The 72,089-nt window shown below is 38.5% G+C and overlaps 1 protein-coding gene, 1 long non-coding RNA gene and 1 pseudogene across 3 annotated transcripts; 1 reads left to right on the top strand and 2 right to left on the bottom strand.

The window, feature by feature from the left end:
• Positions 1 to 20,282: 20,282 nt before the first annotated feature.
• On the top strand, positions 20,283 to 20,827 carry LOC106830405 (ubiquitin-conjugating enzyme E2 E3 pseudogene; annotated as a pseudogene).
• An 18,296-nt stretch (positions 20,828 to 39,123) lies between these two features.
• On the bottom strand, positions 39,124 to 57,380 carry LOC106830421 (uncharacterized). Of its 2 annotated transcripts, XR_001397914.3 has the most exons (4): positions 57,230 to 57,380; positions 56,676 to 56,749; positions 48,915 to 49,061; positions 39,124 to 39,508 (listed from the first exon to the last, which is right to left on the bottom strand). It is a non-coding gene; the product is annotated as an uncharacterized lncRNA (long non-coding RNA). The 2 variants fall into 2 exon arrangements; XR_011501534.1 differs by lacking the exon at positions 48,915 to 49,061 and having other exon boundaries at positions 57,230 to 57,377.
• Positions 57,381 to 58,468: 1,088 nt separating this feature from the next.
• Positions 58,469 to 64,918, bottom strand: FOXG1 (forkhead box G1). The gene has a single exon (XM_044765417.2). The coding sequence runs from the start codon at positions 62,867 to 62,869 to the stop codon at positions 61,391 to 61,393; it is 1,479 nt and encodes a 492-aa protein (XP_044621352.2). The 5' UTR covers positions 62,870 to 64,918; the 3' UTR covers positions 58,469 to 61,390.
• Positions 64,919 to 72,089: the final 7,171 nt, after the last annotated feature.

Raw genomic sequence — 72,089 nt, 5'->3', positions numbered from 1 at the left:
AAATTCTAAAGCTGAACAGTACAGCATCTGAAATTTAAAAATCCCCTATATGGGGCAGAAGACTATAGATGGCAGGAAAGAGGTTCATTGAAATTTAAGACAAAGCAATAGTAATTACTTCAATCTTAATTGGTGCTAGAATCCTAAAAGATATTTTCCCCCTTCACATGAACTTTGAATCCAATAGAGATGACTTAGTAGTAAAACAAGAAGCAGTTGTTATTTTACACATGCTTATGTAAACGCACACAAACACACATGCACGCAGACATACACTCAAGGGGTAAAGATCTCTTTTTATTATTACAATAAAAACTCACTTGTATCTATTGCTTTTTTCCATTTCTATTATTTTATTTAAATAAGAATATTTGATGTCAAAAATATTTTTCCACTGTAGATATGCAAGAAATGCAGAAAAATAAAGAGAAGAGATTAAGTATCACCACCAAGAGACAATGTCAATTAACATGTTACGTTTTGATAGATTTATTTCTTGTTTTGTCTAATAAAATTTAATTGTATTATTTTTGCTAAAGTAAGATCATTGTGTAAATAATTCTGTCAACTTATTTTTCATTTAATATTCTTTTCATGATCATTTGCCTATATCATCAAGCAGTCTCTTAAAATATTATTTTTAATGGCTTTATATGTCTATATCCTAAATTATATATCCATTCCTCTATTGTTAAATACATGGATTAATTTCATTTTTCAATATTCTAAATAGCACTGTAATAAATTTTGCTTGAACGTAAATCTCTGTCTAAATTTCTTCCTATGTATTTAGAAAACTTGGAATTGGATTCGTTACAGGATTTTATTAGTTTGCTAGAGGTGCCATAACAAAACACCTCAGACAGTTGGCTTAACATCAGAGGTTTATTGTCTCACAGTTGGGGAGAGTGGAAGTATGAGATCAAAGTGTCAGTAGGGTTGGTTCCTTCTGAGGGCCATGAGAGAAAGCTCTCTTCCAGACTTCTCTCCTTGGCTTGTAGATAGGTGGCTGTCTTCTTCCTGTGTCTTCAAATTGTCTTCCCTCTGCATGTGTCTGTGTCCAGATTTCTTCTTCTTCTAGGGATACTAGTCATATTGGATTAGAGCCCACCAGAATGACCTCGTTTATTTCCAAATACAGCCACATTCTGAGATCCTGGAGGTAAGGACTTTAACATATGACTTTTTTCAGGGTACATGTTTCAGCCCAAATGGCTATGAACATTTTTAAAGGTTTGAATACATTTAATCAAATAGCCGTCCATAAACTGCATTTCTATCCAGACACACGACTGTCATTTGCAAAAGTGTGGGAAGGACTCAAATAAAGCAAAGTTACTCCTATAGTATTTCCCTTTAAATGGATACATGCAAAGTAATTCCAAGAAATTTCACTGCTTTGAAAATGGATAAGAGGTCTATATCAGGCAATATCAGGCAACCTGCTCAATATTTGGAGCATATTTGAGAACAGAATTTATTTATTATACAGGTAACGGTAAGAACTCCTGCAGAAACACTTCCTGTTACTTCTCTATTCTGAGGGACGTGGATTATAATCATGTTATCTGAATGTTTAATATTAATATGTCTTAAAATAAAAAGTATATATATACAATATACTTTACCAGTATGTTATGGCTTTTTACAGATGAGACATTTTAGATCAACTTTTCAAATGTTTCTTCTGCCATATTTTGAAACGCTACTTGCAATCAGGCAATAAAGTGAAAGGCAACTAAAGAAGTCCAACACAGCTGCTGGAATAATCTCCCATAAATGTTGTTTGGATAACATCATTCCCTCTCTTAAAGAGCTACCGTGGCTTTCAACTTCTTTTTTGTTTCAAACATGAACTTCTAAATATTTGCTACAAGGTTTCAAAAAATTCAAACCCAACCACCAAGACTGTAGTTTTCTTTGCCTGATGATTCACGATGAGATTTTCTGTTTTATCAAGTAACTGCTAGTTAACTTCCGGGACATGTGTGTCTCTCTCCCTCATGGGTTGACTTTTGGCTCAGCTATTGCTACCGACCAAAACCTCTTTTCCATAAGCTCAAATCCTTTCTCTCCACTAAAATTCTTTTATAAAATTTGCCTACACTACAATGTCTTTTTAAAGCAAAAACAAATTTGTTTCATCAAAACTCTCCAACAAATTCCAGCACTTAGGCACATTTTTAAAGCCTGTAAGTAGAAACTGCCCAGATCTCATGTCTTTTCAAAAATGTAATCCTTTTCAAAGCCAAGTTGCTGGCTAGCTTGCTTTTGTAAATATTTGAAACATTTTCTAGCGTTCAAAATATTTGATATTACTGAAATTATTGTGGTGCACCCATCATATGTAGTTCAATATTTTTATTTTTTGAAATGGTAAAATTTTGTGTATTATTCTCAAACACTGTGCTAGAGTAAACATTTGTGCAACAGTTTTGAGAGAAATTCTGCTATATTTATCAAAAAAGTCTTTTTACAGTGCTTAGACTTCAATGCAACAGTGGGTTGCATTGGATAAGTAAATACCTACATACAAAGATATATATTTAAGGAAGTTAGTAGCAGCATTGTTTATTGCAAAAAGCTATTTGACAGAAAATTGATGGAACATTATGCAGCTATTTAAAAATTAGAAATGAGGCACCTCTTTGCATAGTGATAAGAGAAAGTGTACTATATATATTGAAGCTCGTTGCAGAACTGTATATAGAGACTAATACCATAATACCATGTGTTCAAAATAGTGTTAAGAGTGCTGGTTTTTGAGAAGTATGGCAATTTGATTTCTCCTTTTTCAAATATATTTGAACATTTACTATTTTTATAGTCTAAAATATAAAAACAGATTTGGCCTGCTCCTTCTGGAGAGCTAGGCTGAAGAGCAGTGCGGGGGAAGAGTGGGCAGGTAGAAGGCCTGATTGAAGGTGGGCAGAAGAGAAGATGGAGAAGAGAAGAGTGAAGGAGGAGAAAGAAGAGGAGGAAGAGAAAGTGGAAGGTGAAGGGGAGAAGGAGAAAAACAACAACAAATAAGAACAATGAGAGCAAAAAGGAAGAAAGGACAGAAGAGGAGAGAGGCATGCAAGTCACAAGCGCAGGAAGCTGCCTTTAGCAGAATGAGTCCTGTTCAAATCCAGCTACCTCTGTTGGAATTGTGCCATTTGTTCTATTAAGACTCTCTTGGATAATGTGGAACTGCATGGAAAATTGTGAGTTGATTTCTCAGTCTCTAAAAACCTAAATGGCAAGAAAATTTAGATTCAAAAATGTCATAAGGAAACTTTTGGAGTTGATGAATACATTCGTGGTTTTGATTGTGGTGATGGTTTCGTGAGTGCATACCTTTGTTAAATCTTACTAAATCGACCACATCAAATATGTTCAATTTATTGTACATCCATTATAACTCAATAAAGCTGTTTTTAAAATTGTCACAAAAAAAGACTCTCCTTACCCGCATTGGTAGCTATTGAGTAGACTTTTGACACACTATGGAACAACAAACAGTGTGGATCAAGACTATACCAATACAGAAATTGCCATCGTCATTACAGCACATGTAACAGATAAAGAAGTAAAAGTATTCGCTGAGTAGATAAGTGTCTATCCTACCTTCAGGGTAAAACAGTGGGCTCCTTTCTGCCCGATCTGCACATCCATCCTGAAGACCACTCTTCCATAGAGCAAGAACATCTTGGGGGATCTCCTCATTCCAAACAGATTGTTTATTCTTTGCAGATCCTGGGACTCACAGAGTGGTTTGTGTAATCATTAGAAAGCAGGGATAGTAAGAATAAGTAAATTTTTACTATTCTAACAGTCTGGTTTCCATCAGTTGCTGTACAAATGTCCTCCTTTACCCCATTTGCCCTCCCCCTCACCTCATTCCCCTCTGGTAACTACCAATACGTTCTCTGTGTCTTTGCGATTGATTACCTTCCACATATGAGTGGAATCATATAGTATTTGTCATTCTCCATCTGACTTATTTTGCTTAGCATAATACCCTCAAAGTTCATCCGTATTGTCACATATGGCAAGATTTGTTCTTTTTTATGGCTGAGTAGTATTCCATCGTATATAAAGGATAAACACTGTAATGGATAAAGTCACTTTGGTTTAGTCAAATAGTTTAAAAAGAGGGCGTCAACAAAAAAATCATGGTAAGAGGAGGGAGGGCATCTGGGATGGGCTTTAGTCAAGCGGTTAATCGCAGCGGTTCTGGATAACTTGTGTATGTCAGCAAAACGTGCACTATATTTTAAAAAGATAAACTATTCCTCTTCATCTCTGTCACATACCCATTATTCTTTACTTCACAAATATTAAACCAGTTTTTGCATGCTGTATATAATTACCTTCTTTTGTGTCTCTCCTCCATGTCTTCCCTTCCCTTATTTCCTGTTCCCATTCTTTGCATTTCCATATCCTTCTGGAAACATATGCTCCAGGAAAAGCAGTATCTCATCACACAAATGAAAACACAAAATTGGCTTCAACCTGCACTTGGTTAATCAAAATAACAAAGAGTTCATGGTAGTGGTCCTAGAATTTCGGAAGAAGAAAATGCAAATCTCATGAGGCAAGAAGGAAGGGAAGAAGAGATATTCTTAGAACATATTTTCTCTAAGTGCATTTTTATGTATTACCTGTGATATCCACTAAAATTATTTCCTTCTTTAGAAAAAAAGTTGGAGAGAATAGAAAATTGTAAGACCATGTTGCCCCACTGTGCAAAATAAAGCACACCAAAAAAAAAAGGAAGAAAAAGAAAAACTACCTCAGTTGTTTTTTCACCTCAGCACCTTGCTCTTGTGCTTGTTATAGAGATTTTGGAAAGCTGATGATTGGAGCATTTTTAAATAAAAATGAGTTGGGAAAGTAAGACATAAGTTGCCAGTTTCAAGAAGGTGATGATCCAAGAGAGCAGCAACCGGTCTCAACTAGTCAAGAACATACATGACCTTCTTTCAAGAAAATCCTGAAAATGTTTATTACTTTAAAAAGAGAAACAAAAAACAAAGAGAGGAATATTGCAATGTCAGAATTTCACAGATTATGTACCATTAAGACGTTTTGTGTTAAAAGATGACCTTGCACTGATTTATGTGAACATACCATTGAACCAACAGACTCTGGTATCAGTTTCCTCTATTGCAAACAGAAATCTTACAATGTGAAGTTATTTTCACTCATTTTAGAGAAGTGGTGAGCAAAAGAAGGCAAAGTGGTTAATGTCGTGAATACTTACAAAATAATTGTGTTGTGGGGCCTGCCTTGTGGCGTAGTGGTGAAATTCGCGTGCTCTGCCTCAGCGGCTCAGGTTTCACCAGTTCGGATCCCAGGTGTGGACCTCTGCACTGCTTATCAAGCCATGTTGTGGCAGGCATCCCACATACAAAATAGAGGGAGATGGGCACAGGTGTTAGCTCAGGGCCAATCTTCCTCAGCAAAAAGAGGAGGACTGGCGGTGGATGTTAGCTCAGGGTTAATCTTCCTGGAAAAAAGAAAGAAATGATTAAAAAGATATTTAAAAAAATAATAAATAATAATTGTGTTGTAAGAAAATAAGTACTTGGAATATAATGTACAGCATGATGACTATAGTTAACACTGATGAGCAGCATATTTGAAAGTTGCTAAGAGAGTAAATCCTAAAAGTTTTCATCACAAGGAGAAATATTTTATCTATATAAGGTGATAGATGTTAACTAAACTTATTGTGGTAATCATTTCACACTATACATATGTCAAGTGACTATACTGTAAACCTTAAACTTATACAGTGTTGTATGTCAATTGTATCTCAATAAACCTGGGCGGAAAAAACAGTGGTAATAATACAAAAAAATAATTAAGAGAATGGTTTAATTTTTAATATATTTCAGGTGGGCAATTGCCTCAGAGAATTGAATAGGTTTTTCTTTTCTTCCCCCAGAGGTTAGTGTTTATCTCTTTCACCAACGTGTTCAGTTTCAAAACTTCAACTTCTGCCGAAGTGAATGAGAATGCACTTTTCTTGACCTTGCTCATCCCACATACTCATATTCCACGTGGCACGTATTGTCACACAATAAAATTTCAGGCATAAACAGTTTCTTCTCATTCCTGAATCTGATACTGATAAGGCTGTGGGCTTTTTGACACATATAATAATGTTATTTTAATTTTATCAACACTTTCTAAGATCAGCCCCCAAATTTTGCTTCCCCTAATTGAGGTTTCAAACTAGAAATCTGGAGCTTTCAAAGCAACAGCCCCTACCAGTATTATTATTAAGTAAATTCCTTAAGTTTTGCCATAGGTTTTCTTCCTCTGCATTCCTGATTCCGACACTAAAAGCACTCTAAATAATTAATTTCCAATTCATTGTTAATTTTATTAAAGTTCATTAATTTCAGTACATTGTTCAAATTCTCCCCATCTTCCAATAAATATGCTTAACGAAGAGTAACCTGTTTAACTTTTATTAAAAGTTTTAAAATCTTTTTTTCACATTTTTTCCAGTTTTATTGCAAAACAATTGACATACATCACTGCACAAGTTTAACATGTACAGCATGATGGCTTGATTTCCATATATTGTGAAATGATTCCACAGTAAGTTTGGTTAACATCTATCATCTCATATAGATACAATAAGAAGAAAAGTAAAAAAAATTCTTGTGATGAGAACTCTTAGGATCTACTCTCTGAACAACTTCCCTTTATATCACGCAGAAGTATTAACTATGGTCATCATGTTGTACATTACATCCCTACTTCTTATTTATCTTATAACTGAAAGTTTGTACTTTGACTATCTTCTTCCAACTTGCCCTCCTCCCGCCTCCGACCTCTGATATGTAAATCTGATCTTTTTTTCTGAATTTGGTGTTTTGTTTTTTGGGTTGTTTTTCTAGATTCCACATATGAGTGAGGTCATACAATATTTGTCTTTCTCCATCTGACATATTTAACTTGAAGGCATAATGCCTTCAAGTTCTATGCATGTTGTCATAAATGGTAGGCTTTCCTCATTTTTTTGTGACTGAATAATATTCCATTGTGTACATGTTCATATACATATATATGTACATATAACACAACTTCTTTATCCGTTCATCCGTCAATAGACACTTAGGTGCTTCCATGTCTTGGCCAATGTAAATAAGGCTGCTATGAACATGAGGGTGCAGATATCATTTCAAGTTAGTGCTTTTGTTTTCTTTGAAAAGGTTTTAAAATCTTATTACACATATATGTGCATAATCTTATAGATATGTAAATATAAGAATTTAAAACTTTATATATACACAATATTATATGCTACTATGTTGTAACACACCTATTCACTATACCATCTAGTGCAATTATGTCTATGAAAATGTATTTAGATTACTAACGCTCTGCTGATGAAAGTAGAATGTTCCAAACACCAGGGTCAATTATTTTTTCTCTATACCTCCATCAATTGCACAAAATCATAGTATATTTCAGTTTGCTGCATATTTAGAAAATTACTTCTTACAGAATATTTTCCTTCCCTGGAGTTTCCTGGAAGCTCCAATTCATTTTCTTTCTTTTTTCAGCGTCAAAAGAAACATATGGGAGCCGGCCCCCATGGTCAAGTGGTTAAGTTCTCACACTCCGCTTCTGTGGCCCGGGTTTCACCTGTTCGGATCCTGGGTGCAGACATGGCACCACTCATCAAGCCACGCTGTGGCAGCATCTCACATAACACAACGAGGAGGACCCACAGCTAAAATATACAACTATGTAGTGGGGGGTTTTGCGGAGAAGAAGAAAAAAAAGAAGATCGGCAAGAGATGTTAGCTCAGATGCCAATCTTTAAAAAGATATATATAAGTCTTTACGTTCTTACTAAAACCATCCAGAGCTTTGTAGTCATATTATTTGGTATACTGCATTTTTTAAAGATATTCTTTTCATTTCAATCTGACTTCACCCAAGTTTGGACTGATTGTTTTATAGGCTTTGTTGTATTCTCTGTTTGTTTTGCTGGATTAAATCCTCAAGTAATCCCCCCGACCTAATGCTTTCTAAGACATTACCTGTTGGAAAATATCTTATTTTGACATTTGGTTAGCAGTTTGACTTTATTTCTTTGGTACATTCCTTAGCAATGAGGAAAAGCATGGAAGTTGTGGAAATCACTGAACAGGTTGCAAGATATGCATTATCTTAGAGGTGAACTTGCAAGCAAGTAAACCCATGTGGCAGACCAAATAATGGTCCTCAGAAGATGTCAACACCCTAATTCCTAAGACCTGTGAATACCTTAAACTGTATGCAAGAGGATTTTTCAGATGTACCTAAGGTTACACATCTTGAAATAGGGAAACTGTCCTAGATTAATCCAGTGGGCCCAACCTAATCACATGAATCCTTAAAAGAAGCAAACTTTCTATGGTTGAAGTCAGAAGAGATAGAGCAGAAGCTGGAATATAAAAAGGACTAAATGTGCCCTGGTTGGTTTGAAGATGGAGAAGACAATGTAGTGAAGAATGTAGGTGGACTTAAGGAGATGTTCCCAGTTGACAGGCAGCAAGGAAGCAAAACCTTAGCCTCCCAGCCACAAAACTAAATTCTGCCAACAACCCAAATGATCTTGGAAGTGGATTCTTCTCCAGAGCCACCAGATAAAAGCCTAAGCCTCCTGACACCTTGATTTTGGCCTTGTGAGACCTGAAGCAAAGAAAATGGTCGAGCCCAATGAAACTTTTGACCTGTAGAACTGTGCAAAAATAAACGTGTATCGTTTTAACCCACTAATGGTAACGTAGTGATTTGTTATGGCGGCAATCTAAAACTAATCCATCAAGGCTTCATCAGAAGATTTTTTGGAAGCTTCAAGAATCCACAGGAGCAGCAAAGACTTTACAACAACAAAAAGAAGATACAACATCCAGGAAAATGGAAAACAGTTCACAGGGTTATGTGCTAACTCTATCAATTAACACTTTTCTCAGGAAGGGCTTGATGCAAATTGTTTCTCTGGAAAGATGGAGGTGAATGTTCAGGAGGTTTATTAAGAGTGATTTTGGTATCCACACTGCAGAAAGGAAGAGAAAAAAGAAGGATTGGACAGTGGGAGGAACTGAGCTCTAATGCATTCTAAATGAAGGCCTCAATCAATCCCACAGGGAGTTCTGAAGCTGGATGGCCCTTCAGAATTATTCCAAGATAGAGTGAATCGTTAGGTCTTTATATCCGTACTTCATGTAGTCACTGGGTGAGGAAGCCTCGGTAAAGGAATGACCTTAAGCAAGGATAATCTCTGCACCTAAAGCAATCCCTTCATTTGGGTAGCTGACAGTTGAGAGTCTGATGCTAGCAGCACTTACAGGAGCAGAGGGACTAAGGCCTTCGTTCCAGAGGGGAATTTTGGCTTCACATCACAGCATCTACTACATGGCTGCTATTACCAAATCACCCACGATTTATATTAAAACACAACATATTGTGTCTTGTGGCCAAGAAGTTAGTTAACATTAACATTAACTGTGCATGCATCATCCAAAGATTTAGGTAAATTTTACACACAAAATTTGGACATACCTTCTCTGACTGTCTTCTTCCCAGAATATTTTCTCTATATTTTCCAGTGGCTGTGGTTACCCTGAACTCTGTCATCCAGTTATGCAAATATGTAAGCTTGTGAGTTTCCTAAAGGAATGTTTGCTACTGGTGGGAAAAGGTTTCAAGGAAGATTTACAGTGTATACTTGCAGCAATGGCGCAAAGTCCTTCCTCAAGGGCACCTGGCTTCCATTTCAATCAAGGGCCTTCTGTCTGTGACTTGACTTATATCTTGAAACTGTGGTGAGAGACTGTGGTGACTCAAGTCAGGTTTTTGGATATCAGACTTAGAGTTTTCCCATTATATAGCTCAAGAAATAATCTGTTAGACTGCCTATCTATTTCATTCCTAGTGACTCTGTGATCAATTAGCCACTTCCAAAGATTTCTACGATAAAATACATTCTTATCTCTGGTAAGTTTTTGCTGACCTTTACTAGTTGATGTGATCACCTTGTCATTAACAATAAAGTGTGGCCACTTAACCTCTGCTATTCTGGGCTCACATCATCCCCATTGAAATTAGTTAACCCATCTCCATGTTGGCATCTCCTACAGTCATATCTGGCCTACAAGGAGACCAATGATGGAGTTTTTCAAGGATGCAAGTAATCCTCTCACTAACATTAATGTCTTAGTGAAGGAAACGTCCTCTGGGATTTCTCATGGAACATATTAGAAGGTGGGCATATAGATTGCACATGATAAATCCAGTCCAAATTTCCTGTCTCCATAAACCTTTGGATTCCTTCCTATACATCAGGCGAAAAATGCCCTGGAATCTTAATCTGAATAAATATAGGCCAGTATTGAGTCCAAGTTTCAGTTAATCCAAGTAAACTGTTAGAGCCACCTCCAGCTGCATGAGCTAATACATTAAAGTTTGAATCTCTTGTAAATAATATCAATAAATTTGGAATTATATTCTGCCTTCCTTCATCTAACACCTTAGAATCCATTCTTATACATGTTTCCTAGGCTTTTGCTGATCTATATTAACAAAGTCTTGCAATTCCTTTGTATGTAAGCTATTTCCTCCTAGCTCATAGTGTGTTACCCTTTGCCCTGGAGCAGTGATTCTCAACTGGTGGTGATTTTCCCCCAGGAGACATTTGGCAATTGCTGGAGACAGTTTTGGTTGTACAACTGGGTGAGGAGGGATATCCTGGTATCTATGGTAAAAACCAGGGATGCTGCTAAATAACCTACAATTCACAAGACAGCCCCCTACAGGAAAGAACTTTTTAGTTCAAAATGTCAAGTGTTGAGGATGAGAAAATCCACCCTGGAGTGTGCTGATATTTGACACTAGTTTTGGGTTTCATGGCAACAGGGGGTAGTTGTGGTAGATCTTGAGGAGAATAAGCATCCTTTTCAAGACATCTGTTCAAGTCTGAGTATCACAAGGTTTTTCAAGCAGAAAAGTCTAGCCTCTTTGAACACTGAAGAGCGAGCTACTTTCACTGATAAGGGAGGCTCAGAATGTCATGTGGGTTCAAGATTGTCAGTTTCATTTAAGTCCAACCAGATGTCCCTATTGCAAGTTTCAAAATTCCATTCTTTTTCATTTTCACATGTGAAATTTATCAAAAGTGTGGATTTAATTGTCATTGTAATTCTGCAACTCATACAATACATTTTGCATTTGATTTTAGCCAGTATCAGTCTCATGGCTACAAGAAATAAGATATTTTTAGGAATATCATAGAAACTCTCTGGGTATGGAGTTTTGAGTTAAGTTTAGAAATAAAGGAGTGAAGATTGTTATTTTCTCTCTATAAGCACTTAAGCACACAAAAATATTTCATCTCACATTCCAGTCATTATAAAATTCATTACTTCCATCTGGTCAAGTGTAACAGCCACTTGAGTTCCCAAGAAATGTGCTTCAGTTGGCACTTTATCACAATCAACCACAGTTGGCAGCTTAATTAACTGATGCCACTACAAGCCATGGATTACTAGCATCTATTTCCCATTGACAAGGAGCTCAGCGCTGTGATAAAGTTCAGGGGCATGGCCAAACAATCTCAAAAGCTCATCTTTAAGGGTCTACCTCCTGAGACTTGTCCACTTCTGGTGCCAATTCTGAATTAGTCTGGGCCCAATTAGAAGACAGAAACAGCATGGTGATTTAAATAGGAGACGTTTAATATAGAGAATGACTAAGCTATGATACAAGAGTAATTATAAGATCTAAGAGAATTCTATGTCTCCCTAGGGCTATGGGGGAGTACCTAAATAAGGAAAAATGCAGACTGGGGTCTCCTTCTACAATAACATGGTTCAGACTTCATTGGAGAAGGCACAGCTGCAGAGCAGGTATTGAAGGGTGAATCTGAAGGTGAGAGGCAATAAACTGATATCAGGTACATCTCTTATTCTTCACTGTTTCCTCTTTCAAATCCATCTATTCATTCTTTTATTGGACCAATATCATTGAGCACTTATCACATCTCAGGTACTCTTTTCAGTTCTGGAGATAACACACTGGGCAAGACAAAGTCTCTGCCCTCATGTCATTCTGTTAGAGGAGATAATAAACAAGCAAACAAATCAAATAATATACTCTCAGATTATGGTATAAAGAAAATAAAGCAAATAAAATATTATGTTTCTCAGTAACATTTTGAAAGAAAAGAAAGCAGACTAAAGTGATGAATGTGGTTTAAGAAATATGATTATTTTAGATAAGATGGTCAGCAAAGCCTTTCTGAAGAGGTAACTCTTAATCAGACACCTACTACTCACCATGAGCACCTACCAACTAGCACTCTTCCAGTTATCAATCAAAAATTGCGGCTGAATCATGTCGTCTCCTTCTCAAAAATCTTTCAATGTTCCCTACTTATGTGCAGATTAAGCAGATCAAGGCCATTTTCAATAATAAATGTGATCAGGACAAATTTCTAATCCTAGAAGGGTAATGGTATGCTAAGTAAGATATAAGGACAGAAGCCTAATTGAACGGACTGAGTAAGCCCAGATGAATGGCAGGAGAACTGTCTTAGTTAGCACTTAGGTGCCTACAGTCTACATCCGGGAGACCAGATACTAGGATATATGGACAACTGCAAAATTCTAAACATTACAGTAACGGCTTCTAATCTACTTCCTGTTCAGACTTGTTCAGATTTAGCATTTGATGAGTGGGGCTGAGTGTGAAGATTTCAAGTGCTTAAACCTTTACCTAAGAGGTATTTGGACAGGTTAAATGGGAAGGGAAGGGACAGGAACTGCCACTTAGAAAGTAGCCACTGTAGACTATCGCAGGTCCTTAGTTACTCTTCACAACATGTGTAATGGGTAGTTTCAACATTTTAGAGATTAGGAAACTTAAGTACTAAAATAAAATGTCTATTCCCTATTTCTAAAAAAAATAAACATTTCACAAAATTAAAAGAAAATTTTTTCGCTAAGCAAAAGGAGACATCCAACAAAAGATGTCAGTATAAAGATATTCTGGTTTTTTTTCTTTTAAAGATTGGCACCTGAGCTAACAACTATTGCCAATGTTTTTCTTTTTTTGCTTTTTCTCCACAAATCCCCCCAGTACATAGTTGGATACTTTAGTTGTGGGTCCTTCTAATTGTGGCATGTGGGACACCACCTCAGTGTGGCCTGATGAGCGGTGCCATGTCCACACCCAGGATCCGAACCAGTGAAACCTTGGGCCACCGAAGCAGAGCGTGTGAACTTAACCACTCAGCCATGGGGCCAGCCCCTAAAGATATTCTTATTCTACTCTTCATTCTTCAATGAATATTAAAAAAAAAAACAAAACACACACAATAAAAGCTAGATAAAGAAATTCATCACCAATAGAGTCTATAAAACTTCCAGTACTCCAAGCCAAAACCTGTAAAATTTATCAATAAAACTAAAGGAGCTCCCTGATAATTTCCAGAATTCTTGAAATATTGCTGTAAGAGTACACAATAAAGCGCTAGTAGCAGAAAATTTTAGGGAGTGAGGATTGGGTTTGTGGAAAGGTGGGGGCCTTCTATTTTTCACTTTGTATCTTTTCCTACTCTCTGAGCTTTTTTAGGTAGAGATACTTAGGTTTACTTTTTCTGTGTGTGTGTGTGAGAAAGATTGTCCCTGAGCTAGCATCTCCACCAATCTTCCTCTGTTTTATATATGGGATGCTGCCACAGCATGGCTTAATGAGTGATGTGTAGATCTGCGCCCAGGATCCAACCCACAAACCCTGTGCCACTGAAGCAGAGTGCGCAAACTTCACCACCACACCACCAGGCAAGCCACTACATTTTTAAAACAATTTCTGAAGGATAAAATTGATGAAAGTAAATCTGTGCTGAATATACGGAAAATGTTATCAAGGAGACGTATATCTTTAGAGTTATAAGTCTGAGTACATGGACAAATTAAAAGATTTCCTTGAGGGGAAGGTAAAGGGATAGCCAGTATAAAATGCATTCTACTCCTAGATTCTGCAATCCTATTTTTAAAAACTGTTCCATGAAACTTGAACTTTTAATTTGATTGGAAGATTTAGATTCACATGACTCTGTGGAAATGCCTGGCAGCTAATCAGAAATAATGTGTACTTGTTAATAAATGTCTGGTCCTCCCATAAACAATAAGCATATGTACATGTACAAAACTGTAGGACTACTGTGAGCAAAGCTGAGATTCTAATTATATCCTCTTCTTAGCCTCTAGAGTGTAGGTTTATAGCCTACGAGTAGCACCTTAACAGACAGATTTCAATGGAAAAAAAAAATATGAGTGAGTGGGGAGATATTTTCCCCAAATTCCAAGGCTCAGGTAGATTTCAGTTGAAGAATATATTTTGTCTTATGCTAAATTTACTACTTTGGAAATATTATCCTGAATGTAAAGCCATATTTTAAAGGGAAATTTTCTTTTAATGCCATTTACAAGAAATGACCAGGAGCTTTACAGAAGTAATTCCACTGGCCTTTCTTGTTTAAGAAATCTACATTCTACCCAAAGCATCTGTAGGCTACAGAATATTATCAGACAACTAATACATCCCAATCAGACTGAATTTATTTATAGACAACGTTCTTTTTGCAATGTTAGATGCCTCATTAACTTGATTCAGCTTGTGCATAGCAAAAATATTCCCTCCCTCTTCAGATTTTGATAGAGTGAATTATAATTTCTTGTCTCACTCATTATAAACCTTTAGTTTGGAGGACATTTCAGAAATGTGTAGTGCCACTTATGTGAATCCTGTATTACTTGCCCTGGATTAATTATGTGCTTTATTTATTTTTCTTTGGGAGGGATATGAGGTGGTATAGTGACCATTCTCACTTTTTACTTTACATGGAAAACAAGTTAAAATTTAATTTTTCTATAAACCTTTTCCTAAGAAAAAGGAAATGTGAATTTGTGTTTTAATAAATTTCATTATACACATTATTGTCATGTTAGTGGAATGTGAGTGGGATAGCTTGGGTTTTCAAACTCCTAGAGCCTTAATAATTCCACTTACTCTGTACATATGTTCATCTGAGAAGAAAACTAGGGAGATACTGTGAAAAACCAGCACATGTAACTTCCATATTATGTTACACGTCTTCAAATTTTGAAATTTCCTTTTGAATATCACTATGCAACTTTGGATTGTATGCTCTTTTAATTTGGCTTGCACTTCTATAAGCGTGGGGAAAAAAGGATTTTTCTTTCCAAATCTTCCACTACAACTGTTTCAGATTCACCACTTTTTAAACCAGATTTAACAGGTTAAATTGAGCTCAGGAAAAAAGATGATAATTAAAAAGCTAATTTCTATTTCTCTTAAATTCCACATTCCATGCTTTCAATGAATTTTCATACAAATAAGTAAGAATATTTAATGTTTGACATAAAATGGCCACAAATTATACTGGGAAATATTTCCACATTTTATTTTAAATAAAATGGTAATTCTGTGAAGAAGAAAGAAATAATTTTTCTTAAATTACACCCTGCAATGTTTTAAATATACTTTATATAATTTTATTAACCTGTTCTGTATACGAGAATGTAACAAATATAAAATATCCAATATATATTGTTTTCATTGTCTGCCAGATGATAGAGAACATACTTATTATTTTGTGGCTCTGATCCTATCACAATTATTTTAATCAAAGTTGATCATAGAATCAACAAAAGGTGGTTTCATGGCTGAGTCAACACTTGAAAATGCATAGCAGAAATGTGAACACCTTAAGCAAGTTTCATAACTTCTGTTTTTAGTCAAGGAAAAATGTCGAAACTCTTTCCACTCTGCAAAGTAGACTTTTTTTTATCCTTTATTACGTGTACTCTACACAAGGTTCTGTTCAGAAGAAAGAATTAAAAGGAAATCTCTAAACACAAAATCCCCTATGTGATTGGAAAAAAATGCACACACAAAAAATGTTTTAAAGGCACTTTTACCCAATGTTTTGTGATCAAAGACCACAACATTAACTAGAAAGTGTTTTCCCCTTCTAGACCATAAAGAGTCCTGGATCCATACTGCTTGATAAAAATTCTGATTCTCAAAAAGACTGGGAGTTTATGTGAAACAGTATGACTTACGTTCATAAAATGGAGTATTTTTGTTTGTGATGGGAATAGAAATGGAGAATGGAAAGACTTTAAAATTAAAATGGAGGTCCTGAACTTGTAAAATCAGTCCACTGTGCCAAATGTATGCCGAATGGTATGGAGTGTGGTTTAAGCATACGTAAGTGGCCTGTTGATGAGCTGTGTTTTTCAGAATGTGTAAATGAAAAGTTACTTGTAGCTCAATTTTTTGGTCCTAAAAAAATTCTGAGTTTACCTGATGATCAGGCTTTGAGACTTCAGGGTACATATGGTAAGCCCAAACTAGCGACCATCCTCTGTTCTAATCACAGTTAAAGTCAGCTGTGGGAGGCTGCCGCCCTTGAATGGTTTATAATCAGCTTGAGACATGAAACTGACTCATTTCTGGAAATGTGGGGGCTGTTCTTTCACTCTTTTCAGTACATGAATGCCACCATAAAATAAGATTAAATGCTCTGGGGTTTCCCCCGCTGCTTCCCTTCCCTATTTGTTAACTTTTCATGGTATGTGGGCTCATACTGTATTTATGTTTTCTCAGCTTCAAATTATCTCACTCACAATTTTGCATTGGACAGCCTGCTTTGCCATACTTCTAAAATAGGACATATTTTCCTGTTATGCTAAATTTTTATCACATTATTTTAAAGCGATAAACACCTTAAATATAAATAGATGTAATACTTAGACTCATTGAAGTTCTCATGTCTTTCTTGGTGCCCCACTCCATTCAATGTCATCTCTTGGGTGAAGACTATTTGTGAGCTTTTTTCACACTGTCTAAAGGTAGCTGTGAACTTGTCCTCTAAAATACTATTATTAGGGAGTCACACTGCAATTATAGACTTTCTTCCTGAAGCTTCTAAACTTCAAGCTATAGTGTTTTATTTCCTTCTTTTAAAAGTGTCTTGGTCTCCTAAATTATGGACATATATCTTCCAGGATCTTATAGATATTTACCTGACTGAAGTTACTGTTCTCTCAAATTTTTAAAAATCTTACTCAAGTTTTAAAGGAGGAAAGGGATTGATAGACTCAATCAACTCTCAAATGGGTTAGAAAAATAAATCATGTATATATATAGAGAGAGAGATAACAGAGAGAGGTAATAGAGCAAATATGGTAAAATGTTAAAAATTTAAAAATCAGTAAATCTGGGAAAAGAATATCTAAGAGTTTTCTGTATGTACTATTCCTGCAACATTTTGTAAGTTTGAAGTTACTTCAAAATTTTAAAAATGTTGATTTATGCTTATTAAACCATGCTATGGTGGTGCCCCACATACAAAACAGAAGAAGATTGGCAAACAAGTTAGCACTGCAACAATCTTCCTCAAGTAAAAAGAGAAAGATTGGCATCAGATGTTAGCTAAGGGCCAATCTTCCTCACCAAAAAAAAAAGTTGGTTTAAGTATGTCATTTGCAAGTATGTAGCAAATAATATAAGAATTAATGTGGCAAATAATATAGTTATAATAATACAAAACTAAAAAATATAACATTAAGACAATAACTGGGATATAGAGTACTCACACTAAATTTCTTCTCATTTGTATCAAGGATTAATAAATTATTGTATAAAGTTTTATATCAAGGCATAGAGGGATACAATTCTGGTGAATCTGAGATGATGAAGATCAGAACGAAATATTCAAAATTGATGGAAGGGGGTGTTATGGAGAAAGGTAGGAAAGAGACAAATAAATAAGACATTGGCAATACACATGCATGTGCCTACTTAAATGGAGAGGGTTTAACCATTTGGTGCCTTCCAATCCACTAGTAGTCACTATTGAGCTGTAGATGCAGATAATGGTAAATGATGGATGACAAGTAAGTAACAAGCAACGAGAAGTTATAAAGCAGCCACAGGAGAAGAACAGAAGGGACAGGACAGATACAAAGCACCAGAGATTTTTTGAAAGAAAACGTGCAGCAATTAACTGTCAGCTTAGCCTGTTTCACATTCCCCTTACCCTTGATGAGAGTTGATTTGGACTGAGCCAGACCTGCAGACTAGAAGGTTCCCTGGAAATAAATGCTGGAAAACTCAGACTGTTGGTAGGATGCAGGATCCAGTAGGTTTTTCAGTACGGGTTTGTCTAAATAAACTTTTTATTTTGGAATAGTTTTAGATTACTGAAAAGTTTCAGAGGTAGAACAGAGAATTCCCATATACCACACACTGTGTCTCCTATTATAAACATCTTAATTAGTAGAGTATATTTGTCACAATTAATGAACAAATATTGATACACTACTATTAACTAAAGTCCACATTTCATTCAGATTTCCTTAATGTTTATCAAATGGTCTTCTCTGCCTCACAATTCCATCCAAGATGTATTAATCTAGTTGTCAGGTCTTCTTAGGCTCCTCTGGCTGTGACAGCTACTCAGACTTTCCTTGTTTTTGGTGATTCTGACAGATTGAAGAAGTACTGGTCAGGTATTTTGTTCAACATCCCTCTTTTTGGATTTGCCTGATGGTTTTCTCGTGATTACGCTGAGGTTATGTGTTTTGAAGAGGAAGACCACAGAGCTAAAGAGCCATTCTCATCACATCTGATCAAGAATACATATTATCAACATGACTTGTCGTTGTTGATATTAATCTTGATCACCTGACTCAGGTAATGTTTGTCAGGTTTCTCTGCTGTACAGTTTCTCTTTTTTCTCCCTTTCCATATTATACCCCTTGGAAGGAAGGCACTATGCATAGCCCACACTTAAGAAGTGAGGAGTCATGCTCCGTCTCTTTGAGGGTGGAGTATCTACATAAATTATTTGGAATTCTACTACACAGGAGATGTGTCTTTTCTCTCCCATTTGTTTATTTACTCAAACATTTATTTATATCAGTATGGACTCATAGATATGTATCTTATACTTTGGGTTATAATTCAATACTACTTTATTTTGTTGCTCAAACCATTCCAGCTTTGGCCATTGGGAGCTCTTTCAGTTGGCTTCTGTGTCCCCGTGAAATATTTCCATCATTGTGCATGTGTGTGTCTGTGTGTGCGCTTTGAGCCCTTCCTTACTTTCTGACACTACAAGTTCTCCTGGCTCGTCTTGTATATTCCCTGCTACAGCCCTAGAATCAGTCATTTCTCCAAGAGGTCCTAGTTCCTTTAATTGGAGAATGGTTCTAGAAACCGAGATCTGGGTGCTAGGTATGCTTGTTGCTACTAGGTGTCCTTGCTTCTAGGCCCTTTTGTCTAACAGAATAAGGAAATATATAGGTGTATGTTAACCTCTGTATATACAGGTCTATAAATATCTCTATATGTATTTATCTGAATCTATGTTAAGCTAAAATTGAGTTTGTGCTGATGTCTCCAACTCTATTCTGCTCATTACCAAATGAATCATCCTAGCTTTTCTTGTTTGTCTGTATCCTCCAGCTCCAACAGTGAGAAACTTGGCTCCCACCATCTGTCATCCATCTACTTAACTGTTTAGTTCTAGTGTATCTACATAGTGGCTTCAGAATTGTTAACCCATATCCCCATGGGAAACAAATATTAACTAAAGTCCACTGCTTATGTGTAGTTCCTTTGCCTTTAGTCTTACAGACTCTGCTCATTTCCAAACTTACTTAGGCCAGAACTTTTCTCCCCATCCCTTCAGTGAGGTTGTTTTGTACACATCATACAATTAGATTGTTTTGTCACAGTATGCATTCCATTCTGGGATCTCCCAATCTTCTAAATGATTTTTTTATTTGCATACATTGAAGCTTACTCCTGTGCTATAAAGTTCTATGGGTTTTGACAATGGCAGAGTGTCGTGTATCCATCACTCCAGTATCATATGTTAAACTTATCTCCATAAACCCTTCTCTTTTGACCCAAACCAACTTGGCCCCAAACACCATCAACAGCCTTACCCTTAAAAAAAATCTACCCTTAAAAAAAATTCTAAGGGGCACAGTCCTCTCCAACTTTCAATGTTCCACACTCCCCAGCCCAATCCTCCTTGACTTCATTTTTCCCCCACTTCCTCACCTCCCACCCCCAGCTATCTGTATTTCCTTAAGTAACAGTTTTTTCCCTCTCCCTCCCCTGCACTGTAAGAGTGCATGAGCAGGCCAGGTGAGCAGTCAAATTTTCCAAGAAACTACTTCACCAAGATGTCCAGTGATAGGCAAAGATCTGACCACAGACACCCAGCTGCTCCAGAGCCTGAAGAACAAGAAGAAAGAAAACCTGCCACTCAGCAGAAGAAAAACATAAAACTCTCTAGCAAGACCACTGCTAAATTATCCACTAGTACGAAAAGAATTCAGAAGGAGCTAGGTGAAATCGCCCTTGATCCTCTTGCTAACTGCAGTGCTGGGCCTAAAGGAGATAACATTCATAAATAGAGATTGACTATACTTGGTCCATCAGGTTCTGTGTAGGAAGGTGGTGTTTTTTTTCTGGATACCACCATTTTCATCTGATTATCCATTTAAGCCACCAAAGGTTACTTTTCACACCAGAATCTATCACTGCAACAACAGTCTAAGACTCATCTGTGTGGACATGCTTGAAGGCAACTGGAGCCCGCCTTAGACTATTTCAAAGATTTTGCTGTTGATTGGTTCCCTTTTGACAGACTTCAACCTGCAGGTCCTCTGGTTGAAGCAGAGTTGCTCAGTATTTGACCAACAGAGCAGAACATGACAAGAGATAGGAAACACAATTCACATGATTTGTGTGCAGTGTGAAGGAGCAGAGGCATCTTTTCACTGTACTACAAATCTTTATAGCCTTTACAATATGAACTTCTGTGTGTGTGTTATACTGATTCTACTCTCTGCTTTCATTCTTTGGAGACTGGGAGACTCTCCAAAAGGGTAAGTGCTATCAAGAGTAGAATGTTGTAGCTGTAGATTAGTTACATTTAAAATGGCTACTTGCAAGTCTTGCGTCTTTGGGATATTGAAACGTGTTTTGTGGTATACTAAGGATACTGGTCCTGAAGTCTACCAAATATTATAGTGCACTTTAGCTTAATTCATATTTGTATGATGTTGTAAAAGTAGCCATAATGGCTAGGAATTAGGTCATTTGTAGAAAACCCATATCTCTGAGTATGTGGTTCATGCTGTTGTGAAAAATGTTTTACCTGTTACTTTTGTCAATTTTGAGAGGATTTTCTTTACCTTTTATATCTCAGAGAGCACCTGATACGTCATCTCAGACACTATAAATATACTCCTAAAGGCAAAAAAAAGAAATCTAAGAGTTTTTACAGCAATTTTATGAAATACGGGATCTGAAAAACTATACTGTAATTGCTTCTTTACCTATTTATAATATCATGAGAGCTTACCTATCTGACCATGAATACCCATACTTAGCACATATCTGTCACATAGTAGGAACCCAGTGACCATTTCTGAACAAAGATATGAATCCCAGTTTATCTTAATTAGAATAACCCATGCATAGTTAGCATTCTGAAATTTTTCTGATTTTTGGTTTAATTGGAAAGTGTGGAAAGGTAACTAAAAGCTTGAGATTGAATATCTATTCTGTAGACATATATACAACATGTTCACTTACTAACTAGCTCTATAGAGTCCTACTAACTCAGAGGGGATTCTGCATACACATAACGAATATTTCATCATGTCTTTGTCTATACGTTGAAAATGTGAGCAATATTTAATAGCTTAGATTTCCTCTTTTAAAATACTGCAGGAAATTTTAAATAAGAAAATTATGTATTTTTACATCCAAAGCAAAAAATGTTCATAAATTTTTATTTTCTACAATTTGAAATATGTTGTTCCTATAGGCAAACAAGGTCAAGCTTATAATTTTCGTAAATGTAATTTTGCAAATTTCATAAAAGCTAAAACTCCTTTTACTTAAGTAATGAACAGGTGATGGTGACATGCATAATGCAATTTTCACAAATGAAGGTAAATGTAAGTTCATATTTCTGTATTCAAGAAAAATATGAACTAACTCAATAAAGATGAGCAATATTAACCTTAAGGAGTTAATCGTCAGAGTGAATGAGGGAAAATAGTATAATTAGCAATATATGAAGGTAGTCATTAAGGTGAACCAAGGCACATAATATAGTTTGCAATATAATGTAAACAAAAGCCAAAGTTCCCATAGCAACACAAACTTTTCTCCAATGTACACATACTTTATTTTGGATTACCAGCTAGAGTTCTAAGTTTATAGCTTCTTATGTATGTATGTAATAAGGATATGTCAACATGGTTCTGAGAACAATAAGATTTATATATTCAGATTCAGATGTGTTTAAATATGAAAGCTTCACACTTAATTTTCTATACAGTTAACATCCCCTAAAATTATGCTAGCATTTCAAGTCAATGCCATAAAATTGCACTGATCTCATTTGTGGCAATGTTTGTAAGAACCTTTATTGCTTAATCGTTTATGTTTTAGGATACATATGTGATGTGTGAAATTCAATTTTTAAAACTTTGATGATTAAATCTAGTGGCATTAAAATATGAGGTTATGTAAATACTAGGAAAGCTAATAGCCAACCCTAATTTATTTCGCATAAGCAATAAAATAGTAAATACCATAAAATGATATTCTTTAGTCAACATGGACAATTGTATTAAGTTATTCTGTCTACGGGGAAAATTTTTTTCTTCCACAATTCTAGCTCAAATAATCCACCCCATTATAGTTATATCTTTAATTTGTTTTTCTACTTTATAAAATAAAGCAGGGCTGTTTAAACACTTACATTTACAAAGTGCAGTACAATCATTTGTATACTAATCCTCATAAAATTCTGTGAAAGTGCCAAATGAGTGATGACTTTAATTACTTGAAAATTTTACATATCAAATGAGAGGAAGGCCAACACCCAAGGTCACACAACAATAATAAGTTGGCACTACAGTAGTTAGTACACCAACTTTAAATCCTACATTATTTGTATAGACAGAAACAAAACAGGGGAAAATTTGTATTTTATTTCATATTCACATATTTTATTTATCTATATATGAATCCTTATTCATTTTTATTAAGAATTGATAATTAAATGCTTAGCACATTGTAAGAATCCTAGTGGCTCCTTATTTCAAAGAGAAATTGAACTTTTTGAGCTTTAAATTATTGACAGGTTTTGCTGATTGTAAAATGGAAAGAGTTTAAACGAGGCTTTAGTTTTAGTAATCTAGCCATCTTCAAATCCAATACACTCAAATATTTATGCCTTTTAAATTATATTATGATAAGAACAAAAGGATTAATCTTTAAGTGACGATTAGTGTAAAGTCTCAAAATTAAATCATTTTGGAATTCAAACTCTCAATGGTAAATAACTGAGCATCTGACATATGAGGGATAATACTACTTTCTTATAATTTGAATAAACAAAATAAAAATATAAAAATCTCACCAAACTTTCCAGAAAACATAGATTTGGATTCTTCTATTAGTTAAAATGTATTTACTTGATAAATGCATGTTTGAGAAGTCAGAGAAGCTGAAAAATAGGGATAAGCGTTAAAATTCTTCAATTAAAAATGAAACAAAATAGAGATAAGAAGGAACATAGATGACATCAATATCTTAGCATTCTTTAGCACCTAGCAATGTTCTCACTGTGGTATGAATATAAATGGTTTCATTCACGTTGCTATTAGAGTGAAAATATATGTGTCAGGACATAAATTTTAAAACAAGGACGTCCGATTTCAGAGAGGAAAAACTCATCCCTTTTGAAGATACTGATAAATATTCAAGTTTTCTTCCATGAAGGTAATATTTTTTGTCTAAGTCAACATACTTTACCATTTTTAAACTTTTCTCATCATATTTTTGACAGCAGGTTTTCCAATTTTGACAGCTCTTTAAAAGTAATTTTAACAGCCGAGTGATTTCTCTTCTAAGCAAAGTCAGATTATGTGAAATGTCAATGTAAAAACCATACACTCTGACACATAATCATTTTTAGTTGAATTTACTTATTAATTTTGCTTGCTATTACTAATAAAACATAAGTGCTTAGCTAATTGTATTGCTTTTTGAAATGTTGTAAAGGTATTAAACCTGTATCCTTTTCACTACAAAATGTCTCACTTTATTACAATTAGTTACTCTTCCAAAAATGGAGAGGAGGAGAAGCAGTGCTAGGTAGATAAAAGGCAATTGAGAAGCTGGGCAAAGCGGCTACTGTAAAGTGAAAATACAAGCCTGTATTGATTAAACCAGGATGGAAGGATATCTGAATCCTGTTGGGGGACGTCTTACAAAATAAATGCTTGTCCCTTCTCCCCTTACCACATAACCCTACATTTCCAACTCCTATCTCTGAGATTCTGACATCCTCCCAAGGCAGGAGGATAGAGAATATCTTTTCACCTGCCCAACCTCCCACCTAAATTGAAAACCTCTGGAAACAATTTAAGTAAAAACTGACAATTTTCTTGACTGAATTAATCCAGTTATTTTCTTCGTCCTTTATTTCATAATCAAAGTGTTGCAGGAGATGAAGTAATTATCTGGTAAATATAAATAAATGAGTTGTCAGTTCAAAAATTACCTTCTCTTTACAGTATTTGTTCTAGTCTCCTGTTTCTTGATCATTTTTCTTTGGTGGTTGAAGAGTTCTTTCTCCATAGGATGACTTTGTCATAATTTTAAAGAAAAAAGTTTTATAGAAGAGGATTTCATTCTAGTCAATGACTCATCACTATGTGTTAACTACCATCTGACTTCCGTTTTAAGTGGAATTAAAATGTCATCCAATGTGTATCAAAGGAAATTTCAATAAAATTAGGAAAATTCAGAAAAATCAGATTACTTTTATTGGATAAATTCCTTGAGGAATATACGTTGTCTAGACCATTAAATGGATTCTAAACTATCCTCCATTCCTCATCATTGTAGAAATGTTCCACTTCATGTTGAATGAAAAAATTTGCCTTAGAGAAATTAGGAGCATGATTTACATTTTACAGTATAAACAAGTAAACAAAATAACAGTCAAAATCACAATTAAGATTCAACAACTCAATTGCATCACTCAATATAAAGTGGAAAACGGAGGAGAAATAACTTCAAAATTCTGAAAGAAAATGATTTCCAACCTGACTATCAATCAAGTGGGAGAGTAGAATATAGTCTTTTTAGGTAATATCTAAAAAAGTTTACCTTCTACGCAGCCTTTTTCAAGAAGTTATTAAAAGAGGTACTCCACCGATGAAATGGAATTCAGCAACCTAGCAAACAGAGAATCAAACTCAAGAAAGAGACAAAGGTGATTTCCAAGAGGATCGTAACTCTTTGAGGAAAATTTCTATGCAGTAGGCCTACACTGCTGATCGTTTGGTTTAGATAAGAAGAATAGACATATCCAAGGAGATATAATAAAAGGAAAGGAAATTAATGTGTTGCCTGATGTGTTTGAATATAGAGAATCAAGTCTTACAATTTTGGTGGAAAATTGGCTCTGAAATTACAATGGTCACATAAAAAATAACAAACAAATGTTAATTAATGTAATTATGAACCAAACTCTAGGAAAAAGAAAAAGTTGTATAAGATAGCTAATGAAATCAAAGGAAAGAAACACCTATGCTATGAACAATATTTATATAGTCAAAAACATGTAACAACAGAACATTGCTTTTTAACAGCTTTATTGAGATATAATTTACATACCATAAAATTCATCCTTCCAAAGTGTAAAATTCAGTGTTTTTATTATATTCACAGAATTGTGCAACTACCACAATTATCTACATTTTGGTGGAAACCCCACATTCATTATCAGTCACTCCCTATTCCCTTCTCCCCCAACCCCTAGCAGCCAAGAACCTACTTAGCTTTACCTACTTAGCTAACCTACTTAGATTTACCTATTTTAGATAGTTCTTATAAATGGAATTATACAATATGTAGTCTTTTGTGACAGGTTTCTTTAACTTAGCATAATGCTTTCAATAGTCGGCCATGCTGTAGCACATATCAGGACTTCATTTATTTTTATTGCCAAATAACATTATGTTCTTGTATGAGTATAGTACATTTTTTTTTATCCATTCATCTGTAGATGGAAATTTGGGTTTTTTCCACCTTTTGGCTATCATAAATAATGCTACTATGAATATTTGTATACAAGTTTTTGATAGAACATATGTTTTTATTTGGGGAGAGTATATACCTAGGAGTATAACTTCTGGGTCATCTGGTAACTCTATGTTTAACATTTTGAGGAACTGCCTAACTGTTTTACAAAGTGGCTGCACCATTTTACAAGACTACCAGCAATGTATGAGAGTTCCAATTTCTCCACATCTTTGTCAGCACTTGTTATTGTCTGCCTTTTTTATTTTAGCCATCCTCATGGGTGTAAAGTGATATCTCATTGTGGTTTTGATTTGCACTTCTCTAATGATTAGTGACGTTGGGGATCTTTTCATGTGATTATTGCTCATTTGCATATCTCCTTTAAAGAAACATCTGAAATCTTTTGTCCATTCTTAAATTGGGTTGCTTTTTTTGTTGAGTTGCAAGAGTTCTTTAGATATTCCAGATACATGTTCTTTATTAGATATGTGATTTACAGACATTTTCCCTCAATCTGTGGGTCAGAATATTCTTCCAACCTAAAGTTTAATTGTATTTTTAGAATAGAGCCTTGGGAAGTAATTGTGTTTACGTATGTGTGTGTGTTTGCATGGGTTTGAGGAGGGATGTTGATTCACCTGGCAATAATCTTGTACTTGAGAATAAAACAAGAGCACATTCAATTTCTACAACTGAGTAATATGCTTGTTTTCATATTATGCAAATAATATGAAGTTGATGAAAAAAATTTTTGAGTGCCCTCAGTTTCTCCACATTCTCTGTTCTATCTCCTCCACTCTCTGCCCCTTAGTCTACATATGAAATAGGGAGCTAAGATAGAGAGAAATAATACATTTCTTAAAATGCTATTATAATGACAAAAAAAACTGTCTACCAACACTGAAGAGTTAAAAGAAACAAACTTGACAAATCAGCCTTTTGCAAATTGGCTTTTGGGAAAAGGATCTTCTTCAAAATGTCCTAGAGAAATACAACTACGTCATGAAAGATATTCTCAGGCTTTTAGAATGAAACAGTAATCTAAAAAAAATTAAGATTTTTTGAAGGAAACTAACAAAAGCCTAGTTCCGTGTGATATGTTTGTTCAATGTTAACAGAATGCATTTATCAGGTGATGATTCTTGAAACCATCTTGAGACTTAAGCATTACAGTTAGTAGAAAGCAATGACATGTATATGCGTGCCCATTTTCATTCTTAATTTCACTGTATAGAATTCCCTTCATTTAACTATGAAATACATGAGATACTTATTATGCACAGGGACAAAATGCAACAATGAACCAAGCAGACACAGCCCATTTCATTCTTTCAATAGTCTGTGTTTAACTTATTAAGTCCCATCTCTGGAGGGCAGAAGTGCCTAGCAGAGTAGACCACTATTAAATGGTTGTTCTTATCTCAGCCACTGAATTGTATGATATGTATATAAAACAAAATAAGACAAAAGCCCTGCCTTTAATAAATCCAAAGTCTATTATAAGAGATTGAAACATGAAGATATTTTCACCAACGTGTGGTGTCATGATAGAGATAAGTATGGCGCTTAAGCCATACTGCAGAGATAGAAGTGGTTAAGAGAAGACTTTATCAAAAAGTGACATCTAAGCTGAGACTTCAAAGACAGAGTTTGAAAAGTTGACAAAGGAGTAAAATTATACTGGACTAAGGGAAAAGAATGTACGAAGCTCCAGAGGGAAAAGAGATCGTCACACATTCCTTCTGATTGTAATTTTACACATTCCAAGATAGGTAATTTTAAGTTACTCTCATTTATCTATAATGAATCTTATAAATAGCCACTAACTAGCATCCTTTTTGAACTTGAAAATCTAGGATATATAAGAAGATTAAATTATTACATGCCTGATATCAGAGCCTTTGAAATTAACTAGTGCATGGCAGAGTGGACAGGATAGACCAGAAGAATCTGAGAAGAAAAATACGTTATTAATTATTATTTCTCAATTCATCAGACACCAGACAATTTGTAAATAACTACAAAAAATTAAAACTTAATTAAATGTTTTCTTTACACAGCCCTCCTCAAATCTTTATTCATTCATTCATTCATCCATCCATTTATTCATTAAAAAGATACTTACCAACTTATCTTAGGCCATGTTATGAGCACTGGAGATTTATCACAGACAAAATAAGAAAAAGACAAAATCCTTGACTTCATGGAGCTTGCGTTATAGTGGGAAAGACAAGCAATAAACAAAATAGATAAGTGAAATATGTAATACGTAAATTAAATGGCAAGGAGAAAAATAAAGCAGGGAAGAGTCATAGGAAGCATGGGCGAAAGGTTGAAATGTTTGATCGTTGTAGTGTGGGAAGGACTCATTGAAATCCGTGTAAAGGAAGTGAGGAGTGAGCCATGTGTATATGTGTGTGACTGGGGGAGGGGAAGTTTTCCTAGCACAGGAAATAGGAAATGCAAAGGTCCAGTGACAGGAGCAGTTTTGGTATCTTTGGGAAACAGTTAGGAGGCTAGAGTGGCCAGTCAGAGTGATGGAGGAAGAGAGTAAAATGGATATGAAGTCAGAGGGTAAAGAAGAGCACAGGTCATGTAAGGTCTTGTATATCTTTGTAAGGATTTTGGCTTGTAGCCTGACTAAAATTAAAAAATAGTAGGAGATTGAACAGAAAAATGAGATTACTTAAGTTAGATTTGAACATTTCTTTAATACTGATTGAATAAAAACTAAAGAGAGACAAGGGCAGAAGCAGAAACTGTTGTAATAATCCAGGTGAGATATGTTGAGTGGCTTGGACCTAAGTTGTGGCGGTAAGTGTGACAAGAAGTGGATGAATTTTGTACAATCTGAAAATAGTACCAAAATAAATTGCAGACAAATTAGATGTTGCATGTGAAAGAAACGTAACAGACAAAGACAGTTCTAAGTAATTTTGGGTTGTGTGATTGAAAGTATGGGATAGACTTTACCTGAACAGGAAAAGACTGGGTGAAGAGCAGGTTGTGGGAGAAACCAGGTTACTTTTGGACATGTTGAACTTAGGATGTGTATTTGCCATGCAAGTGGAGATATCTTGTGGGTGGCTGTAAGCAATGAAATTCACAAAAGAAATCTGAACTGATCACTTATATTTAAATGTTTATTTTTATATAATAGGTTTATATATATTTACGTATTACATTTTACATATAAATATGTTTATATACTATATATTGCTCTTTTTTATATTATTATTATATGAAATATATACTTATATACTAGCATATCTATGGCAATTAAAGCCTTGAGAGTGGATGAGTTCATCAAAGTAATTATTAAGAATAGAAAAGAGAATCGATGTGAGTACTGAGCCTAGGGGCACTGCAACATTTAGAAGTCAGGGAAATTGGGAGAAAACAACAAAAAATCTGAGATGGAACATCCAGAGGTAGGAAAACAAAACAATCATAAAACATAACAACGTTGTAAGTTTGTTGTCCTGGAAGGCAAATAAAGAAAGTGTTTTAAGAAGGAGATAGTGACTAATTTTGTCAAATGTTAGTGAGAGTTCAAGGAAGATGAGGCCTGAGAATTGACAATTGGATTTGGCAACATGAAGTTCATAGATAACCTTGATAAAAGCAGTTTCAATGGAGTTCTTGTGCTAAAAATCTGTGTGGAGTGGATTAAAGAATTGGGAGAAAAAAATTGGAAACCACATGTAGAAACTTCTTTTTCAAGGAGATTTGCTTTAAAAGGAATGAGAGAAGAAGAAAAGTTGGAAAGGGAATGAGCTGGAAAGGAAAGTGGAGACAAAGGTGAATTTTTCAGAAATGTAAGAAATAGCACATGTATGTGCTGAAGTGGACCATACAGTATGGAGGGAAACATAGGTGGTGCAGGAAAGAGAAGGAGGAATTGCTAGACTCACATTGTAGAGTAGGTGGGAGAGGGATAGGATCTAGTACACAAGTAGAGGGATAGCTTTTTCTAGGAGTATGGTAATAAAAGTTGAAGTAAATTTGCTCAAAAGTATAGTTAAGTCAATAGATGTAGAGGTAAGAGCTTATGGGAAGTCCCTTCTGTTTGCTTTAGTTTTCTCAGTGGAGTAGAAGTCATGATCAATGGCTTAGGATGAGGATGAGGAAGGAAGTGTTGGAGATGTGAGGAGAAATATCTAAAATAATCATCAAAGTCTTATGAGTGAACTAGGAAAATGTAGTATGATTGCTAGACAGTATTAAGGAGTTGCTTGAGAAAAGTGACCCAAAATTAAAGGAGAATCAGTCAGCTTTGTTTTGTATTTTTTTCTCCAGCCACATTCAACTGCAAGTGGGCAAATGTTGAGTCGGTTAAGGGTTTGATTCAACAAAGGTGGTGCTTTATCCAACTGAGCATAATTAAGCAAGAGTGGAACCAAGGAATGGATGGCGTTTGCAGGTAAGTGATTACCACTGATATAAGGTCTTTAGACGGTTATACCAGTTTAAAGCCAAGACATATTTTAAGTTTCTTTGGATTTTATCAATTGCTAAGTTTTACGGTATTCCTTGAGAGCATAGAAAAAACACAAAGTTTTATGTGAACCTTTTCATTTTATGGTTCTAGAAAATTTATTTTTATTCTTTGCTAGTCTTTAAACTCTATTGCTTGAAAACCAGAGTCCTTTATTATCAATATAAATTTTAGGATGTGGGCTGCTCTAGAGTAGCAAAAAGTTAAAAAACTAAAACAAAACCTTAAAATTGAACAACCAGTACTGTTAAATTATCCCCGAGTGCACATTATTTAGTTCCTCGTTAACTTAATTGTTTTCTGGTAAAAGTGAAGTGTGCAATACGCAAATTAAATAATATTATGTGTCAGAGTTTGAAAGAAATATTCATTTAACATGGGAAGAGGTTTTTTTCCCCCAGGAAATCTTGTTCATTTATTTTGTGAGAATTTTTATTTGTCGCTATTTGTTCAAAACATAATACAATTGTGAGACCCAGTGCCTGCTGGCAAAGTTGGAATAGCTGTCAGCAGGAAATGGCAAACTAATAATAAGTGCTGGTAAAATATTTATATTATAGTTTACTGGGAAGCTGAATGTAGTTTTGTATTTCATTAGTGCTTGAGGCAGTACATAGTAACATAGTTGTGCTCCAAAATAAGTGGATAGAATCCTAAATACAATAGTAACTTATCTTTCAACTATCTGCTGGGGGAAGAAAGAATTCATAATAACAAAGCCTTTTACAAGTTGAAACTTAAGAAATTCTAAAGGAGGTTCGTAGGGCAGTAATTAGTAATATCTCACATTCAGTGTTACTGGACACTAGGCTGCTGGATCAACCACTTCTGTATGAAGCCTGGTAATTCAGCTCTGGTTCATAATTTTCAATAACAGAGCTATTCAAGAGGGAGGGGTGGTCCTAAACCACCAGAGGACTGAGAAGCATGGGGATGTTCAAGTACAACGGTGTGTTTATGTACTCCCCAAAGTGTATCAAAGCTCAGATCCAGGGAAATAAAAGAAAAGTCAAACAAAACAAGCATTAGACTGCGTAAAATAAGGTATGGACAAGGCAAACAGGTGAGGCATTGTTTAGGTGGCTAAGGCAGATCAATATCTATTCTTGCAAGCCAGGAATCCTGCCTGCTTTCCTCTGGCGCTCTGCAGATCATCTTACGGCTTGCAGACAGACTGTCGCCTAAACCCAACTGACGGACAACCTATTTCACCCCTGTAAAAATCATACCCATCTTCTTTCTTTGTGGTTCACTGAGAGGAGAAAAGAAAATAACTGCCAAAATAAAATAATGCCAGATTGGTTTTACCACACTTTAACATCCCTGTGACATCCCTTTTAACATCATTATAAAAGACTGGTTCCTAATTTCTCTTTCATGTATAATTTTAATCTACGCAATAAAATGCAAGTATATTGTGAGCATAACAATGTGTGTAGATGTGTGTGTGTATGGAGAGGTGACTAAACTTATCCAAATAGTAAACATATCTAAAGTGTCTTGCAGGTAATAGTCATTCAATAAATATTAGCTAACATCAATATTCCTATCACAATAATTTTTAAAACCTAATAGAGGGATGTACAGAGAGTCAATTAGAAACTGAGGAAATATATATTTAAATTTACTGTGTAATTGATAGAATAGAGAGGCAATATTTCAGTAATCTTGAAAATATATTTAACAAGCTTATGACAGCTGAACTTTGTGTAAATAACTGAAAATTAGATTGTTTATGTTTTGTGACATAGTACCATCAATTTGCCTTGTTCTGATAAACTACAAGTTCATGCATAACTCTTACTAATCTTTTAGTTTTCCCATATAATGTTTTAATTCTGATGGAAAAATCAAAACCAGAAAGGTTTTCTTAAAAACAAGCATTATACTTTAGTTATATCAAAAATAACCAAAATATAAACCTGTCTTTTAGTTCCAGAGAACTTTAGAAAATTATCCAAACTTCCTTGCAAATTGAGCATCATAGAAAATTTTTACCTTATATGTATAATTTTTATTGGGTTTTTTTTCACTTTATAGGTTTAAAAAGTTAGGAGAATTTCTTTTACCACAGCAAATCAATGGTAATTGCTATAACAGCAAAAGTTCTGTGTAAGGGAGCAATTACCAGTAATTTCTTGTAGCTTGTTAAATTAAGTAGCCTGTTAAGGCTACTTAACAAAATATAAACTATCAAAAATGTACACAATCCTCCTAATTCTGCATTGGCAAATGGGAGACATTTCGTATGTTTTACTCTTGAGATATCATTTGCTGAGACTTATAATTTTTATACGCATACTTGTAGGTTTCATTTTGTCCAGATTTTCATATAAGAATCCATCCTGCTATTTTTTTACCCTCTGAGTTGACCAATAAAAGGAATGACAATTTTAATATAATATTTAAAATACTAAACATCACGACAAATACTTATTTTAGTGGTTGTAGAGATTTTGTCTTAATCTTGAAAGTGGAAAAGGTCATATTGTAGCCTGATGCATATCATCTCTGACTACGTAACAAGATGATGTCTTTTCATTACTGCTAGAGTTTTCTGCTCAGCTCTTTATGGTGGAAGAAATGTAATTTACTTGTCAGGTTGAAATGTTTGATATAAATCCTTATCCTATCTTTTGAACTAGCATTTCTGAAATACTATATTGTAAACAAATGGCATGTTTAATTAAACAACTACTTTACTACTAACTGAACAAGAAAGTATGATTATATTAGTTTACTAACAAGCCATGTGACTGAATTTAAAATGTTTTCAATTCAGCTAGAAAGTACAATTATACTAATTTAAAGTCAAGACATGTGATTGGAATGTAAATAAAACATTTTAGGTTCCTGTCTTCAGGACACCAAAATAGTTTTATTTTAAGTGTTAAAACTAATATAATTTAGGAAATATTAGTTTACATTCAAATTTATTCTTTAATTCACTAATCTACATACAAAGCTAAATTTAATAGTCAATTAACAATTTATGATGATGCTTATTTTAAACATAAACAATTGTGATTTTCCAAAGAATTCATTTTACTTTTATACGTGACTTATTTTTCACAGCTACAGGTTAGCAATTCTGAAACATATTTATTCTAATAAGAATGAGAATACAGTGAGGTAAATTTAGCTGAATAATTAGGCACACTATAATGTACATAATTATATGCGTACATATGTGTGTGTTTCTGTGTGTATATATATATAAATATATATATGTAAGTATATAACATATATGATTGTTTGAAAGCCAAGGATTAATTTTACCTTCAAATATCAAAATATGAAATAATAGACTTGCTGTAATCATTCAAAGGCACTTGATGTTGAAGGTCAATCCATTTTTACTCATTTGTGGGAACAGAGAAAAATTAAAAATCACTGGGTTCTAACCTAATCAAACCCATAAGTTGTTTTTTAAAACATGCATTGTTAGCATCCTAATTATCTCATTTATGTTTGTTTAGTTAGATAAACAGATGAAACATTTCTGATCCAGATGTGACAATCTCAGCGCTGTCATTTACCTTTCAAGGATCATAGAATTTTTGCTTTTAACACATTCCGTGGAGTACCTACATGTTTTCATTATAAACCAGTAGTTGATAAAACATGTCAGATGCTAAATTCAAAATCCACCATGGAGGAAACACGGGGGAATGTAACAACTGTTTTGGAAGAAAATGTCTTGAAGTCAACTTACATAAAATCTTAAATGGTTTGCCAATGAATTATAATTAACATTTGCATTACAACTGCAAAAGCTAAACAATTTTTGCTTAACTGCTATAGGACTGAAATTATTTTTGTCAAATATGCGTAAAATCTTAAGCTAAATGTCTATGTTCTATAATATAAAATTTTAGTGATACAAATGTAGAATTTGCAATGCCAATTTAAGTTATGGAATGAAATAGTTTAAAGTCTAGAGCACTTAAACCCTTTTAATACTCAACACATTATATGAATTTTGATAAAGAATATGCAGCACTCAAGGTAATAATTTCTTATATGAATATTCAATAACTTGTATGTCCAAGTAGACTGAAAACTTCAAAATTTTTCTAGAGATTCACATTCACTAGAGTAAAGGAAATTGAAGTTTTAGAATACTTGTGTAAAAGTTAAAATAACTCAAATTATTTTCTCAGTAAACGTTTCCTCATCTTCATCAATAATTGTTCTAAAATATGAAGAAATTCTTTATATAACACAAACAATATAATCAATGAAAGGCTGTATGCAAAGATACATAATGCAACACAACTGAGCTTATAATGCATGGCACTTAAAATATTTAATCATAGTTCTTATATGACTACACACAATAATTTATTTCTACTTAATAAAATAGTAAAAATGTCATTTTATACTTTTTTAAATGTATATTTGCAAACATTTTCTCTCACAGAATTGTTCAACTAAATATGCACTTTCAATCAAAGAACTAATGTATTTGCGGATGTTCATTTTTCTATATTTATTTAATAAAGGCTGAAGTTGGTTAGGCTAGTACGGAAACAAAAATTATGATGTTATTTTGAACTCTATAACCTCTTTTCATTTGCAAACAGGTAATTATATGAAAAATTGTAGAATGCACTAAAAAGCAAATGGAAAACAACAAATATTTCATGTAAGAATTATTAATTAGTGTTATAACCACTAAAAACAGAAGTATGTGCATGAATATATAATCATCTAAAGAATGTCAGTCTTCACTTCACTTAATTACTAAAATGGTCATTTAAGAATGTTTCTTAATGAATATCACAAATATATCTTTTGATTAAACATGAATAACAGGGGATAGTTTGATTTCTAATGAAAATATCAAAATATAAGACCAATTACATATATACATGTTAATTATGAGAAAATAATTAAAATATTTATGCCTTCCAAAATAGTATCAATATAATTAAAAATACTCTCAGTGGAAATTAAATCATTAATATACACAGCCAATCTTTAACAGGTCACTGGTATTACTAAAGTTGAGTATTGAGGGCTAGTTGCTATCATTTTGGTTTTTTGGGTAAAGTGTAAAAGAAGCAGGAAGTTTGAATCTATTTCCTTAGCCACGAGAAATAAATTACCATCAAGAAAACATTAAAAGTCTGACTTTGGGAGAGTGCCTGGGAATCCATGTGCTAAATCAGTTTTAATATAAGGAACTCTCTCATCAGTAAAGTGGAACTTCAGAAAAAGTCATATTTTGGAGTATCATAGCAAAGCTTGCACTGTGCGTAAAGTTTACCATCACAGCCATTCCGCATAGAACAAAAATTCTTAAATATAAGATTGTCAATCTGCTGTTTTTTGAGTATTGTAGTCACTTAGAAATAGCAGTTAACAATGAAAAAAACCTCTTAAAAGCATTGGCTTTTATACTTTATTCTAACAAAACAATTCGCTATTTACTTATTTTACAGTTAATCTCCACGCTAAATCTGAAAGTATGCTCTCAATAACAACTATAATAAAAGAATGTTGAGATAATGACACAAGATGGTAAAAGCAAGGAAAATGCTCATTTCAGGATACACAAGCTTTAAGTAGAAATGAAGTAGGATAAACGGTCCATAAAAAGTTACCCAGAGAATTCCTATAGAACCAAAACTTATCAAAAGGTGGTACAAAGCCTTCCTAGGCTCCAATCCCTGTGGACAAAGGCTTTCCAATATGAGATACACAGCTCTATAAAATTACATGCAAATAAATTTTGTAGGCAAGAGTTCCTCACCACCTTTAATTAATGAAAATTGAGAGATGGATCATAAGACTTAGTTTTGTTGGTGGAAGTGTTTGGTTAGTTGGTACGGCAGAGAATGCTATGTGTTCAGCAAATCCATTTATTTATCCTCCTAAACACACAAGAAAATTACATTTGCAAACCTCACCTGCAATTAGATTTGGCCATGTGACTGACTTCAGGACAATGAATAAGGTATTATCTTTCAAGAGCCTCAACAAACTTTCTTCCCTTTCTACGCCATGCAGGGTATTCAGTGGAGAACTTCAAGGCTCTATAAGATAGCAGAGCCACTCCTGAGTCTCTGAATGACTGAATGGAACTGAATGGGACAAAGACCCATCCCCGCTGTCTACCTGATTCACACTGGAATGTAATATAAAGGAGTAATAAATCCTGATGGTATTAAGCCACTGAGTCTCGGAAAGCGCTAGAAAGCTATTTATTCATTAATTTATATATTCCTCAAGTATTATGAATAATAAATAATTATGGGGATAAAAATAAAATTTGGTACTTCAGAGAAAGGCAAAGGAGGTAATTAGAGTGGATCTAAATCTTAACATAGGAATAGTTTTTAGAAACTATGATCGCAAGTATTCTGCAATTGCTCCCTGTCGAAGTCTTACTTCTCCAATAATATGCTGAATTCATGTCATCTTATATTATTACTATATAATATTATTATATAATATAATGTAATATTATTACTATTATTAATCATAAATGCTTAAAGCATTAACTACCATTCATTTCTTAACATACTCTGGGCACAGTGCTAAGCACTTTATGTGACTTTCTCATTTAACTTCGAAGTGACCCTATGAGGGAGTTTTGACAATATACTCTTTTTATGGAGGAAACTGATGTCCATAAAAGTTCAGATGATCTCACACTAATAAGTGGTGAATCCAGAACTCAAAAGGTCTTTTTGACTCCATGGCCATCCTATTAATATTCAATATTACATTGAGGGCAATAGTTGGTCCCAACCAATTATCATTTGAGCAATACTAGTTTACTTCAATTATTTTCCTACCCACAAACAGAATCGTATAATTGTATGCTCATTTTCTGTGTCACAGGAAAGGCTGACAGGAAGGGCTGACCCTAGCAAATATACTATAATCCCAGATCTGCCCCTCATAGAGGAAACCTTACACTCTGACTTTATCAACATGCCAAAAATTGAAGCATCTATCAAAGGTAGATGCATAGTAATCACTAATGTTTTGACCCAGAAATCAAATTATTCTTTATGATGAATAATTTAAATGAAACAAACTTTATTGAAGTCCTGGAATATAATAATTACTCACCCAAAGGTAACTACTATTATAAATGATATGTTTGAAGTTCATGTGATTAGTATAATGACATTTTGGTCAATGACAGACTGCATATATGATGGTGGTCCCATAAGATTAGTACCATATAGCCTAGATCTGTAGTAGTCTATACCACCAAGGCTTGTGTAAGTACACTCTATCATGTTCCCACAAGGATGAAATCACTTAACAATGCATCTCTCAGAAGTATCCTTGTCCTTAAGCAATGCATGACTGTATATTCTAGGAGCATAGATACTTTGGGGGGGGGGGCAATAATAACCTGAATATTGCTTGAAAAACATGGATTCAGAATGAAGATATTTCATGGATAGGATGTTTAATAGCATCAAGTTTAAATAGCTTGATATTAATTCACAATAGAAATGGCGTTGTCATTGGGACTGAAGTCCAACGGAATTAAGTCCACTAGCTCGTCTCTGAACCATATTTGGATAGGCTTTGCCTACATTGCTTTTGACTTTCCTTTATCTGTCTTCATGGCTAAAACTCTTTCTGTGGATAGGTCAACGCTTTCCATTAGTTTATGTCAACCCTTGCTGCACAAGAATGTATCTGTTCTTTTAAGATAACTTTGCACATCCTTGTGCTGATCTACTTTGTGTTGATCTTGAAATGTAACAATCCAAAAGCAATCTCATCTTGCATCCTTTATTTTAAATTTCTTTCCAATACCTCTCTCATTACAATCTATAAGAACAAAGAACAACGACAAGAATTGAAAGAATTAATTCCAGGATGAGATCATGCTCAACAAACTATCCTGCATGATTATGAGAAATGAGGGAGGAAAAATAATAGCAGCTGTTCTCCTTTTCTTTTACTTAGGGCAGAAGCACTATATCCATGGGATTCAGTTAATCATCTTAGCCCACATCTTGATTGCTGGGGTAAAGATCTTGAGAAAAAACTCCTCCTACCAGAGGCACCATGTTTCTCTTTATGATAGTACTAAACCCCATAGTAAGCTACAACTGTTGCTCTGGAAGGAGGTGTGGCCCAGAATAAATCAGAGCTGGCATACAATGTCAGGGAAAGATGGTGCTATGCTAGTTGCACCCCATCAATGAAAAACTAAGCTTATTCAAGCTTTATGCTGCCACAGTACCGTGCACTGCAAGAGCAAAGTCCAGTGCCACAGCCCTAGTGTTCCTTTTTCCAACTAGGCAAATGCTAGGAGGAGCACTTTCCCACAAACAAGTGTGTAGGAGATGGCAAATGCAATAATAAGGCTAATTAACCCACCAGGGTGCTTCAAGACTGGAATGATTCAGTCACACAGAAACAAATGATTTTTATTCCTTTATTATTATTTCTTCTTTATCTGTGGAGCCAGAGAATGGGAAGAGGACCAAGAATTCAGATATGGGTCAGATCTGGATGAACTTAGGAACCTAAGTAGCAGTTTAGAGTCTGGAGGATACTGTGGAGAGTAGTAGTCCAAAAACAAAAACAAAAAAGAATGCTGAAGCAACTTTCTCTGGAGATGCATCATGCACACTCAGGGAGTTCCCAGACACCCTTCTGCCTGGATCCAGCTACTTTTCTTCAAGTTGGGGAACTCATATTTGGCAACCTCTGAGTGCTAACAGCCACACGGATGAGTAGATATCCTTTGATGCAAAGTAGACGATTACACCATCAACCTTCATCGTACTGACCAATGAGAAACCTCTGAAAATAAGGACATGAAAAGGACAAAAAAAATAGATCATCAGTACAGAAAAGGCAAACTTAAGAAAACTTCATAATAAGAGAGACATAGACAAAGACAAAAATTGTTATAAAAGAAAAAATTTTAAACTATACTAATACTGTATTTGTAATTTTAAAAATTCTTGTGGTGTTATAGTGTGTTAAGTTTACCAAACTTTATTTTTACTAGAACTAACTTAATCAATAATAAAATGAGGGAAATTCCATTAAAGTAAGCATTGTCTATGGTGTCATTGTAAAACTTTTGTAAGATCTGACTGCTCAAGCTATTTCAGTAAAGCAAAAGAGAACACGTGAAAACTTGTGTGTAATTGAGTATATGCAAAGTGACCCTCCCCAAAAATGATGAGTAAAGAAATTAAAAGAATTAAAAGGAAAAAATGCCAAAAGAGTGATTTTTGAAAACTAAATTATTGCAGAACCTAAAAATCTAATTATCTTACTCTATTCAATTCTTGGCAACTGTAAAAGATAAGACACAGCACACCAAACTCACAGCTATCATTGTTTCACTTGATTCTGCTTAATAACATTTTCATATAGTCCACAACAAGCTGAACCATATTAATGGAGAGAAATTAGAAGAAACATAAAATTCTAAAGGAAAAAAATATAGTCTAAAGAAAAAACTAAAGAAATACCTATAAAATGCCCAAAATAGGAGATAGTTACGATCTGGCAGAAATAATAAATGGAAAAAAAATGAAAGCTTTATTACATCTCCACTAATATTGAATAATAGTTTACAGTACTTGTCCAAAAACTGTTTTTTCGGACAATGACTTTTGGTTTATGGTTCTTTCCAAACACTATAGCTTAATAATATGTGCATAATAAATAAATAATGGACTATTAAATTTTCCTAAGACTCTTAAAAGATTACTTTCAATAAAGAATCTCAAACTCCATTATAATAATGGAGGAGGTTTCCATTTTTGAGAAGTCTCACGCGTAGTTATATGTGAGGGGCAGAGTTTGACTTTCAAATCCTACAAAGTCATTATCATGAGGCTCTATGTTAGTCATGTAACTGCAAATTCAATCCAGATTTTTTTTCTAAAAATGGGAACTCACAAAGAATGAAGTACTAGCCATACTTACAATCTTTTCTTTAAACTTATGGGAAACATGGTGCCTATAATTCATTATTTGAGTGGGGCACTTGGTTTGTCTTGTCTACAACAATTAAATGGAGTAATACACCAAAATGAAGGCCCATTCAAGCTTTTAAATTTTTCAATCAGGAAAAGAAAGTACTCAGATCCTGTGAATTACCTGTCCTATTTTATAGGTGACACCTGTATTGCCGCCACACATCTGTGGAAGCACAATATCAGCCAACTGTTAATCAAGGTTCACTTCCCTTCAAAGTGACTGATGATCCACTGTTAAAACAGCTTATAAAAATAACTTCTCCTTCAAAAGGTGCTTCAGGGTTTTCAGACACATCTCACCATTCCTGCTATCTTAATGCATGTTTGAAAGTTAATTTCTCATTAATATTTAAAGAAGAAATGGCTTCAGAACAAATTTTAAATGATCTATTACACTTTAGAAATAAAATATTATTGGCATTATTTTCATCTCCATTACAAGGAATAATAATGTCCAAGATTGGCTTTTAAAACTGTTAATGAGCCCTGGCAATGTGAAAAAGATATGGATTAGGTAGATGTAATGAGATATGATTAAAGGGTGCAGGCACTGAAGGGTGTTGGAGAAATTCTTTTCAGAAAGAGTATAATTAGTGTCTGATAAAAGTACTTAGTAGATAAGATTTTTGAAGAAGAAAGGTTAAGGTAAACACATACTGTATGACAAACCTGCTTAATCTTTCCCCTTTGGTTCTCTTACATACTCAATATTATGCTGAAGTTTCATACATAAATAATGTTTGTCAAATACTTGATGCAATTCTACCAGACAATTACAGTGTTTTAATTGCCAGACATGGAGAGCAGAAAATGTGTTGAAACATCTTATTCCATTTTCAGTGTACATTTCTTTGTTGATTTATGTAATGTAGCTAATAATATGCAACCTACCCTAGTTTTAAACAAACAAACGAACTTCTAAAAAGCAAGCTTTCCATAAGTTGCTAAGCAACTCCAAAGGCACATTTTATTAATTTAATAAATAACATTTAGATGACAAATCCTTAAAGAAGATCTCTAACTCCATTTTATAAAAAGTAGAAAATCCAAGCAGCTACACTTCTGATTTTCCTGTTTCTAAGGTCTCAGGGTTAAACAGACACTGCCGTTTTCAGAGGTACATTTGACTCACTAAACAAATAAAACATTTCTTCAGTTTAAATTGTTACTATTATAGAAGTTAAGTTCTTGGACTTATTGTGTAGCTCTCTAGAGTTAGAGCTCATGTTTCATTCCCATAACTGAAGGTTTATCAGTCTTGGCACTATTGACACTGTAGATCAGATAATTTGTCACTGTGAGGGGCTCTCCTGTGCATTTTAAGATATTTAGCAATATCTATCCCCGACCTCTACTTACTAAGATGCCAGTAGTGGCCCTATAGTTGTTGCAACTACAAACGTCTCCACACTTTACCAGATTTGCCCCTGGAAGGGCAAGGGGAGATCAAAATCACACCCAGTTGACAACCACTGCAACTGAATAATGGGTAAATATGCTAAATGAGAAAGATACCTTGAGCTTAATTGATGATGAAGATGCCTTGAGGTTAGTCACCATCAGTCAACATCTAACATCCTCTAGGACCACTAACAATGAAGAATAAAGGAGTAGTACTGATTCCAATAGTACTGTGGCTCTTGATCTATTCAAGGCTCATTATTGATTTTATCATTTCAATATAATTTCCATTGTATAAAAATTGGGGTAAAAGGGCCTAATGATGGTTGTCTATAGCCACTCTCTAGTAATATCCCATTCCTGAATCACAGCAAAATCTTTTCTCCTACTCTTTCTCCCTCAGTTTTCACAATACACAGTTGCTGACTAGAATCACTTTAAACACAAATCTCAATTTTAATCATGCCATCCTCTGCTTACAGGGCCACCATAGGTCTCTATCACCTCTACTATCAAATATAAACTCCTCTGCATGGTCGTTAATGTTTCCTACAAACTACCACCAAATTCCATCTCATCAAACATCTTTTTTATTCTCCACTTACATCACCTTTACCCCCTCAGACACAAACAGCTTGCATATTCCAATCTCCCTATGTGACATATAAAAGACAAAGTCATTTCACCCATGAAAGTTTTTCTAATTAATCCTCCTTTTATTTCTTACCAGTATCATATTTCTGTTAAAAGAACGACATTACTGCAAATTAATATGTGAGGCAATTGCTTACTGAATGGTTTCAATATGCTAGACACTGAATATTGCTTAGTAGCTGTTTCTATCAACTTACATTTACATTACTTATGCCCAACTAGATTGTAAGTTCCCAGAGGATAAGAACAGGTCTTATTTGTATCCCTCTGATGCCTCTTAATAATGATGCTAATAAATACACTTCAAATTTGATTAGCAATTATAGCCTTTCAAATTTCTTTCACGGTTATTAGCTTCTTGGCTATATATTTTGAGTATTTCACAGTCAATGAAAGTGGGACATTAAATGCTCTAGGGACTATCCTACGGCTTACACAATCAGTGCTTGGTAGAATATGCATTTAATATATGCTGACTGAATCCAGTCTCACAACTTCACAACTATAAAATTTCTGTCCTGCTTACAAAAAGTTCTTAGGGCACTTAAAAATAAATGTTATTGTAAGGAAGAAGAACACTTGAATGATGTAGAAGACACAGTATATAAGTAAATTAAGATTGGCAAGGGTTAAACTATAACATTGCAGGAAAGCAAAAGAGAAAAATCTTAGTTCCTGCCTCAAATTGGCTACAAGAGATTAACCACATAAGGCTTGGACCTCTTCACAGAAAGTAAAACTTTAAAAAGAAAGCAAAACAGAAAGGAAAAGCCACAGAATGGCTGATAAATCCCCAAATTCTAAAAATCACAGCATTTTACCTCACACATATGAAGAAGTTCAAGAAACTATTTTCCACAACTCTAAGAGAGTTCCTCTCAGTTTTTGGGAATCCCTAGAAAACATCAAAATGCCTGTACAAACCACTTATTTATCAACCTCTCAACTGACTTCAACAAAACACCAGCACTCAGAGGTCAGCTGATTTCTGAGGATACCCACTAACCCTAAGCACCATGTGCTCAGAGAAGTAACATCATTTATTCACTAAATCTTTCAACATTTATTGCATGACTACTAAGTGCAGACACTGGCCTAGGCCCTGGGACAAAACAAAGAGGCCTCAACTTCAGTTGCTGCTGTGAATTGGTGCAGGGAATGCATAAAGGGACAGGTAATCTGAAAAGATTAAAAAAAAAAAAAAAAGATTTATCTTCAATGGGCATTTTCTCTTAATCCCTGGCCCTCCTCCACTCCCCCTCTCCCCCAACCTTCCACCTTGCACCTCACCAACTTTCAGTAAGCCAAGAAATTAAAGGAAATTCAAAATAATGAGAAACAAAGAGGACAGGTAAAGGGCCCTCCAGCCACCGCAAACACATAGAACACAGCGCTCAACATATCCCTCAGCCACGTGTCTGAGCGGAAGTGCAGGAGACCACAGGCCGGAAATGCTTGGAGTAGGGGAGGGCCAGGGCCCCCAGGGGGACCGGAAGTGCACGATCTGGAGTGCGCGGGAGAATTGGCCCTGGGCAGGGCTGCACTGTAGAACCGAGGCTGTGGGAGGCCTCTAAGGGGTTTCTTTGACCACCAGGCCCCATCACACCATAGCAGGCTTTCCGCAAAGTCGGGACTTTTGAGCTTTTCCAAAGAGGTTCCTAAATGTGACGGAAACCTTTGCCGGGAGGTCTGCAGGGAAGGGTCGGCGCTCCTCTCCCTGCTTTTTCCCGGGCGAATCGGTGCCCCTCACACCCGTGCCGGAAGGGCCTGGACACCTCAGCCCCGAGTCACTCGGGGAGGTGGGGGTTGGGGGGCGGGGGTTGGTGACCCCGGCGTTGGCCGAGCGGCGCCCCCTTCCTGAGGGAGGAAGACTGAAGTAGGAGGCAGACGGGGTCCCTGGAGACGGGATGTTGGAACGCGGGCCTCCGGGGCACCGGGGGGCTGCTGAGCGCGTCTCTGAGGCAGGGGCTTCGGGGCGGGGGCTTTGTTCCCGCCGCGCGTCTGCTCCGAGGCCCCGGCCGGTTCGGCGGGCGGGCGGGCGGGCGGGGGAGCCTGCCGAGGCCCGGCGCTCGGGCGGCGCTTTGTGAGCGGCGGAGAGAGGGCACCACGGGGCTCCTTTCAAATGAAATGGTTGAGAGTAAGGTTGGCTCCAGGATTTGTATCGGGCTATAGAAAAGAAGATAGAAACTCGAGTCCATCTCGGTTTGTCCTCCCCTGCCCCCGAATTAATTCTGAAGCCCTCAGGCTGGCCTGCAAATGCGGGAGCCGGAGGAAAAGCTGCGTCTCAATCTCTCCGCTCCCCTTCCCTCCCTCGCCCCCGCCCCTACCTTCATCCCGCACACTTCATTGGCCCGTCTCAGGAATCCCTCACATGCTCCACAAAACACAAAACGACCACAGCGCTCCACTTCACTACTTCTCGGCGTTGGGAGACTTACTCGCATCAGAATGGGAGAGCTAGAGAGTTCCTTGCTGGTCTTGATATAATTTAAATGCGCCAGCCCTGTTTCTTCCCAAAGCGTGAGAGGGAAAGTGTTTGGAATCCGCGGGGCTGATCAATAGATCTTCATAACATGGTGCATAAGATCACTTGTAATCTCTCTTCCACCTTGTCGTCACTGAGACTTCGGTTGAGAGAGGAAATGGCTTTCCAGACGATTTTTCATCACATTAAACCTATGACTCCTTTTCACTCTCTTTTGGAATGTCCAAAGGGGGAATGGAAACTGTGTTAATTCCCAAAGGTCTAATGACCCGGAGGAGCCCTAACTCCTCTTCCCTCACTGCCTGCCCCCATCATCCTGGGAATGGGGAGAAACCCTGCGATCTGTGGCGGAAGAACTGAGGACCCCAACAACTTCTAATTGTTGAAAGGGGGAGGAGGGATGGAGGAGAGAAATGGAAAGGGGAAAAAAAATTTGTGTTCATTTACACATTTCCTGTGTAGAACAAAAAAGTCCCACCATCAGCAAAAGAAGTCTCTTCCTCCAAAATAGCAGCCAAAGAGGGAAAATTAGAATATGCATAAATTCCTTCATTTTCATTCGCACAGAACACGATTTCCGGCAGATTTGTATTTAAACTGCTCGATTAATCCCAATTTCTGAATAGCATTTTACTTAGCATCTTTCCAAAACTCACCTAAAGAGTATTCCTCTCCTCCCACTACCCTGTTTTGAAGCCTCTCTCTTCCCTATTCTCCAACTGCCAAGGAGAGTTTCACTGATAAGACTGTAACTTTATTTTTCCTTTCCATTGTTTACTTTTCAAAACTGGACTGGTGCATTGGACCACATTTTAATACAAGCTGGCTGCTGTCTGTGAAGCCATAACTGCAAATGAGAGCCTAGTGGAAAGGATAGATTTTTGAAATGTGCTCCTAAAAGAGAATAATCATGATAGGACCCATAGACTTTTGCAGCTCCTCTCATGGCACGGAATCCTTTCCTATTGCACACAGGTCATATCCTTTCACCGTCAGCAGTAGTTTGGATGCTTGGACATGTCCACCACCCAAACCTTCCCCCTTCCCCTCCCCATTTTTAAGGAGCATGATAGACAATCACTCTTCAAAAGTATATTACTCTTCATAAATATTCAAAGACTGTCAGTCCATTAAATTCCGCTATAGCCCATTTCTAAAATATTTGCTTTGCGACTTGTACAACAGATCTGGCTGTATCTGCCTTGAAAAATTCGTTGTTACAAAAAAAATGCTGGTGAGCATCATTTGAAACCATTCCCTTTCTGAAATATCATCTCATGACTTGGGCTTACCTCTCCTGTCTCTGAAAGTATATATATTTCTCTTATTTAATAGTAGGTGAATGTTTAAAGAATGAAATTACTACATCTTGGTTTACTGAAAATGTATGTAGATCTTAATTCCACTCGTCTCTAAATTCCTCACTCTTGCACACCCCAAGATGGAAAGAAACCTATATTATGAAGCACTACAATCTAAGCAGAATGTAGTGGTTTTGGGTTTCCTTCAGTGTTTACAGATCACGAATAAACCACAATTATTGGTGGTTAAATATTAGAAATGCTAATACTTGTTTAGTTCTTAGTTTCTATAAAAAATTAAACATACATATTTGAAGTACATGCATCATAGTATATATATTTATGCATAAGCAGTTAAATATCTGGTTTATGTGGGCTAAAGATTTTTTAAAGATATTGGGGTATAGAAGCCAATTAATTTTGTTAAATGGGTGCATAAACTCTGCACGTGGATGTCTGCATGGCTTTACTACTTTGTGAAATAACTGCTTTTATTGTTTCTCTACTTTCTGTCAAATATTCCCATTACAAAATTATTACCTTGGTTTCTTTCAGCTAGGCATCTCTCCAGTGACTTAGAGGTTCTCAGTTATATACAATTAAAACCAAAATGTTTGAAAATAATTTCTTAAAAGCCATACTTTAGGGTGTATATAACAGGATTGAAAGCCACTTTTATTGGCAATGTTGATTTCTTTTAATTTTCTTATTGAAACAAATGATAGTTGTCTGTTAAAGGAACAATTCAAACCAATAACAAACAATCACAATAACTGAGAAGACTTTCCTTAAAATATTATCTTAATCAGAATTGGATTTTATATAGAAAGGTCCAGTTTGGTTTCAAGTTGCAGAGCTGTACTTCAAAAAAAAGTTGAAGTGAACTTAATAGTTATTAGTTATTATTCGTGCACAGAGAAAGCCTGGGGCACCATTGAAGAGTAGAGCAATATACAGCTGCAGCCAAAGCTGCCTTTCTCCCTTTGCAGACTGAGCATCACCTCAGTGAATTTATCCCTAGAAATGAAAGCTCCTCATTCTTTGCTGATCTTTAGTGAAATCATATTCTCATAAACTAGAACATTTTGATACTTTTTTAAATGAAAAGAGTAGACAGAAATGAAAATGAAATTTTCAGCCTCCCTGCTGTGAAAGGTGAACAGAGAGATCCTCGTACTGCAAGTAGGGAAGTTGCGTCCTTCTTCCCCCCACCCTCCTTTCTTCCTTCAACTACTGTTTGGTTTAGATATAGATTGTGTGTACATGTAAGTTTGAAGACAATATCTAAAGAGAAATGTTTTCTAGAGGACAAAACTGGCTATTGATATTTATGTCTTTCTTTTTGTAATTTATTTTTTTTAACAAGGCATGCAGATTTTGTTGTCTCATAAATTTTCAGGAAAGCAGAACAAAGCAAAAACATTTAATGGTTACCCTTCCTTGCTCCCAAACTGTCCTTTTCCAATAAGCTAAGGTCCTTTTCCATTTGGCCCTAGCTGCTGGACTGGCAAAGAATTTCCATCTCAGTCTCTGTTCTCCTTTCCCATAACCACCCTTTCTTTCTTAACCAGCTTTCTCTCCCCTCCACAAATGAAGGTAGTTATCAAACAAACTGCTTTAACCTCAGCATCTGCCTGACAAACATTGAGTCTAATTTCCTCCCCACCAGATTTTTACTTTCCTTCATTTCCTTTTCCTTCAGGCAGGAAAGTGGTGGGGAGGGGTACACAGAGGGCTCAGGAGATGGGGAGAACATTGGGCTGAGACGAGAGTTAGATTCCTGCAGGTAGGGAGAATCACTGGCACATTCTCTTCAGCCTAGTCTCAAGAGCTGGTGACTGTTCTCGCACCTAGAACAATAAACCATGGCAGGTGTACAATTGACAAAAGCACCTCTCCCTCCTCCTAAGGAGATGGGTTTAGCTTTACTAGGTAGACCACCACTGGTTACTAACATCTTTAATCTGGTCTCCCCTCTCCACTTCTACTCCCTTAACTTTATTGTCCCCTTTCCATCTCTCAATCTCTAAAGGAATCAAAAGAGTTCATCCAGGACCCCTAATTCCTAATTCTTGTGTCTTGCCCTATGGGCTGAGTTCCTCAGGGCCAGAGTTCTCAGTTATTCTGCCCTTCTCAACCTCCTCAGCTCTGTGAGCATGATTCCAAAATATGACAGCTTGCCCATTCACCAGCAGAGCTCCATCCAGAAGGCCAGGTCCTTCTACCCAAGAATCCCCTCACATCTGCCTCTGCTCCCAGTCTTCTTCCGGAGTTGATTTACTTGGGAATGGTGTCCAAAGGGGACATGCCCATTGCAATAATAAGGAGGAGAGGGTACAAAAGTATTCAGTGCCATTAAAAAGACCTACCATATCAAACCAAGGGAGTCTCTAATAGAATACTTGAGTTGGGCTGGAACAGATCATCCTTCTAACCAGTGAAACAAGAAATCAGAGGAATACCCGACTGCAGTCGTGAAAGACAAATCCCAGATTGAATTGGATTCCGTCTTCATCCTGTCGATCAGAGAAATTATTTTAAAATGGTTTCTGCTATTATTGTTTGCATTATTATTATTAACATTTATTTTTGTCATTATTGCTGCAGTTTTTATTTTATTTTTGTTGTTGTTACAGCTATTATACTATTCAACAGAAGTTTAGGAAGATTAGTCAGATTAATTAGTTTATTGGTAATTTAAAGCTGAAAACTAGTAATTAAGCCAAAAACTAAAAATGATCAGGGGATGATTCATACAATGTAGGATTTGGGAGGAAGAGAATCTAAATTTTGAATAAAAACTTGGCAACTGTGCAATAAACAGGACTTGGGGATCAGAAATATGATAACTGAAATATTCTTAGTCACTCAACCTCTTCTCCCCTCCTCCAAATTCAGATAAGATCATTCTGTGATTTGCTTGATAGAGGAAAAAATTACATTTGTTTTTGTCGACGGAGAACAAAGCCCCCATGCTTGTTCTTCATGTGAGTTGCATTTGCACGTGGATTCCCTCTGTTGAGGGCCATCCAAATATCTAAGATCACTCCCCTTCAAGTTTGCCTCCTTCATCTCTTTGCTCTTGTTATGCACCTGACTGAGGAAGGTGCATGATGTAAGACAGGTCTACAATTTCAGCCCTCTCCACAGGCAGATTCCATGGAATATAAATTCAATAATGCAATTCTCTCCACAACAAGCTCTCTGCTCTCTTTCAAATATAATTAATGTTTTGATAGTGTAGTTCTTTAACTACATATATATACACACAAACAGACGCACCCTCTAGCTTCGCTGTTTGTGCATCTAAAACAGAAATGGATGCGGCTCTTTCAGTGACTCCTAAAATTCCTCAACTCAGTCAGCCCACAGAGAAGAAATCTGTTTAGGTAATAACTGCACAGTCTGTTGTGTGCCCAAAAATATTTAAAACAAATTAAAAATGCAAGCGGTTAGTTTCTGATCGTCATTTTTTGTCAAATTTTCTAGAAAATAAAGGATATTCTGAATTTATATTCTGATACAGACATTCACTAGATAACAGTCATAATCAACAAAGGCACTATCCTAAACTACTGGTTGTCTTTTCCAAGCTTTGATGATGGACACTGAATTTCAATACCTTCTATTTTATCCAACTGGGGCTGAACTGATACAGATGTATAAAAACTAGCAACTATAATAACAAGACTGCAACCACTCCCGTAAAAAATTGCCTACTCTGCCAAACACCTCAGTTATATGTCTTAGGTGGATTAATTCATTTAATTGCAGTCAGCTGTGAAATAGTTGGTCAGAAAGATAGACAGGTATGTAGATGACAATATGGCCAATAGAAGTTATGTGAGCAAATACGGCTGAACTTCCATATTCAAGTGTACCTATCTCTAACATTTCATTTCTGCAAGCCGATTACAATTATAAGAGGACAAAAAAACCTCTCAGACTGTAGGACATGATACGTTTTAGGTCTTTAATAAAGAAAAGTACATAATCTATAATCTTTAGTCCGATGAAAATATAAACTTTAATTTCCCTATACTGTTATTGAGTTGAAGAAGCTAGTTATTTGGAACTTATAATCTGATTTCCAAGCATTTGGCCATTTTGTTTGATGTGTGAATGTCTGTGAGGTGCTGGCAGAGTAAGTATTTTACACGTTTCTCCTCTCCACAAAATTTTTAGAGGGACTACGCAAAAGAGATTTTTTAAAAATCTTTTGAGGTTTTACTTTCTTACTCTTCACGTATTTGATGTTAGGAATTGTAAAAGATGATAAAAGAATGAACAAATAAAGAAGCACATGTGGCTGGTTTCAAGCAGATCTTTTCACTGGATGGGAAAGAAACAAAACTATTTCCCCGGTGCAGTTATGCAAAAAAAAAAAAAAAAAAAAAAAGGAGAGAGAGTGCGATTCGTGAAGAGCTTGAAAGTTGTGCTTTTTGTTATTGTTTTAGATGGTGGCCCATCAGCGTTCCTTTGCCTTTACTTTCCTTCAAACTGTTTTCCTTGAAAGCATCAATGTGGGAACAACTTATCCCTTCATTCTTTCACAAGCTAACACATAAACAGCAAATATTTTAAATTTTCAATAGAAAAAGTCACTACAGGTTCAGAGATTTGATCTTAGTACGGAACCAAATTACCAATCCCAGTTGTTTAGATACAGGTAACTTGATACTTGCCTCTAGTGAGCTATACAATTCTACACATGAAGGTAAGATTTTTACAATATTGATCAGCAAGGATGTGTGAACTATCAAAAACAAATCCTCCCTCAGACTTTTCATATTTGTTCTGATTTCTTCCTCATTTTTCCTTTCTTTCGATTGGTTTTTGAGGCAGTGACACTACTACTTCTCTGATTTGCAAATGAGGTTTTGTTCGGCTCAGATTAATATTAAAGAAGATCACATACACGGCTGGAAAATATTGTTATTTTTCTTTAATGGGGAAAATTGGACTCCCGCGTGTCAGATCTGTGGTTTTCCGAAGGGCAATGGAAATGGTACTGACATCACTTTGCACTTTAACAATCGGATTTGGTCAGGGTACAAGTTGTTTGTTTAACCCGACAGCTCCGTGCACCCCGTCGCACGCTTTGCACACTCATTAAAACGATTATTCACGACCTGTCGAGTGTTTTCGGGTTCATTCACAGGAAAGGCTTGGAGCAAGCGAGAGCAATTCAAGTCAACACTGTCCACTACCCCGATGCACGTGAGGACGAGCTGGTGCGTGCGCAAAAAGACTGGGGCTGGGGTGGGGGGCGGTGGTGAGCACCCCTTAGCTGTAAGTCCTGTTCATCCCATGCTCTGGAATCTCAATCTCCAAAGAATGCCACGAGTGCTTGGTCCTAAAGGGCTATGCCTCTGTGTTAACTTGAAGGGCTTGGTACAGGAAAGAAAAATAAAATAAACCAAAGAAGTAAACGGAAAGCTCTCCCTCTGCTCCTCCTTTCAACCCTCTGCAAAGCTTGAGGTCTCGGGGCTCGCCCACCTTCTGCCTGCAGCCGCCGGACTGCGAGGCTCCACCTCTCACAGCGCGGATGCTGAGGATAAGTAGTTTCAGGAAAACTCGCCAGGGTGTGGAGATTAATTCCTTTGCCATCTCCCAAGGCCCTTTCGTTCTTGGGAAACGGTTAATTCGGTTAACCGAAATTCGGTTAATATTCGGTTAATTTTCCTTTTATATTCATCGCAAATACTGTCGGGGGTGGGGGGGCGCAAGAAAGGAAGAATGGGACTGTTAACTGTATTTGGTAGATGTAGTCCAGATTATTAGCAAGGAAAGACTCATCCTCCAAACTGCAGGAAAAGTCTCATAAAAGGAGGAGCAAATAGCCCTTGATAAATTAGGCCACTTTTTTTTTTTCAATTTCCAAGTCATCTTTTAATATTTTGTAATGACAATAAGAGAAGCATAAACACAATGCATCTCAATCTCCCACTATTGCCTTGTACATATAAAAGACACACCCGTGGTCTCTAGCTGTTGTGTTTGTTCAAATGAGCCCTGATACATAACATTCATATGTGAACTATTAGTTCAAGAGAAATGCCTATCTGCATAAGGTATAATTGTACCTATACACTAAATAATAGAATTGATGACTGTATATATGCATTTAATTCGTACTGAAGAACTCTGGAATATCCTGTTCAGCATAAGTATCCCTGGCATAACTCGAGATAATGGATGTTTTAAAACAACACTATTTCTATATTCAAATCCCGCTGCTCCTTGATTTTTCATCTACAGCATTAGTAAACCCAGTGTCCACCTTACTGTTGAGGGTAACCTAGTCATGCCAACAGAAAAAGACAACAAGCCTCATTCATCAGTTCCATTCTATTATGTCTGACATCATAAAATCATCTATTTTCCTATTTTATTGAAACATAACAATACAATACACGAAGAGAAGAATGAAGTTTTCAAGTTGCATGAAGTTTTAATCAGAAACAGTTTCCTAATTGCTAAAAAGCAAGTAGGAATAAGTAATTCTGTAAACTCTTTGGGTTGCCATAATTCGCTATCAGCTTTACTTAAAATTGATCTGTCAAGTGTGTTTCCTATGTAAGCTCTTTCATTAAAACCAACCTGCGACAATAATCAAGAGGCAGATGCTGAAATATGTAAGTAAATATCTGAAAGCCTCTGCATAAATAAACACAAATCAATGCAGTAATAGACAACCCTATCGATGGAGCAATGATCGATTTTAGTCTTCCGATCTACAATCAGAGCTCACAATGTATAATTAAAAGTATATTTTTCAACTCCACTGATATTACTACTGCTAGATAAATAAATAAATAAATAAATAAATAAATAAACAAGCCCTATTGCCAGTTCTACCTGATTCTCCTTTATTCCATTGAGAGTATTTTTGATGGGGTGGGAGGAGTACACTACTTTTTCTAGGAAAGCTTTGCCAAACTTTAAAACTACATCATTAATTATAAAAATTATAAAAGTATAAAATAATAAAATTACCACCTTATTCCTGCTCTGAATTTTTCAACCTTCATCATAGCCTCTAATTATTCATTCAGCACATTTTAATAGGAAAAACACACAATAGGGCTCATTATTTTTAAAGATTTTTTTCAACAATTGTAATACCTTTAGGTTTAAAGATTCTTTGGGCCTTTTGTTTAAAACAAATGATAAAAGTGTCATTTCCTCAGTATGTCCTGGAAGCTCTTACGCCTATGCCTGCATATGCAAGGAATCTGAAACAAGGAAGGGGGGAGGAAGCATCTGCGTTATTCCAAAATTGTTTCATATAATGATTGCAAAACAAACAAGTGTCTGACTCAAAGAAATAAATATACTTTGGATTTCTAGAAATTCACATCCAAAACAATGTTTTAGATTTTGCTTCAAGTTAAACTTCCTTTTTGAGAATATTTATCCCTGGAGGGCAGAATTAATTTAGATTAGCAAGCACCACTGTATGATGAGTTTGAGGATTTAGGTTCCGTAGACTAATGAAAATACGGCGGTGTTCATAGTTTTTTCTTAACCAACAAAGATGTTTATTTACATTCATCCTTGAATTAGTGTGGTCCTTCTGAAGCACAGGCCTTTAAAAGAATTTATTTATGAAATTCAGCTTCTTTGAAAATGATTTATCTTACATAATATCATCAGATCAAAATATCGATTTTGATTATCTTTATATTATTATGTGACCAAGCATTCTCTTTGACTCCTCTCCTTCCCATCCAGGGAACATAATTCAGGGGCAACCAGACCCAAACGGAAAATATCATCAGTTATTGTTTAGGGCTAATTTAACAGATAATTTAACTTCAAACAACAATGATCAGGTCATTAAATTTCAGAGCAGTGAGAAAATGAAAGAAGAGAGACAACTGTCCCGTAACACCACTACAGTTTTTAGTCTTCCTGCTCAATCAACGGAGTCAACAACGCCATGCCATAACGACGTGGAGGAAGATATGTTTGCATCTTAAATGCCCTCTAATTCAGAGAATGAGACAATAAAAAGGGAAGAAGAGGAGGAATAAAACTGAAGAAGACTACCCCAAATTGGGGAGTGCTAGCCCTGTAGGGACATTCAACCTAAGGTGAAAATGAATATCCAAAAAATGTCTGGCAACTGAACCCTCTTTTTCATTCGGACACGAATCTTCAAATCTCGCAACATGAAGCGTGCTTTCCTCCCGTGCAGCTTTCCAAAAGGCCGAATGCTAGGGGAGAGGATTAGGCAACAGACCACAAAAGGGACATGGGACATTTTCTCTCCCCTCCCACCCACACAAACATAATTTTGAGAGTTATTTGTTATTATTTTAAATGTCTTTTCTGGTCACAACAATTTCGAAATTTCTGCCTACCTCAAGTTTTGATATAGGGCCAGGTGAGGATGGTGTTGAAGCATCGAAATTGGGTCTTATAGAGGGCAGGGTGGGGGTGCGGTCCGAAGCGGATGAGCTCTATTCTGTATCATCCTTTCCTTCCATCGTCTTTCCAAAGCTGAAGCTCACAGCCTGAGAATCTCCGGCACACTTGGGATGCTTTGCCCACCCAAACCCGTGCCTCCTTCTCCCCAGCCCATGGCCACCCTTAGTGCTAAGGAAATTCCTACCCCAAGGCTACCGCTTTTCCTTAAGAACACTTTATCTTGGACCACAGACTTGGCAGAAAAGGAAAATGGGATAGAAAGCGAAATGGAAGGGGAGTAGGGAGTGGAAAGAAGAAAAGATGTCTTTGCAGAGAAAACAGTTTTATCAACTAGCAGATAAGTGCTGAGATTTGAAACCGCACCAGGTAAACAAGAAGAAACAACTTTCTCGGGGCAAAGGGGGGAGCGGGGGGAACACAGAAGAATAAGAAGAAAGGAAAAAGGTGGGGAAGGGCGCCAGCCAAGGTTCTGGAGTCAATTTTCCTGGCACCAGCCAGCGTGAGCTACCAACTCAAAGCTCAGCTTGTCCTGGGCAAGAGCGCCCTCACCTTGCTGCTCCACGCGCAGCGCCCGGTTCCCTCCGCCGGCATCTCGGCCGCCGCGTCCCGGAGCGCCTCTGCTCCCGGCCACCGCGCCGCCCGCGCCGCCCCGACTCGACGGCCCAAGTCACTTTGCTACAAGGTTTCAAAACCCGAGAAAACAAAGCTGCCAGGGCCCTGCCGCAAGGACTCCAAGTCCCGCCACCGCGCCCCTCTCCATCTTCACCAAGGAGTCCCCGAGGCGCCAGGACGGCTAATAGGAAACCACGGCGAGGGCCCCAAATTCGCTCCGGGCCGAGCCGACCTGTGTCTGGCGCGCTCGCAGCCACTCTCGGGACAGCCAGGCTCTCGAGCTTACACTGCCGTCTCCTAAGTGTGCATTAAGAATCAATTATTTGCCTGAGATTCCCAAAGCCGGGAACTGGGATATTCCCAGCAGGGACAAAGTCAAACCCCGAACGGTGCTCATTTCCCTAGTCCTTCGAACAGGCGCGGCAGAGAAACCTCCCACCCGGTCCCGCGCCGCGCTCTACCTGGAGCAGGTCCGCTCAGCCCCCGGGGCCCTCGCCCGACCCAGGTCCAGGAGCTGGGGGCGGAGGCCAGCTCTGGGGGAGGTTGGGGATGTGAGTGTGAAAATAGGCGGAGGAGGGCATTCTACCAAGAAAAAAAAAAAGAAGAAAAGAAAAAAGAACTTTAGAATGAGGCAAGTCCTTGGCTCTCGAACAAAAACCTTTGTCTCAAATAGAAAGAGCAAACACCTATGGGTTTGAACGTTGAGAAAGGCCCGTTAGGGTATTCTCGAAGCTGCAGTGAGACTCAGAAATCATGTTTCCAAGAAATGAATTACTTTGTACTTTGGGACCTATTTCAGTCTCCCAGTACCCCTTCTCCATATAAATTCGTTTCATTTTCTCTTCATCCCTCTTTGCCATATCTACATCCTTTTTACTTAGGGATCCACTGTGACTTTCTGCCGACGTGGAAAAATCATGCATTCTTTCAGCTACTTCTGTTGATACGGCGCGCCTGCTAAGGAAATTTTTCCAAAAAAAGAGGAGCACTTTTAGTCCCTGACCTAAAAGTCGCGGTTTCAGCCTCAGTCAAAAGCAGTCGGGCGTAGCCCCCTTTCCCCTCCGAAAAGCACTTTCACTTACCGATCTCGGGGTAAGAGAGCTTCCAGTCCTTCAGTCTTTTTTCTCAGCATCCTTCGGACAACCTCAGGCAGAGTCTTGGGTGGAGGAAAAAAACAGATAGAAATCGGAAGGGAGAAAAGAGACTCCAAACGTAACACTACATCATATATTCCTCAGAGCCACCTTGGCCTACATCCTCAGGACAAGGTCCCGGCGAACTGACCGCTGGAGTGGAGTAAAGGTCGGTTTGGGGGCCGAAAACTAAGAGGAGGCTTATTTTAACTGCTGGTGGTTGGGGGGAGGGGAGGCCCTGAAGGGAGGGTAGGGAAGGGGGAATGATTGGGATGAAAAAAGAAAGCCTTAAAAAAAAGAAAAAGAAAAAGAGAAAATCGAGAACGAAGTACAGTGAGAGATAGCGCCTTTGAACTCTTACAGGTAGGTCGCTCTTAGGAAGAATGCAGAAGTGTGTAAGCGCGAAAGCAGAATCTAGATGACCCCTATTCTTTCCATATCCCCAGGATCTTGCCTCAAGTCCAAAAAAAAGAGGGGAGAATTTTCATTTAATTTTCACCTACCCTGCTTGTTGGAATGGCTGCGCAGATTTTCACGTTGGAGAGTTCCATCTGTCTGGCAGAAGCTGGAGTGGTGTTGGGGGCAGGTTATCTGGTGAAGTAGGAATGTACAGGAACCCCGCCCTCTAGGCACAGTTACACAACCCCAGCACCCGTCTCAGCCAGCTCTAAAACCTCTAATGATCTTCACCTTCACCCTTTGTTAGCCTATTTCTCCAACAGGCATTTAGTCCCAAACACAACCAGCCGCTTTAGCTATTCATAAAATTAACTTCTCAAAAACAAAATTATTTCAATGCATGCAAATTCCTCAACAATGTTGTAGAAAACACACTTTTTTAAAAAACCGCATTCGTATATTTAGAGTTCTAAATATATTTGATTTATCCACCTATTTGGGTGAAATATTCATCAACTTAAATATACATAATTAAATCAACACACTACAAGACTCATTTTTTGACTCTCTACCCTTGATTTTAGGCAAGTCATAGAAACTACATGAAATCTTCCATGTAAAGACTGTAAAGATATTCGTATTAAATCTTCTTAGTTCTGGGCCTCATGTTTGCTGGATTTCCAGCTTTGTAACAGGTTGAAGAAACATATTTGGAAGAATTCTTTCAGTGCTCTAGTTTAACTCAATTGTTTTCGCAATGTTTTATATATTAATAACTTATATTAACTTTATACCAGATAAGGTCAAGTAAAATACTTCAAACCTGGAAATAAACTGTAATTTGGGATTTCAAGTTTTAAGTCGTGATCACTTTCAGTTCCAAAATCTCAAAAAGAGCAACCTTCATCTTATCAAAAACAATTATAAGTATGCAAGAAGGAAAGCTTCAAAAGTTTTGAAGTGTTTTTCTGGCACAAGCTAATTTTAACCAGCAGAGGTTGGTGACAGCAAATATCAACACAACATTACAACCAATTTGTTGCAAAAAAAATCTATTAAATGCCTTGCTAGACTGTCGTGTGTTTTTGAAGAAGGTAACTTGGGTGACAGGGACAGATTGAGATAAATGAAATGTTCATATTGGGCTTCAGGTGGCCTTCAGAAAGTTCTCTCTCTCTGCATATCCCCCTTTGTATCTAGCATGCATATTAAACAAGCTAGTCTTACTTCTAATCACATCCATTATATATGGAACATAGACATGTTTCCAAGTAGAACTTCCACTCCACTTCCTGTCCTTAGTTTCTATGAATTTAATCAAGTCAATTTTACTCTTGACCTTAACGTATGAAGTTTGCCATTGAAATTCTATTTCTCGATCATGCAAATAAATACTTATCACAAATAAGTGTAGTTATTTAATATGGCCAGAAAAAAAAAATACTCATGGGGAAATCTTTCTTCTAAATTGATGTCCCTTTATCTCAATTTAAGAATTCAACTTTAACTTTTGATAGACAAAAGATTATATTTCTTCTGTGCCAGTACATTCTCATCCCACAAGTGAAATCCATGGTAAAAGCAAACAATACATCATCACCTTTTCCAGTCTAAACACATGCCTTTCTTTGAGCTGCTTTGGTTCACAAATGTTTAATGGGGATTTCCTTTGCCTAACCTCATTCATTTGGACTCTATTACTATTTTTAATATCAGCCATAAAATTGGCTTCTAAAACAATTTATTTGTGCAATTTTCTTTCATGCTTCCTTCTGAAGAACTCTTAACTTTCAAGAAACTTGGATCTCTGGTGAAACTGCTCACGTACTGAGAAAACAAAATTGTGTCCAGTCTGCCTAAAGGAGATAATTAAACTAGCTGTCTTGGTCTATTTTGGTCCATTCCCCATTTGTGTATATTTAGCTCCAGCTCTTTTAATTTTCCTGGTCCTCACCTTTCTGTCTTTCTTAGCTCTCTCTCTCTCTCTCTCATTCATTCTCTTTCTTTTTGTGGTGAGAGGTTTTTTTTCAGCTTAAATATCCTCTTTCCCTTTCCTCCCTCTCTCACTCTTCCTCTATCTCTCCAGTCCACAATTCGCCCACCCCCATGTTCCAATATTAACTATTCTGTATTTCGATTTCAAATCTATTTGAGTCAGCTTGCTTCTCTCCTAGGCTTTTTTTTTTTTTTTCCCTGAGCAACTCTCTAAGTGTTTGCCGATAACATCTTGGGGACAGATTATTTTTCATTGGGCCCATTGTAAGAAGTAGCCAGCTTATTGCATTACTGCAGAACACATTTCAGACTATACAATTGTAACAAATGAACAACTTGTCCTCCACGGACTCACCACAGGATCCAATTAGTTACTAAACCTTTTACTTAGATTTTCTAATTATTTTCTGGAGTCATAGCAATTGGGCTGCTGAAACAATTCAAAAAATGTTTTCATTTTGTTTCAGATTTATATATATATGCATATATATGCATGCATATGTATATCGCAAGTTAAAACAAAATTATGACTATAAGCAAAGGAACAAATCTCTAGATTAAATTATACAGACATATTCAAAAGGGAATCAAATAAATACCTCTATGTTGTAAAAATGAAAGAAAAGAAGAAAGAGGCATTTTACTTCTTCTGAACATCTAGAATTTTAAATTGTTATAATTTAAAAATAAAATATAAACATTGATCTGCAAGTCATTACAACAGGTGATCACTTCAGCAAAATCTATATTGCAACTTCAGCACATCTTTATTAGAACTCTTTCATTGTGGGTAAACAGCCACAAAAATAAATGCTGACTTAGAAAGTATAAATACAAATATTTAAACAAAAATATTTGCAGCATTCATAGCGCAAATTGTACCTGAACTGAAGGGCTCTGTGTGTCTATATATATTACATGTGTGCATTATATTCACTTCTATCTAACCATATACATATATTTATTTATAATTTGCCAAGTGCTATAAACAAGATACCTGAAACAAAATATATAAAAAGTAAGCATTCTATTAACTGATTTGAAAGTAAACACAAGGTAAATAGCTATGCACATAAAATTAAATTATCTTTTTGCTGTATATCTACAGAAACTTAAAGACATCAGCTGAAAAGTCTATATTTTGTTTAAAGCTAGTGTTTATTAAATAGCCTGCTCCTTGTAAAATTTGATTCCACAATGGAAAATAATACTATTTTCATTTTTAAAGTCTCAGTTCAAATGAAAGGAGCAGTTTAAATTTTAGTTGGCTGAAAAAGCCTTTGAATTCCCTAGGACTTTAATGGTCTTTTAAAAATTACCTCTACTTAATAAAAGAGACAAAAGTATCAAGATATATATGAATTTAGCCTATTTTTTATTTCTGTGTGTTCATAGTAAACATTTTTGTAAGTGACAAACACGGGCATATGACCACAGTATCACAATCAAGAAATTTTAAGACAACATTAACAATCACTCAAATTTATGCGGCATCTGCGCAACACAGGTTACATATTTGCAAGGTTTACCTATAAGTACAATAGGTATTAACATTTCACTACATTTAGAAAAAATAAAAGTGACCTGTTAGTGACCACATACATCAAAATATACACAACACAAACTGAAGGCAATCATTAATTTTTCCCCTTCCAATTCATTTGAATGGGCAGTGCTGCCAACTGAAACAACTTTCCTTTTTTTTGTTTTTTTTAATACTTAATATACCAAGTGCATTTTCTAGAACCCAATCTTTGGTCTAAAAGTAAACAAAAGAAAAAAACAGTTTTTTAAAGAAAAGGACAAAACAATAAATGGCCAAAATAATTTCTTGGGCACCTTTACTATGAATGCTTCTTAAATACAAATTACAGTTTAACATTTTAAAACTCTCCCCATAATTTAGGTTGTTCTCAAGGTCTGCGTCCACCATATAGATCCATGATAACTTATAATACTGCACACATGGAAATCTGGCGGCTCTTAGAGATAGACCGGTCAGGTTTGAATGAAATGGCAAAGCAGTCACTATTTAGATACACATTCTACTATAATTTTGACTTCCAAACTTTATATTCTACAATGTATTCTCCCCACATTGCACCTCGCTGACACTCCACACCTTGTTAGAATAATAAACAACCCTAAAGACTGAACAAACGTACAGAAATGGGGGGGGCTTAATAAAAAATACCTGGACTTATTTTTTAATTATCATTTACAATGCAAATGTGTGTAAAACGTTCACTTACAGTCTGGTCCCAGGGATGTTAATGTATTAAAGGGTTGGAAGAAGACCCCTGATTTTGATGTGTGAAATAATCAGACAGTCCCCCGGACAGTCCCGTCGTGAAACTTGGCAAAGAGGGTCTTAAAGACTCACAGGGCAGGGTCGAGGGGGCCTGCGGAGACGTGGAGGAGGACGCGGCCCGGGCGCTCATGGACGTGCTGCTCTGCGAAGTCATTGACGGGTGCGGGACGTGGGGGAAAAAGTAACTGGTCTGGCCCGCGAGCAGGTTGACCGAGCAGGGGTTGAGGGAGTAGGTCCCGGAGCAGGGCACCGACAGGCCGCAGGGCACCGAGGCGGCGAGCGCGGCGGCCGTGAGGTGGTGCGTGGCGTACGGGATCTCCCCGTTGACCAGGCGGTCCACGCTCAGGCCGTTGGCCGTGGAGAAGGAGTGGTTGTTGCCCAGCGAGTTCTGAGTCAACACGGAGCTGTAGGGCATGGGGTGGCTGGGGTAGGCCGACGTGGTGCCGTTGTAACTCAAAGTGCTGCTGGCGCGGGGGTGGTGCAGGGAGAGGAAGGGCGACATGGGCCAGTAGAGGGAGCCGGCGCGGTCCATGAAGGTGAGGCCGGTGGAGGTGAGGCGCGCCCCGCGCTTGAAGGCCAGCTTGGCCCGCGACGTGGTGGAGCGGCGCCGCAGCTTGCCCGTCGTGCCGCCGATGAACACGTCGTCGCTCGACGGGTCCAGCATCCAGTAGTTGCCCTTGCCCGGGTCGTCGTAGTGGCGCGGCACCTTCACGAAGCACTTGTTGAGGGACAGGTTGTGGCGGATGGAGTTCTGCCAGCCCTGCTTGTTCTCGCGGTAGTAGGGGAAGTTCTTCATGATGAACTCGTAGATGCCGTTGAGCGTCAGCCGCTTCTCCGGGCTCTGCCGGATGGCCATCATGATGAGCGCGTTGTAGCTGAACGGCGGCTTCTCGTACTTGCCGTTCTTCTTCTCGCCCTCCTTGCCCCCCTCCCCGTCCTTGCCGCCCTCGCCCGCCCCCTTCTTCTCCTCCCCCCCGGCGCCGGCGCCCTTCTCCTTCTCGTCCGGCCCGACGGGCGCCAGCTCCCCGGGCCCGCCGCCCGGCTCGCCCTTGCCGCCCAGCCCGTCTGCTTTGGCCCCGTCCAGGGCGGCGGCCGGTGGCTGCGGCGGCGGCGGCGGCGGGAGCAGCAGCTGCTGGGGGCCCTTGTCGTCGTCGGCGGCCGGGACGCCCCGCGCCTGCGAGGGCTGCGGGGCCTGGGGCGGCGGCGGCGGCGGCGGCGGCGGCTGCTGCTGCGGCGGCGGCGGCGGTTGCGGGGCGGGCGGCGGCGGGTGGTGGTGATGGTGGTGGTGGTGGTGGTGGTGCTGGGGGTGGTGGCTGTTGTGGTGGCCGTGGCTCGCGTGGTGGTTGTCGTTCTGGACCGCCTCCGGCACCAGGCTGTTGATGCTGAACGAGGACTTGGGGATCATTTTCACCTCTTTCCTATCTCCCATGTCCAGCATCACCCAGTCGTCGGGGGGCAGCGGCGGCGGCGGCGGCGCGGGAGCGGGGCAGCGGCACTGCGGGCGGCGGCGACCGGTGGGCGCCGAGCGGGGCGCGGGCGGCGCGGGCGGCGGCGGCGGCACTGAGCGCTCCGGCAGCAGCGCAGTTGGACCGCAGGCTCCGGCGCTGGCAAGTCATGTAGCAAAAGCAGCAACCACCCCTCAGGAATTAGAAGAAAAAAAAAAAAGGGAAAAGAAAAAAAGAAAGAAAGAGAAAAAAGAAACAACCACCGCCCCGGGGGTGAAGCTCCCTCGCTCCCAACTCTACTTCTTGGTCTCCCCCCCACCCCCCGCTCCCCCCCCCTTCTGCTGCTTCCTCCTCCTCCTCCTCCTCTCGCAGCAGCAGTCACAGCAGCAGCAGCAGCAGCCCAAAGGGGGGGAGAGCCGGGCGGCGGGCGGGCGCGTCCCGGAGCGGCCGCGGCGAGGCTGGGGAGACAGCGATCTAGGCGGCTATAGCCACAATTAATTTTCCGAGCTACAGGCGCACACTAGGGCTGTAAAAAAATTTTTGGTTTAACCTTTCCTACCGTTGGGCCAATCAGAGCGGGCGGCGTGCGGGAGCGTCTCTCCCGCCGTCGACCAATCGGCGGGCCCGGGCCCACCCACCCCCGCCCCGCCCGCCGGCTCCCGCCCCCTCGGGCGCTCGCCTCCCCCTCTCCTCGGGCCTTGGCCTCGCGGCCGCGCGTTCCCGCGTAGGGATACGCCGGGAGCACGCTGCGCCGCGGCCCTTGCCGGCGCGCCCTCCACCGCGCGGGGCTGCGGCCCCGCAATCCCCCTTCTAGGGGCACGTCTCTCCCGTTTCCGGCTTCCTTCTCCCTGTATTGGGTCATTTTCGTTTGAGCGTCAATATTTGTCCTTATTGATTAAAGTTGGTATCCAATTTTATTTTTCCCAGCGGGGGCGGCGGCGGTGTCGAGCAGAGTGGGAGTGCAGGGAGAGGATGCGAGGAGAGGGCAGGAAATGGAGGAGGCGAGGCACTACTTTCCCGAGGCGGCCCTGCAGGCCCGGCTCCGGCATTGCTGAGCCCGTAGGAAAATTGTGCCCCGTGTAGGTAACACGGCAGCGAGGCTTCGGGTGGTTGGGGAGGGAAGGCCCACCCCTGGCGTGGGGTGGGGGGAGGTGTCCTCTACCTTGGGGGAGGAGGGTCCGGGAGAGGTTTGGAAGGGAAGGGATGAGGAGGAGGAAGTGGGCTGGCGAGCGCGGGGCCAAAGAGGGGTTACTTACTCGGTTCCTGCGGCCCGGGCGGCGGCGAGCTCGGAGCGCCGGCGCCGCGGGGAGGCCGGGCCTGGGGCTCCGGCGCTGCGGCGGCGGCGGCGGGCGGGGGCGGCTCAGTGGTGGGCGCCTCTGCTGGTCTTCCGCAGTGAGGGGTGCCCAGAGAGAAAGCAATCCCAAACAATCTCGAAATAAACCAGGTAACACATGCTATGTATGTGTGTCTCTTCCTTCCCTTCTCTCCTGCTCCAGACCGTCGCTCACGCGCCGGGTGCCTCGGTGTCGTTTTCGCCTCGCCGCTTCAGCGTCTCCTCCGCTTCTAATCCGAATTGGAAGCGAGTAGCTGCGAGCGATCACCCTGGAAATGTTTTCATTTTGCTTGTTGACGTTGGAGGGAAAATAAGGGTGGGCGTCTGTTTCTTTCCGGTTTTTAAGCCTTCCTATTTTCACTCCCTCTTTTCTTTTTGTTTCTCAAATGCTTTTAATTTGTGCGGGCCTTAATCCTGAAATAACCGCATGCTGGAGCCAGCCCTTCTCCCAGCCTGAACGCTGCTGGAAGGAACCTAGGAGCCTTGGGAACGTGGGTCCCAGGATCTCAGCTTCTTGGGCTTTAGGACTGGGGAGGTTCGGTTGAGGGCTCAAGTGAGTGGGGAGATTGTCATTCGGGGGCTTTAAAAGGATCCCGTGGCCAGGGGCAGGGCTAAGGCCCAGCATTTCCCAGGGATTGGAATTTGGTGCGGAGCACACTGATCAAAGGCTGTTTCATCCCACATGGGCACGAAACACACCACATTTTACGGAGGATGTAGCCCGAGAATGGAGGGAGGTGGAGGAGAAGCATAAATGAAAAGCACCTTTCCCTCCTCTGTCAGGTAAATAATCACACAACGTAAACATTTCTTCACTTTGATAAACTCTCAGTTGAATTATCTGGCAGATTTGGTATTTAAGAAAACGAAGGAAGGAAAAGCGGTGCCAGTGTGTAATGTTAAAGTTCAGTCTAATATAACGAATGCAGTTGATGAATACTCAGGTTAATAAGGAGTTATCCCACTCTTCCCACCCCACACTTCACCTTGAAATTCTGAGACAGAGAGAGAGAATAAACTCTGAAGAGAATAATACACAATTACAAAATAGCAATTTTTAAGTATGTACCTATCAGGCAAGCCAAAAGGAACTTGGAACGTTGGACTAACCTCAATTATCCTTCCCGTTTGTATGTATTTTCCCCCTATTTCTACATATTTCCTTACTTCACAACAAACTACATTTATATGTAGGCAAATTCAAGGGTTCCAGCTATCAATGTTGATAGTGACATGGCCCCAAACATTGACTTGTAAGCTCCGGATTTCTTACAGAGCCAGGGGACCTAATGGGCTTTTCGGCTGGCTGGAGAGATCTGTGGGCCTTGCTCTTCCTGCTCATTTTTCCTCCTCCCACTCTTCTCCCATCCTAAAGCCTGTTATTCCTACTTTTCCTCAACTCGCTTTCCTCCCTCCTCCCCTCAACTCCCTCCACCCCTTCTCCACCCTCTATTCTTTTCCCTCACTCCGTTCCTCCACCTACTCCTCCCCATTTCTCCCCCCACAGCCCCCCTTCTCATCACCACTTATAATGGCACACAAGGGCTCCCTCTGAGGTGGACGGCCCGGTACGTTTTCGTAGTCGGTCTAGCGTGAAATGATTCGGTGTAACCGGATTCTTGGGAAAGGACAGGTTACGTAAACATTTACTGATGTGGAGTAACTATACTATTTGTACTCTGATATGCAGGAAGGAAAGTGTTGATTAACACAGAAGAAAAAAAAGCGAAATTAGCTGATTGCATGCTCATAAGTGCAAGCTGTCATTGAACTGCTTTTAAAATAGACACAGCTGGGTGTTTGTGTTGAAAAATTTCTTGTGTTTTTGCTAATACTGAAATAAGCATGATTTTGTATACCAAACATTTTCAGATCATTAAAATTTGTAATCTGTGCTGGTTTTAAACACAAAGAAAAGAAACAGAATCATTTCGATGTAAAATTTGCTGATATTATATTAACTCAATCAGGTCTGTACAAATTGTGCATTGTGCCTCCTAAAATCTGTTTGATCAATTTAATACACAAAGTGCCAAACGTGGGTATTGTTTGTTAACATTGGACATTTTATTCAAATCTGAGCTCAGCAGCAAACTGGAGGAGCATTCCTTGAATACAACACCAGCACTGACTGATGAATTTTTAATGTTTTAAGGTGTTTCTTAGGTCAAAGCTGAGTGTGCATTGTTCTGTAATCCTCATAAAATTTTAGCAGGTGAAAATAAGTTTTTCTTCTGTTTACTTTAGAATAGCAAAAACTGGGGTTTGCTAATGAGAGCTATAATAACCTGATTTTATATGCCAGGAGCTTATATTGACTGGGAAAAGATTTTACATGCAAATTAAGAATGTGTGGTATTTATTTTAAGGATTGCATGGATGCAAGTCTCTCAAAATAGGATATTTATGTAGGAATAAATAGATTATAGTTTAATATAATCATATTACAGATCTTTTTTTCCCTAATGACAAAAGTCATGTGCAATTTGGGGGGAAGTGAGTTTGAATTCCTCTTAATCATCTTACTTGGACTCTATGGTGAGATAGAGTGCCATATATATATATAGGTGTGGGGGTAGGCTGTTCAACAAAACATGCACTGTTTACTCAGCAGCCCACATTTGTCTCAGCAATGCCTTCTTTTTAGAACTGCTACTAGATGAAATGGAGGGGGAGGGGGTTCTTGGATGGAGTATTGTGCAAGTTGAAAGTCCCTGGATGGAGTTTCATATATCCTACCTGCCAATTTGGGTGAAAATTGGATTTGAAGGACTGCCTACATCCACCTTGGGGCCTCTTTCCTAAACACATGAAGCCCTAACCCTGTATTTCCACCTCACTCAGTCTTTGTGATTACCCTCAGAAGACAGAGGGCTTCCAGTGATCTCAGATCTGAAACAAATTCTATATCATTCTAATATTTTCTCATCAGCTGCTTAATCTTGATATCTCACGGACATACATGTACACAAACGTACGATGTTAATAAATCAGAGCATAAGTCAGAACAAATGTAATTTTCTGGTATACATAGTGGTAAACTTATCTCTTCCTCTGTCTGTCCTACTCCCCGCCCCCCCCCCCCAAAAAAAGAGGACAGGCTTTGTAAAGAATGAGCAGTACCAAGGAAAGAATTGCTTGGGGGAATGAATTGGATTATTCCGTCTCTAGTTTTAATTAATAACCAACGTTCGCAGCCTACTGCATCCGAGTAGGGAGCAGCGCATTCAGTTTTTCCATTTGGTGGTGTTACTGTTAAGTCTTCAATTAGGGCCTATCTTTCCGCTTTCGGTCGGCGCTTCGCTTCTTTTCTCCTTGTTATCTGTTTAAAGGAGGGCAGGCCATTTTTACCTAAAATCTATCCTGTTCTCGGTTCCCTGGACGGAGTGTCCTTAGAGCGGCGCCCAGCGCCAGGCTCTGGCTAAAGCTCTCTTCCTACAGATGCACAGGGAGTCCCTGACCCCGTGACGTTTGGGAGTGTGCAGAACCCAGGCAGAGGCATCCAGGTATTTCCAAAGATCCTGTGACAAGAGAGGTCTGCCCTTGCTCGAGCCAACTAGTGTGTAATCCCTTCCTAACAGCAGATAATGGTGCTAACATTTAGTGATTGTAAGTTACTCTTTAGCGTGTTGTATCCTTGTTCTGCGGGTTTTGGTTACAGGTTATACGATTAGGTTTGCGAGAACAGTAGTGAACTAAACTTCTCAGTAAGAGGTCTTCACACCAGGGAAGTGTTACTTTTCTGCAGCAGCCCTGCCTCGTCACTCATTAGGGAGCTGCAGGTTGTCAAGCGGCTGCTCTCAGTGCGCGCACGCACCCTGAATATCCCCGGGGGCGCGCACATGTGTATATGTGTGCGCGCGCACACACATACACACACCCCGCACTAAAACTAAATTAAGAAGCCGATGATTAAGACAAGCGTCTACTAGGCCTGTCATTTCAGCAACCTTCCATCATAACATTGTGGCACTGGCAATTTTGCTTGAGAACCTCAAGAAAAAAAAAAAAAAATCTATGGGAGAGTCTCGCCTTTGAGAGTCGAAATGTTTAACTTGTATAAGGTAGGGAACCACTTCAGAAGCAAGGAAGTCCAAGGTAAAAAAAATAATAAAAAATAAAAGAAAGGAAAGAAAGAACAAGAAAGCCTGGATAGAGAGGATAGAAACCCCTGGGACACCTCAGGCAAGTTTCTGTGACGCTGCCAGACATTCCAAGCTCTCTGAAGGAAAGTATGTACTCATCCAAAGGAGCCGTCCTGAGACCTGCATCAAAATACACTCCAGAGAAGCTTCTCTTCAGTATTACCCCGCAGAGAACCAGGCGCGGAGAGATGCATGATAAAATATTACCACCCCAGGACCAAAGGACCTTTAAAAAGTCTCTCCGAACAACTTCTCAATAGAATATCCTGCACGTCTCTTTCAAATACAAAGTGCTCACTACCCTTTTACTTGTTTCCCAATACTTGCCAGCGCGCTCCGGACCTTCGAGAGGGCACAATTTGCGGAAGGAGTTGAGTCCCCCGATAGCGTGAGGGCAGGCCTGTTCCATTTTTTGACCTGATCCAATTGGGAGAAATGGTCCTCCACCTTTGGGTCAAGGGAGCCCTGAGAGGCCAATTCCTTTTTTCCCTCTAGTTGCCTAAGGAAATGGCGCAGTCCATCCTTCAAAGGGGTCAGGAAATGCTAAAGAGAAAGACAAAGAGTTGGAGGGGTGATGGTAAATGAGAGTGACGGAGACTGGAGCTCAGGTCCTTGGCCTTCACCCTCGGGTCCATCTGAAAAGGGAGGAAGTGAGACTTGGCAAAAGTTAGCACAAGACAAACCATGGATTTTCCATCCGTAGGACACCGAAAGAGGGAAAAAAATGACCTCATAAATATACATCAGGCTGAAAGAGAAGCATACAGGCCTCAAAATGCTGAGCTCCTAATGAAGAGCCGAGCTCCTAACTATCCTATCACTGTTCTTAATAAGTTGGAGCTTCAGTTTGATTTCCCGTAGGAGCCTGAATAATCTACTTTGGGAAGTGTTATAACACTCTTCGGAGGATGTGGGGCATCAAGTCTCCTTTATTTTGAAGCACACTTCCAAAAGGTCCTCCAAACTCCAGTCGTTGTGAGGCAAGATGGAACGAGCTGACTCGGGCGCACTTATTAGGCAGTCAGCTCTGAACCAGTCACCCTCTCAATAGTTAAAAGTACACAAAGAGCACTGAACAGCCCAAGCTCCGTCTAAGAGCTTGATGAGTATGTTTCAGAAAACGCTCGCACCCGCTGATGGTCTGTGAAGGAATGAGGAAAGAGAAAACTGCCCGCGTTGGGGTGAGCAGGCCAGGAGGCACGCAGAGATTCCTCCATCCCAAAGTCCCCCTTCATATGGGGAAAGACATATGAGAGAAAACAAACTATTCACTAATCAAATACATCTGGTTCTTTTCTAAAACCCAAGCGGACAAACCGATGAGCCAGTTTTTACTTCGTGCCTATCTCATACCCACCTGCTTCCTCACTCTGGAACTGAGGTTCCTGTAAGGTCTTTCCCCTCCCCCTCCAACTCGAAACTGTGGAAAATCTGTTGGAGCAGCGTTTTCCGAAAGGTCCAGATCTTAGCCTCCCCTCTCAGCCCTCGAGGATGTAACCGCGATCGTTCCCAGCGAGGAGCGTCGCGGAGTCGCGGCTCCCAGGCCCGCGCGCCGCTCCTCCCAGTGCACACCCGCGCTCCTGCCCGGCGCTCCTTTGTCGCCCGCTCCTGCCGAGCGCAATCAAGCTAGAGGACTTGCTTTTAGGTTTCACTTCCGGATTTTTCCCCCTTAAAGTTACCTTTGCAGCCAAGATGTCTCGTGTTTGTACATCACACCGGAAGCACGCACACAGATCAATATTTTTGGGCTAAGAGGTCATCTGCCACGGTGAACGCGGAAAGAAAAAGAGACCCGTTAAAGATTTTAAGCTTATTATTTGTATGAAACACAGCTCAGAGTTAAAAGACTGGCGTACGTGCTGGTGAAGTTAATTCGAATATTCAGTTGCATGTAAGCAGTGATGGAGCCAGTGGAGGAGAGCAGTTATATCCCTCTTTCTCTCCTGCCCTCTGGAAGGAGGCGCAGGCATGTAGAGGAGCGGCCAGGGTAGGCTAGATGCAGAATGGCAACAGGAACAAGTTACCGTTAGGATGTGAAAACAAAACAACCCGACTCCTCCGTTTCAGAATCTACAACGAAGGTAGTGGTTGGGAGGGTGGGGGTCACCTTTATTTTAAAAACCATCCTAGATAGATTCCTGTCTATCAGTTTTAGTATCTTCCTTCTGGGTTTGTCCTAAAGCATGCAGGAGAGAAAGTAACGTTCAAGAAGAAAGCACAGTCGGCAAGTTTGGCTCTGGAGCGTGTGAACTATGAATCACCACGGTGAAGAGGTTTTCTTTTTTTCTCACCCTTTTCTTTTCCCCTGGAGCGTGAACTTGTTAGATCAGATAGATGAGGCCACGAGGAAATGGAAACGCTGAAAAAGCCCGGCTCCTTTGGAGAGCAGCCTGCGAGGCTGGTGAAGAGGAACCAGCGGCGGCTGCGCGCTGTCTCGGAGCTGAGGGGCGCAGGGCTCGCTCCGGAGCTGTCCCAACTCACGCCTCCGCGGCCGCCCGCGGGGCCAGCGGGGCCGGACGCGGCGCTGGGATCGCTGCCCAGGCAGCCTACCCTTTGGCCTTAGAGTAAACACCCCAGAAGACGAGAGAACGGCCCCTAATTGGGCTGAGGATCTGCTCTCGGGCTCGGAACACTAAACCGGGCCCACAGGTTTTCCTGGAGGAAGTTCCAAGTCCCCACGACAAAACATTCGGAGGGTGGGAGACAACTAGATTTTACAGAAGTCTGGAATCTCACATGAACCATTATTTTCCTCATTAATTAGAAGTAATTCCCTTTCCCTACTTAGACGCATGTACACGCTATTGATTACACACCACAATTTACTTGAAAAAATGCTTAGAGTGTCTTTAGAACACACTCCTCATTCTTTGTCCCCTTGAACATTTTCAGATGATAATGTGGCTGGTTGGGATCAATTAGCGCTAGATTTTGCCCCAGGATTGCTCCCCAGGGCGGACAAACGGAGCCAACTCATCTCCAGCGACTTTTTTGCCCACGTGCGTATCCACGCCAGGGCTTTAGAAGCAGTTCAAAATCCCCAGCCTTGGTTTCACTTGATTTTGTTGTTGTTGTTATTGATAAATATTGGGTCATACACAAGCCACTTGTCGGAGTCTTTGGCTCCATCTCGCAGCTGCAGCTCCTAGCGGGGCGTTTGAGTCGTGTCCTAGGAACTGGAGAGATTTGTTGGGAAAAGATTTGCACATTCTCTGCTCCTTCAGTTGCCGAGATGGTCCCTTAAAATCCTATGTCCTGTCTGTCTGCCGTCCTGTTTATTTCTTGATTTGTTCAAATATACGAACAGTGGGTAGACGTATCTTTTTTCCTCCGTATCTTTTTACAAATTGTCTTCAAAAAAAGGGGGGAGGGGGAGAAACTATTGATCCCAGTTCTCTACGTATATCTGAAACCAAAAAACCCGTAGACAAGTAGACAGATAATTGTTGTAATTGCGTGGGGGGGGGGGGCAGGATGGTTGGGTAGGTAGGACGTTTGGGGGTTGTGTAATTGGAGTAATATATACAGTTTATCTTTCGGCTGCGCCGCGTATCCCCTTTCCCTTGATACGTATTGCACATGAACTGAACCCCTGGTCGGCTTGTCTTGGCATGTTTGAAGCCCCTGACACCCAACAGTATCATTACAGGAAAGAGACAAAACCCCAAAGACTCCAAGCAGGGAGGCGGCTGCCTTTGGGGTGATGGGGAGTTTTCTTGGCGTTGGACTTTTTGG

This window comes from Equus asinus, chromosome 2 (assembly GCF_041296235.1).
Source record: "Equus asinus isolate D_3611 breed Donkey chromosome 2, EquAss-T2T_v2, whole genome shotgun sequence".
Taxonomy (NCBI): Eukaryota; Metazoa; Chordata; class Mammalia; order Perissodactyla; family Equidae; genus Equus; species Equus asinus.
This window is presented reverse-complemented; position numbering and strand designations above follow the sequence as displayed.

What these genes read in the sequence shown, in the direction of transcription:
- FOXG1 (XM_044765417.2), bottom strand. Translation starts at nt 62,869, where the DNA reads ATGCTGGACATGGGAGATAGGAAAGAGGTGAAAATGATCCCCAAGTCC.